Consider the following 72,089-nt stretch of genomic DNA (forward strand, 5'->3'; position numbering starts at 1 on the left):
GATTATTTTATAGTTCAATAGGATGCAAGACGTGACTTGGACGAAGGCATCGTGATGGTCTGATGATCAACACCATAAGCAAGACCTTAGAAGCACAAGAGAAGACCGAAGATAACAAGCAAAGTCCAAGCATGAAGATAGGAACCAAGCCGTACACAAGATTATGAAGAAACGAGCTCACAGAAGTGACCGGACGCTAGAGGAAAGTGACCGGATGCTCTGATCAAGAGGCTCGGCAAACAGGCGTCAGCAGCAACGATCGGACGCTGGACCAGACGCTGGCGGTAAGATCGACCAGATGCAGGATAGCAGAGTCCGGTCGAGTACAGAGAGGTTCCAGAGCGGCGAAAATGCGACCGAACGCGTCCGGTGGCATGTGACCGGACGCTGTCTACGTCCGATCAGTTATTCGTGGCTCCAACGGTCGGGACGACTAGACGCGTCTGGTCAGGACGTGATCAGCGTCCGATCAGTAGCAGAAAAGCGGGATTTCATCCCCAATGGCTACTTTCTCAGTGGGGCTTATAAATACAACCCCCCAACCAGCCAAATGAGTATGGTGGAGCTAAGGAAACATATCTAGGGTGTTGATACACCATTTTAGTGATCTCCACTTGCATAGTGCTTAGTGTTTCATCAGGTGATTAGCAAAGGTGCTTTGCGAAGCGCTTAGGTTGATTAGACCACCGCTTATGCGCTTGCTCTAGGTTTAGGCCTAGTGTTTAGTGAGGTTTGCATACCTCTTACTACTCGGTGCTTGCGCGCACCATTGTTTTACATTGGAGGGGCTTGTAGTCTTGCGAGATCACACCCACCGCATTTGTGGTGTGGCCGCCACCGTGTACCGAAGGGAACAAGGCCCGCGGTATTTCGGCCAGAAGCTTGATAGTGAAGACGGTGGGGAGCATCTAGGAGAGGCTTGCCGAAAGGCACGTCGAAGACCCACTTGCGTGTGGGGAAGGCCCAAGGCTATCCATGGAGTTACCCGACCAAGAGCTTGGCCCTTGCGAGGGATTCCTTGCGAGGGGCTCCAATGAGGACTAGGAGAAAGCTTGCACGCTTCTTGATACCTTGGTAAAAATACCGGAGTCGTCGATGGGAGTTTGCATATCTCTATCTTGCTCTTTAGCTTCCGCATTTACATTGATTACATTACTCCTTTTGCGGTAGAGATAACAATACACTAGCAAAACCGTAGTTGCACATTTAAATAGTTTATCTTTTGTATAGGTTTTGCTAGGGGTAGAAAAAGAGACCATAGTTTAGAGTTAAAGTTTTAAGTTAGCTAATTCACCCCCCCTCTTAGGCGTCACGGTCACCTTCACCGCCTTAATTTGCGTCATGCCGAGCTCCAATTTTGGAGCTTTGCCCGCCGCCGTGCCGTTAAGGCCCGTCATCGCCCGCGTCATGGCCAGCCTCCTCCACTTCGCCTCGCGCCAATTCCTCTGCACCACTAGCTCACCTTGGTTCCCTCTCCACCATGCGCATGCTAGTGGGAGCACTACCACCTCCCCACTACCGTTGACACGGTCGTGTCCGCCGTGGCTCGTCGCCGTGCTCGTTGCGCGCATGTGGCCAGCCCTGCTCAGATAGTCATCGGTTGAACCACCACTTCGGCCAGGTTCGTGGTGTGCCCCTGGTGCTTATTCCCTATCTCTACCATCCTGTTAGCACTGTGGCTCACCGAAACAAGGCTGCCGCCGTTGCAGGTCATCTGCCACCGAGGAGAGCCCACTCTGCTTAACCCCTGCTCATGCAACCTCCACCCATCATCTCACGTCGAACCCTAGGTGAGCGTTGGCCTCGTATATAGGTCAGCGTGGGTCTCATGTGGCCAGCGTAAGTGCTAGTGCCACCGCTCTCCATGCTAGCGCGTGTAGGGGTGGCCGAGGGCCTTGCCGTTGTAAAGAGGAGAAAGGTCTGAGGGTTTCGTTACAAAGTCGCTGTCTGTAGAAATAGTAACGTGGACTGCGGGTTGTTTTACTCATAGTCTAGGGGTGTTTTTGCAAGACTGCCAGCGCGTGCGGGCTTCCTCGCCACGGGCCGCCTCCGCACCGCGTGCTCGCGTTGCATTGCGTGGGCCGAGTGGGCCGAAATCAGTTCAGCTTTTTCGTGAAGAATAGAAATAGCTTTTCATTTGTATTTCTGAGCTGAACCAATTTTGTTAGGTTTCTAAAATTGTGCTTTATCTGTTGGTGTATTTAGTTCATGCTTATATGTGTTGATCTTAGGAGGTATTAAATTATTTGAGAGTGCTTAGTATTATTAGGTTAAATATTGTAGAAATTTTTGTGGCAAAATGATTATAGCTTTAGCTTTGAAAATTTTACAGTAGCTTCATGGTATTATTATGTGCTCACTATAATTTTTGTAGCTTTAGAATAAACTTAATATAAGGGTAGTTAAATGCTCTTTGTTTCAAATATACATTAAATCATTAGTAGAAATAAAGATATATCCTTCATTTGTGAAGATAGGTGTTTGTTAGTTGAACCCAACACTTTACTTGATGAAGATGATAGTTAGCTTAGTATCTTAGTCATTAGAGCTAGCTTAGTAGTTTAACATGTGTATTCTTAATTTAGGAGCTGCTGTTGCTAAAATACTAAGTGTTGCATCATCATCGCATACATATAAAGAACGAGTTGACGGAGATCGTGACCATCGGAGACCATGAGTTCGAGGAGGTGATCGAGGAGTACAAGGAGGAGATCCTCATGTAGGAGGAGATCCTATAGCCGCCACTGACTGACTGAGCTGACACCGTGCCTGCCTGAGGCAAGCCCCGGTGCATAACCCTTATTTTGAATAATCATTGGATATATATGTGATGTGCATTTATATTACATGGATTTTATGGAAACTACATGCATAGATAACCTACCTATGAGTCCTACTAGCATATGTCGAGTAACTGCTATGTTTAGGCTATTGATAGCGTGAGTAACCTGTCGTTACTCACAAAAGGTGATTATTATTATCACTCTCATAATAAAATAGTGAAAGAAAATGGAGACTGGGCAAGGATATGGTACCGGTATTGGTGGGTGTAAGAGGTTGTGTCCCGTGGCCAACGGGGCATAGCTTGGTTACACTGTTTTTCCTGTTCGCGTCGGTTAAGGATCGGCCATTGCATTGGATTCTAGTCAGGTCACAGACTTATTATCTTGTGCACATACTTGTTTATGGGAGCAGGGAAGGCTTGTTGCTCTCTTGTCGTGGGTTCCGGCTCTTTTCCGGACCAACTGATTGGAGGCGGGGATGGTGGAGGTCTAAGCACCACACTAAGTCAGGGACTCAGGTGTGAGGGCTTGGAGTCCAAGTTTGGATGGGGACCTAGACCCTTTGACAGGAGAGTGGTGAGTTGGTCTTGCTTGTGTCTGGGCTACAAGCGGGGCATGTGTTTCGGGGTATCTAGCTGGGCTACATTGATTCGCGAATCGCCGTGTAATACGGTACGACTTGTCTACGATCTAGCACCGTAGTAAGAACTGAAAGATGGAAGATGGTGAAATGGATCTGATTGCTCAACTCTTGCTTGAAAGTAGAACATGTGCTTACATAGAATGGTTAGCTAATGAACTAATCAGGACTGCTAATAAGAAACATACATAAGGATTCACTACTAGTAATGCTTTTTGCAAAAAGGAAACCCAGCAAACCATAAAGCCTATCATATCCTTTGGAGTCAAGACATTATTCCCACTAGTCGAGTGAGTCTTGCGAGTACATTATGTACTCAGGGTTTATTTACCCCTGTTGCAGGTGCAGCTTGAGGAATGACTGTTGTGTGGAGGATTCTTCTGGTGGGCACAGATAGATCCTTGTATCTTATCATTAGAAGTTTAACTTAATTCCGCTGTTAAATTCCACACTCTGAACTTAATATTGTAATAATGTATTTCTGAGAACTCTTGTTGTATGAAATAGACTAAGTATTGTAAACTCGTTCTCATTATTGGATCCTAGAGAAAAAAACATGGATGGTTCGAGTTCTCCCTTGGGGTGTGCTCGATGGAACCGTCCGATGTACCCAGCTTTCGAGGTGCTTAGTGTCTGGTGGAAGACGAGCGCCTCCGGAAGGTGTGTTATTTCGGACGGTTCTGCCACATGTATGCGCGGTGACACTACGACACCGATGCGAGTGGGGAGTAGGGAAATTTCCAGAGGTGGAAGAGACGTAGAGGTGCTATTGGGCCTCTACGTTGGGCAGGCCCAGGAAGGGTGTGTTCGGATGGGACGGACCGTGTGCAAGCATTTCCGTTAGACATAATAAACTACTTTGGGATAATGGGAGTATTTAATTCGTTAGACTTAACTGGACATTATCATATTATTAATGATATTCAATTTATTATGGATGTCATGATCATCATAAAATAAATTATAGCTATTGAAATTTATGAAAAAGGTAAAATATAAATAGATATATAACACTTTTATCCTTTTTTCTTATTGACATCTGATAGTTTATTTCTTATGCTGTTGCAACGCATGGGCATATTTGCTAGTAGATTTAAATTCGAGATAATCTTGCATCTTCTATTATGGATCTAGTTTCATGTTTTCCTATAGTATTGTTTGATGCATCACAACCCTTTTCATGTCTAGAGCCTTTTGCTAGGAGTCTGACAACATTGTGTAGTTCCACATAATCATGAGTTAGCTTAATAGACAACTTCTATAGTGAGTTATCTTTTTATTTGTCTCACAGTAACTCATAATTCCTCAATTGTGCATAGAACAAAAGAAACATTGTGAATTATATAACTCATACAATGGTGTAGGACTTGTCGCAAACTCCTAAATTTTAGTTTGTTGGTGGCTGTTTCACAAAATAATGACATCTTTCTCTCACCTTAATACTCTGCACATTATCAAAATTCCTACACGACTTTGCATTAGATTACCTATTAGACTGTTGATGTGTAGCAATATACTTACCCTAGCTAAGTCGCAATGGGAGCATTTGGAGATGTTCAAAACCAGTTTCTCATCATCCACGACTGGTATTTGTCATTGAATTGATGCTAATCATAATCTTGTTCTCGTCGATGTCGTTGGCCTCTTCAAGTGTTTGATTTATTTACTTGTGGTACCATCCAATAGTAATGAACCTAGAGAAGTTTAAAACAAATTAGTCCTCATTGTCAGATTTTTATTGTTCACCTAATTTTGCTTGAAAATGCAGCTGGAATCTTGTTCATTGTGGCTGATCCTCGTTGACCTTTAGTGCCCCCACTCGATGTTTCATACCTCCTACCATATTATCAAGGAGCACATGAAGGCTCGAAAAGTAATTCTTTACTATTCTTAGTAACTTTTTTCTTCCATTTAATTTCCACTAGAGCTTGTATTGTCAAAATTTGTTCCTTGATTAATCAAAAAAAGAATAGTAAAGTTACTAAGAATATTCCCGGCGATCGTTCCATCCAATTGCATATTCTTTTTTTGATTAATCTCATAATTTCTGTGTCTTCTTCGGTCGTTAGATCATCATAAAATAGAATGGTACACATTCTTTTGTTTATACTCTATTTATTCTAGGCCGTTAGATCGTCATAAATCCAATGGTGCATATTCCTCTCTTTTTATGATAGTCTATTTATTGTGGGCCATTAGATCATCGTAAATCTAACTGTGCATATTCTTCTCTTTTTTCTTATTAATCTTGTAATTTCTAGGCCCTCTTAGCGATCGTGGTGTATCCTTTTAACACTATTGTATTAATATAATAGATAGATCTCTGAGTAAGTTGTTCAAGTGACCACACAATAAGCTATATGTTGCGTTACAACATGCGAACATGTTTAATAGTTATATAGTTCATCACGACGCCCATAGAGCAAACAAACAGGCCCTAATACTATCAGTATGTTCGCTTGCTCGTATACGATCGTGGATTATAAGCTAGAACAGTATTTTTCTCTCACACCAAACCAGCCAGCAGTAAATAATCCATGATCGTTTACGGCCTGCCGAACAGGCTGTATGCCTCATGTTAGCTGGTGAGAGGAGAAGTTGTTCGAGAAAATCCCCTCGTGAGACACATGGTTCGATGACTGGGAGAAGGTAAGCTAGGGGCTGCTTGGTTTTGGGACGTGGATCCCTTGCCTTGGGCTGGCACGGAGCATGAGGAGCTTGTGTGGACGGGAGAGCCGATTCAGCCCTCTCAATCAGGCTAGCAAGATAAGGCAAAACTCGCCCACACAAGCTACGAGGCTACTCCAAACAAGGAGGTTGACTCGTACCCTCGCTTGGCAAGGCAAAACCGTACCGCGAAAAGAAACAAGCAACCTCATAGACCAAAGAGGCGAGCAAAAAATAGGAGATGGAGAAGTTGCCACACAGGCATTCATGCAGTTGGCCGCGGTACGTGCTAATAAAACACATACATAAGGATTCATCACTAGTGTTGTTTTTTATAAAAAGAAAACCTAGTAAATCATAAAGCTTATCATATCCTTTCGAGTCGAAAAATTATTCACACTAGTCGGGTAAGTCTTGCGAGTACATCGTGTACTCAGAGTTTATTTACCCCTGTTGCAGGTGTAGCTGTTGTATGGTGGATTCTTCTGGTGGGCACAGACGGATCCTTGTATCTTATCGTTAGAAGTTTATTTCAATTTTGCTGATTAAATTCCGCACTCTGAACTTGGTATTATAATAATATATTTCTGAGAACTCTTGATGTATGAAATGAACTAAGTATTGTAAAGTCGTTCTCATTATTGGATTCTGGAGGAAAAATATGGATTGTTCGAGTTCTCCCTTGGGGTGTGCTCGACGGAACCGTCTTCGACGGAACCGTCCGATGTAGCTTGTTTTCGGGGTGCTTAGTGTCTGGTGAAAGACGGAAACGTGCTATTTCGGACGGTTCTGCCACAACTTCGAACCTACAATTCAAAATCTGCTCATTAGAAAGTAGATCGGGTAAATTACTGAGGTTCCTGGTAGTGTATAGAGCCTAGTTCACCTCTTCTTCAAGGTAGAAAGCTTATGCACAAGTAACTTTCCGTTCTTCACCGAGACCATCCTAATTGTCGCTTGGGAACTGTGGAAGCTCAGAAACGACAAAATTTTTGAAAGAAGATAGCCAAGTCATGATCTCTGGTTTGCCAATTTCAAGAACCAGGGACTTCTCCAGTCTATTCATTTCAAAGAAGATATTAGATCTTCCTTTTGCTTTTGGTTAGATGCAATCAGCTAGCTTCCTTTTGTTTTACTGCTTGCTATGTAAATATGTAACTCCCCCTTGTGATTTTCAATCTGTAAAATTTACACTATGGGGAACTACCCCACAGTTTGTGCCGTAAAAAGGTAGATCTGGTGCAAACCCTAAATCACAACCAACATAATAGAGAGCACAATACAAAGAGCAAGAACACAAGGACAAGGTATTTATCCCGTGGTTCAGCTCTGTATTAATGCTTGCCTACTCCATGTTGTTGAGGAAGCAAGGCTTGGGTTTCAACGAACCCTATCCTCTTCTCAAGTGAAGAGAGCAAGTCTCTTGATTGAGGGTTCTTACTAGATGTAGGAAGAGGTTACAAACTTCCCAGAGCACATACAAGAGGTTCCTTTCCTATATTAGCAGAGGATAGTCGATAGGTTTGCCTCTAGGCTGTAAAGTCTTTGTGGGTTGGGTATGTAGCGCACACTAGAAAAATCTAATGTATACATCATACTGATATTTTTTTTTGACAAAATATACATGATGCTAGTTAGTTTAGTTTTTTTCTAGTGTAGATCAAGAAAGCCCTAAGATTAAGTTGTTAGAGACTCAATGCACCCTCTTCCCCCCTCTTAGGTCTCCCAGCATTTGGACGCTCACGGTCCTTATGTATGGCAAAGTAATATAATTATAACAATTATTAAAAGTGTGGTTGTTGATGGATGAGAGAATGTTACTCTGTATGTCTGTATATGAATTAGTAACAACCCTAAATGTGTCCATCGCCGCTCTCTAGTTTAACTAGTTGAACTAGTTTTTCATCTTGACTTAGCCATTTTAGAGGAACTTCTACAATATTTGGAACTAGTGAGGAAAAGTGGGAACCAAGCTACGGTGGAAAGGGATTTATTACTCACATTCAAAGCAGTTGCAAAGCTTGTAGTTTCACAACCAGTTGGTAATACAAACCCGGGTATTGATGATGACTTTCATTCCGACACCCATGGTTGTCACTCGTGCATATGTACAAACTATATCATTTTTCCGGTGTGATAGGAGGGCTTAAGAATAGTTTTTTTTTGTTTGAGAAACAGGAGGGGAATCGCTTACTAAACTCATTTTATAGATGAAGACTACACAAAAGGGAAAATAAAACTGTACAAAAAGCTAAAATTGATCAAGCCAGTCCTGAAGAAGATGTTTCTTCAAGGACTTACACTTAAGAAGAGAAGAAAAAACTCCTCCCGAAGACTACGCTTCCACGGTCGCAAAGAAGGAGATGCACCATCAAAGATGATATTGTTGCGCATTGTCCAAATACACCAAGCCATCAAAATAACAATCTCCATAAAGATGGGCAAGCCAAACGCAGCTCGAGCAAACTCCGGTCTCTCCATGATAAGTAAAGTGTTATTTCAGTTGATCCCAACTAACCGCCAGCACACCAAGCACTAAAAGTGCAATTGAAGAACAAGTGCTCCAGGGTTTCTTCGCCATTACTATCGCACAACCCACATGAATATGTCTGGAGATATAAATTCTTCCGATGCAACAAGTTTCTAGTATTGAGTCTTTCAAAAATCAGAAGCCAAAAGAAAAATTTATGTCTACCACGGTAACCACTCTTCCAGAGCCAAACAAATTGCCTTGGTGCTTGAGTCCTGCCAACAATAGAAGCATAGGCATGCTTGCAAACAAAAGAATCACCCCATAGATAGGTACAGCTATTAGCTTCCCTGTCAGCCAAATGAATCACAGATAATTTAGCTACTAGACTCTCAAGCTGCTGTGATGCAATCAAAGAAAGTGGCAACATTGTAAAGACATTTTTCATACTCTCTCTCCATTCTAAATCGTAAGACATACGGGTTTGGTTTTTTTAGCTAGATATATAGTTTTTGCTATATATTTAGATATACGCTATGTCTATATATAATTTAGGATAGGGAGCAGTAGTTAAGGCATCACATGTAGAAAGGTACTCCCTCTGTCCCGATTTAATTGTCGTTTCCGGTTTTCGTGCCACAAGTTTGACTCGATTTGTAGAAAATACTAGCAACATTTGTATCTCCAAATAAATTTATTAAAAAACTAAATTCAAAGATCTTTCCGATGATACTAATTATGTACCCTAAATAATAATATTTTTTAATATATATTTTGTTAAAGTTATTTCTCGAGAAGCGAGAACGACAGATATTCTAGGACGGAGGGAGTAAAGTACAAAAATGGTTATATGCCAAAATGGAAAGTGGCATTGAAGAATTTGAAGCTCCTAATAACATCTGCACTGCACCCCACGAGACGCCGACAAACAGTACTACTACCTCCCAGTCCCATGGGACCCATGCGTCAGTGGGCATAAAGGTGGCCGGGCACAACAGCCAACAGGTGGGTAGGGGCTTCCTTAATAAGTGGGTCAGTAACACACAGCGACGAAGCCAGCGGGGGGGGGGGGGGGCTACCCGTGCTCCAGCCCCCCTACGGCCATGATTTACATGGAGCCCGGGCTTAGCCCGGGCTACCGCCATGAGGAGGAAGAAGAAGGCAAGGAGGGGCTGGAGGAAGAAGAAGAGGAAGCCAGCCCAGGCTTCGTCGATTCCTGGCTTCGTCGCTGGTAACACAGGTACGGGTGCTTCCCCGGCACGTACAGGTGAGTAGTAGGTACAGAGGCAGGACGACCGGGTTTGCGTCCGTTATTATTTGTCTAGGGTGTGTTTATTTGGGGAGTTGAAAATTTTTTGGTGTCATATTGATGTGTTGGAAGAATGTTGGGAGGGGGTTTTGGATACTAATAAAAAAATAAATTACAGAACCCATCAGAAAACTGCGAGACGAATCTAATGATACTAATTAATCGGTCATTAGCACATGCGGGTTACTGTAGCATTAAGGCTTTTCATAGACCAATTAGCCTTAAAAGATTCGTCTCGCGATTTCGCTGAGAACTGTGCAATTAATTTTTTTTCGTCTACATTTAGTACTCCATGCATGTGTCCAAACATGCTCTTTTACTGTAGGAGACAAAAAATTTTGGAAACTAAACAGGGCCTTAGTTCCTAACCAAATTCCCAAAAAGTGCTATAGTAGCCATCACATCGAATCTTACGATACGTGCATGGAGCATTAAATATAGACGAAAAAAACTAATTACACAGTTTGGTTGGAAATTGCGAGACAAATGTTTTGAGCGTAATTAGTCCATAATTAAACATTAATTATCAAATAAAAACGAAAATGCTACTGTAGTTAAATTTTCAAAATTCACGAACTAAACACACATGTAGTAGTTGCAGCCTGTAGGATAGGGCACATCAATCGGACAGACAGCTCGTGAAAACAAGGCCGGTCAGCGTCGATATAACCAGCACGTACGTCGATCCAACAAGCATGTCAATGCCCCTCCATGCCTGCTCGTTATGTTGTAACAACACAACAATCAGATCGATCAGAGGTTAGCAAGCACCTTCATGGGGAGTTGGGGACACACAAACATGCATTAAACAGTCAAACGGGCCGACCGGCATGGCACTGGCACGGGTCCGACCAAGCACGACACTAGGCGACACGACATGTTAGTCGTGCCGTGCGTGATAATGTCGCCGTGCCGACTTAGCGGCCTAGTCATGGTACTATCGCGACTTAGACGTGTCGTGCCGTGCCACTGGACATGGCAGCCCGTAGTGTCCATGCCGGCACTGGCACTATAAGTGCCTAACACCTCAAAATGACCAGAATATCAAGGATAGTAATTTTATCATCTCAAACTTATACAATACAGACCCAAAGTTAAATTCAGGAAACTTATCAAAGATTCAACCTTACAAGTCCACATAAACTTAAGATCACAGGATGTTAAGATCACAGAAACTCACAAGATCACACAAACACAGGAAGAGATAATAAAATAACAATTTATTAGGAGCTTTAGTGCAATGGCTGCCTCATTAAAAACATATCTAGGTAAAACTCACCCTTGTGAGAAACCCTAGACAGAAAAAAGAGTACAACCCAGCTCTACAGAAGTTCATTGTCCTTACATCAAAGTTCACAAGTCCAGAATATTACAGTCCCATTACATAAATGATCACTGAGACACTAATCAAGATAAAGTTCTTCAAATGCTTCTTCAAGTTCCTTGTCCTCCACCATGTGTTGTTGCAGCCTTGCTTTATTAGCCTCCCAATCTTTGATGCAGGTCAGCATCTCCACCATGTCAGGCTTCAGCCTCCTCCGCCGTTCCTCGATGATCCTGTCAGTCATACTAAAAGTAGATTCTGAAGATACGGTAGACATAGGAACAGTTAAAATATCTTTAGCCATAATAGATAGCACTGGATATGTGAGTTTGTGCTAATGCCACCAGTTCAAGATGTTAAAATCATCATTTAACTAGTTCACAGTGTCACAGTCCAAGTAAGAAATAAGTTTAGAAGCATTAAAAGCTGAAGAGCTTGCAGCCTGCAGCAGGGCAGTTGCAGAGGTATCTTTAGCCATGCTTAGAGTAGCACCTCCTAAAGGATGCATACCACCAGCAGAACCACCAACATCATCATCATCATAAAGTTCATCCTAAACAGACCTTTTCTTACTAGACAGGTTAGGAGGGACAGTCCTCCTCAACCTAACAACTCCATATTTCTCCTTATACTTATTGTAAACATCAGTATGTCAAGCTCTAGTGCTAAGCTGGTAAGTAGTATAATCTGTACTAGTAAGGTTACCCAACCTCCTAAGTACTCTATTGAAACCTTTTATTTTAGCTCTAGGGTTCAGGATGAATGCAAAAGAATAAAGCAAGGGTATGTCCCTCTATTATTTATTATATTTGTCTATCATAGGTTGAACCACATGTCCGATGTGACATTAGATGATGAATTATTTAAAGTAACAGCAAACACCTTTTCAGTCAAACCATAATCAGTAAGCACAGATACAACACGGTCAGCAATGTTTTATCCATTGTGGGACACATCAATAAGCACAAGACCAAGCACCCTCTTCTCTAGTTGTCAATCAGAGTTTATGTAATGAGCAACAACACTAAGATAGTTCTCTTTGGCATTACCAGACCAAATATCAGAGGTCAAACACACACAATTAACAGCAGAAAAATTAAGATTCTCAACAAGCTTAGCCTTGTAATCAGTGAAAAATTTAACCATATCTCTAGTGGTGGTTTGCATAGAGATAGGAACATATTTAGGATTATGAGCAGTTCTAATGTACTCTTCAAATGCATCAGTTTCACCCATACTAATAGGAACATCTAGCCTAGCAAGCAATCGAACAAGTTCAGTACGTGCAACCATAGGATTGTACTCCCAATTACACATACTACCATCAAGATTAAAAGAGATCTAAGACTGAGACATGCGATTTTTTTCATGCCTCCTGGGGCATTTATCCCTATGTCGGATGAGGTGACCAGTGCCACCACTAGATAGAGCAGAATATTGCTTAGAGCAATGGATGCACTTAGCGACATACCTGACCTTCTTACCATTGACTTTTTTGAAGAGTTTCTTAAAATCCAGCCACACTACCGAGGTAGAGGGACGAGAGCGCTTGGCGTTGTTCTCGTCCCCTTCACCTTCCTCGTCGTTTGCTGCCCCGCCTTCTTAACCATTGCCGACATCAATGGGAGCCTGAGCGCTAATGCTGAACAGCTCCTCGGCGTCCTCGCGCGGGTCGTCCTCATCGTCATCTCCGGCCAACCCACACAACCGCCTCTCTTCGTTGGCGCCGACCTCAACCGTTTCGTCGTCGGAGCCGGGCATCATCACTCGCCGGCACCCCGGTTCCTCAACAGCTACAAAAAAAGAAGCGTTGGTACAGATCTAGGGTTAGGGTTAGCAAGGATTAGCAAGTTAGGGTTAGGGTTAGGGTTAGGGTTAGGCTTATCTTCGCAGCCGAAGCACCAGAATCACCGCCGAAGTCGATGAAACACGGATCCGTCCCTCTGGTTCCTCAACGGATTCGAATCCGGAGCACCAGAGTAGCCGGCATCCGGTGAGCTCGATAGAGACGAAGAGGAGGACGACAAGGAAAGGACGAGGCTACATCGACAATGCGAGATCAAGAAGAGGGGGGTACTATGCCGTGTCGTGTGCCAGTGTCGGCCACTGGTGGCTCAAGAGGCCACCGGAGGGGGAGAAGAAGAGAGGAGGTTGGAGGCGGGAGAGGAGAATCGCCGTCGCAGCGGAGAGAGCCAGAGAGGAGAGCGAGACAGGAGAGAGAGAGAGCGACGCTCAAAATGAATTAGGGTTTAGGTGGGATACGGAGCGACGGGGGCAAGGCGGTTTATATACCCGCCCCCTCCAACGGGTAAAACCAACGGTCGAGAAGGGCGAGGGAGGCAGATCAACGGTCTGAGCCGTACCGCAGTCGTGCCGGCCTGTTAACCGTGCCGTGCCTGGCCGGCACTGCGGGCCGAAATGATGGCCCAGGAACAGCACTACGGCCGGGCCATGCCAGGCACGGGCACGATGTTGGCCGAGCCGGGCCTGGGCCGTGCTTTTCCGTGCCATGCCTGGGCCAGCCCATCTTGTTAGCGCCAAATGAAAAATTTTATTCGTCAGTTCATCTGGATCCAAAATAAAAAAGAAATGCTAAACAATCCATGAAGTGTGTACGCGTGCACGCAGGTAAGGCAACACGACAATCTTTGCATTGTTGTACCCTAGCGTCCAGGATCTCCAGAAATATACCCTACTTTGTTGTTTTCGGTTTTCGTGCCACAAGTTTGACTCGATTTATAGAAAATATTAGCAACATTTGTATCTCCAAATAAATTTATTAAAAAACTAAATTCAAAGATCTTTCCGATGATACTAATTATGTACCCTAAATAATAATATTTTTTAATATATATTTTGTTAAAATTATTTCTCGGAAAGCGATAACGACAGATATTCTGGGACGGAGGGAGTACTCGTCTCGTCCCCAAGCTAGCTAGCCCTTCTTAGCTTGTCCCCAGGCTCGATCAAGGAAAGGAATCGAAGAGGACAAGCAGCTGACGATTCAATAAACTATTCCAGTAATAATATAATAATAATTGTACTGCATTTCCAGACAAAACATGCTTTTCCAATTAAGTAGAATCGGATTGGAGTTTGCTACAGGAGAAGGGATATACAGTACAAGCTAGAATTGTGTCGTGACTTGTGAGGACACGGAAGACAAGAGATGAGGTAGCACCATCAGCACAGTATGGGCACCTAGCTAGCCAGCATGCAAACAGCCGGTCGGCACCGGCACCTCCAGCTCCAGGGATTCCAGATTGCGGTCATGCATACTAGTGCAAAACGCGCGCCCCTGCGCGCGAGTGCAGGAAGTCTGATGGTTCATACAGTGACAAAGTCGATGATTAGGCTACACTGATGTTTACACAGTTGGAAGTTGTGCATATTATACATACGTGCATGGTCCAGAGAAGTGCGGGGAGAGAGTAGTGTTTCTAGGGTTGTACAGGTAGAATGGCATAGGCATAGGATATCACTACAGAAACATACATGGGTAGATGTATGATATAGGTAATATTGAGATACTACCGCTGCGTAGAGACGATTAGGCTCATTGGGTGATTACAGCTGGTGTTGAGGTCAGTGCTTCATCATTAAGTAATGCCGTGAAGAAGCGATTGCCACACTGCGTTGATGTTCCTGTGTAGAGATCAGAGGATGTTGAGGGGGGGGGGGGGGGGGGGGGGGTGTTAGACAAATGTAGACTAAGGCATTTTGAAAAAGGGTGCGTTATCACTGCAGTAGTATGTAATTAGGGTGTCCATGGTTCCCAGTCCGATGAGTCTGTTTATGCAGAGTATTATGTTAGATATGCGGCGAAAGGAATGAGAAATGGCATGGTCCGCTGTGAAATGTGTGGTACCTGAGTTTCCATAGTATCTTGTTGTGCCGCCTGTAACATAAGGATGAAGTGGTGAATCAGATAGATTTATTTCTGTAGTTCTATGTGGTAATGGATGGTCGGTAACAACAGAGCATGGAATGTGTTGTGGAAACAGCATACCTTGTAGCCGGGAGGTTGCCTCATCATCTATCTCTGGTTTGCCATCCTTTTTTTTGAAAATCAAATTTGAAGTCTATCGTTGGAAACCAGAGAATAAAAGGGCAGAGTCAACATTTTATTGAGATTGGCATTACATGGAAGGATAATAATGGAGAAAGCTGGATTCATAGTGCATTTGGTAAATTGAGTAATAGCCACCACTCATATAATGAAAAAGAATGTTTGTTGCTCTAAAGTTTCGCTTTTCGTTTTTTTTTTAATTTAAAATGAACTGTAGGTGTGCAACTACATGGACCAAAGTTGGCTATAACAACAAATTTTTAAGCGATATATACTGAGGAACCTATAACTGCAATTGGCAACTATGCACCTCTTCTAATACGAAAACAGATAAAATATGTACCTCCCTTCAGGCTTCAGCTGTGCGATGCACTTATGCTCCTTGATCATCACGTGCAGTCCGCCAATCAATATCGAAGACAGGCACTGCCAGCCAACACCATGACTGAACCACCACAACTGACACCACAAGGCATGCACACATGAGATCAAGGGCAGTGAGCATTTAGAAGTTGTCAGGTTGCCTAAACCTCAGGACATAGCAGGTGATAAGATTATAAAAATGTAAACTAAGCAATTGTTTCAGGTATACAATAATTTCCAGGTAATATGTAAATTAAGCATTTGTACAAGAAGTAGACAAGATTTGTATAGCTTGTTGAATACCGCTCTGTGCCTATATTTTTGTAATGAGCTTCCATGTATAGAAACTGAGTGGCCGTTCAAAAGCTCTGAATCTGTACAAACTTTTAATAAACAATAGTAGGTGCTGAAATCATAAAAACGAGCCATATGTTCTGTCAGCCCGTAGAACTATAGTGATTTGCAGGTGATTTTTAGACAGCATCTGAATGAAAAGCATGGAAAATGGAGGAGTATTTCCTTTGGGTGAAATAGTCTTGCTGTGCTAAGTACTCCTCCATATCTATTTTACAATCCAGGATGTAAGTTAGATATTATATGCAAGCTTCATCTCTACCAAATATATTTGACACTTCTAACTAAACTGGAATGAACTGTCATAGTCATACAACCTGAGCACCCATAATATACCATTAACAATAATAGTAAAAACCATCTTACGTAAACCATCTTATACTATTGTGCAGAGTGCTATTCTTTTCATCCATACAGTGGCTACAGACATACAGTCATATAAAAAGACAGGTACCTTAAAAGCCACAAACTGAAACTATACTCAAGGGTATCATCCTATTGATTTGCATAGTAGCTAAACAGGTACAACAAATAGATTTGAGGCTTAGTAACTATGCTTAAGTGTGAGAGGTAAACTGATGGTATTTTCTGCAATAAAAAATAGCTAAAAATTCCTAGTGTAAATAGATATCAAGCCAGCTGCAAACCTGTAAATAAACCAGCTCAAGTGTGTTGCGGAATAGAAATTTGCTTATAGCAGCCTACATAATAATATTGCTCAATAAATCATTTAATGGGGTAGCTGATCCACAAGACCTCATTTAATGGAATAGAAATTTGCTTACAGCAGTCTATAGAAGCAAATGAGCTCACCAGTTCACTTTGTAATCTGGCTGATCCACAGGACCTTAGTTGCCGTTGTTCCAGACCTGCAAGAAAGTGGATTTGCAAGAAAGTGGACAGAGATGGATAGGAATAGATACATCATCGGCTATGGGGTGTGGTCAGTAATAGAACAACCAACAAATCATGTGAAGACATCACTGACAATGGACTTATGGTCAGTAACAAACGCACAAAATGTAGGGATTAACGAAAACGAAACAATACATGCAAAAGCAACTTGGTAAGATATAATGATATTGTCACCACGAAAGTAATGCAAATAACAAGAATCATAGAAGATTGAAAGAACTAATCATCATTGCACAATTCCATTGTCTCAGTCTAAAAAAAGTTCATCATCCCACAACCCCAAAACCTCAGTAAATAACATGGAGAATGAAACAATTAGGCATCACTGTACAATGAAGGATATCAGTTCTGCAAGACCCGTGCATTTAAAAACAATAAAGCGGCAGGAGCCGACGGCCTCCTAGGGGTGGGCGGCCAAGATCCTCGCAGTGAGGAAGGAGCTTAGGGAAGGGGAGGGGGAGAAGGGGAGAGGGTGCACCTCCGCCATGCGCAACGGGCTAGATGCAGGGGTGTGGGGCTCCTCCAGTGATGAAGACCGGCGAGCCAGATCCACACACGTGCCTGGCCCCGACGTTTGCAAGGAGCACGCACCGGAGAAAAAGGTCTTTCCCAATGCACGCAGCACGGATTGAACCCTGTCCAGGCAAACAATTTCAGGGTGACGTGGCCCATCTCCCCTGCGGGGGTTCACCTTAGCATTGTAGGGGGAGATTATAAATTTAAGTAAACAAGGATCTCAAATAAGACCTCACTTGTTTAGGGAAGCAGCCATCACCATGATAAACCACATGAAGGGTGACGCTGAAGTAAGCTGCAGAAATCTCAGTTAAAAAAACTCAGCAGCGTACCAATCGAAACACTAAGAGTCTACTATCAAACTGTAGCCATGAATCTCTGTTCTCAGGATTCAATTACAATTTGCAATGGCAGAAAATACAAACTATTAATAGCTAGATGCCTTCATAGCAATAATCACCCAAGTGGCAAAGAAAGCACCTACTGTCTACTGGTACTGGGCAACGAAGAATGAAGGTGGGGCATTTGTAAAGCAATCAGGCTGCAGCATAAAAGGTATTAGGTGGTTGTAAATTTGGCCTGTAATATTTCTAGTTTTCCATGTAATAAAATTCTGTCCAAATTCTTCATACCAACACATTCCAATATGTTATCACTAGTAGAGAACAGACCTTTGATCCTCGACCAAAATGGGCTCTAGTCCCGGAATTTTTTGCCCCCGGGACTAGAAATACCTTTAGTCCCGGTTGGAGGCTCCAACCGGGACTAAAGGTCCCTGCCCAACGGCTACTGCGCCAGACAGAGGTGGCAGGGACCTTTAGTCCCGGTTGGAGCCACCAACCGGGACTAAAGGTATACTTTTACTCCCGGTTGGTGGCTCCAACCGGGAGTAAAGGTCTACTCCCGGGCCGTGGCTGCGCCCGGGGTTGGAAAGTTACCTTTAGTCCCGGTTGGATCCATCAACCGGGACTAAATGTTCTCCCTTTATAAATCGGCCGTCTCCTCCTTCCTCCCGGCCCCGAGCCCGAGCTCAGCACATTTTGAAGCTCACTGCAGTAGTGTTCTTGCTTCCTCCCTCCCTCCATTGTTCCTCCATCCATTCTTCGATTCCTCCGTCGATTTCTTCGATTCCTCCGTCGATTCTTCAGTTGTAAAGGTTACCAATCTCATACTCTCATTTTTTACCATTATCTTATGCCGTTTTGTTCACTATATATATTTATGGTTCTTTATTGTGGTTTTTTTCATTTGTAAGCAATTTGAGCTCAAAATCACTTCAAGCTTGTATATTTACATGAAAGAAGGTTAAAGTATATATAAATATAAAGTTAGAAAATAGTTAGAAAATTATAGCAAATCCTTACTAGTTGAACTTGCGGACCGTGTTCAGGTCGGCGAGGATGTTCTCTACCGAGCGGTAACGGACGCCAAGGAGGAGCTTTGATTCTACGAGGGAGAGCGACAATGGTCGTGGAAGACCGTGTTCCCTTCCTCGTAGAATCGGAGCTCTTCCTTGACCAAGTACGGTGTCGTTCGGTGGAGAAATGCTCACCGAGCTGATCATGTAAGCAAGGTCAACTAGTACGGATGGTTATTTATTCACATATCCCGATATCGTCGCAGTAGTCTGTCAATCACCGTACCTAAACGTAGTATATATAAATATAAAGTTAGAAAATAGTTAGAAAATTATAGCAAATCCTTACTAGTTGAACTTGCGGACCGTGTTCAGGTCGGCGAGGATGTTCTCTGCCGAGCGGTAACGGACGTCAAGGAGGAGCTTTGATTCTACGAGGGAGAGCGACAACGGTCGTGGAAGACCGTGTTCCCTTCCTCGTAGAATCGGAGCTCTTCCTTGACCAAGTACGGTGCTGTCCGGTGGAGACATGCTCGCCGAGCTGATCACGTAAGCAAGGTCAACTAGTACGGATGGTTATTTATTCACATGTCCCGATATCGTCGCAGTAGTCTGTCAATCACCGTACCTAAACGTAGTAGTCTGTTATGTGTGTACATTCCCATTCTTTTGTTAATTTGCGGAAATATCATATGAATTACTTACCTGCCGCAGTAAAAGACGAGAACACAATGACCATTAAAAATATCATTGTTTAGAGATCTAGATAATTTTATAGTTTGTTAATTTTATTTGTTTATAAAAGGAGAAATTTATAGTGTATTAAAAATGAGTATAGAGAGTAGATGACAACTGCTTCCGGGTCCTCGGCCTCTCATGGGTTTCCAAAGCGACTTAGGCCGGGCCTTCCTCTCATTCCATGCGGCAAGTGTCGTGATGAGACGAAGATTGTGATGGAGTACCGAGTGAAGAAGGAGGGTCCCAACAAGGATCGTATCTTCTACAAGTGTCCGGATCGCAATGTGAGTTATTTTATCGTATTTAATGATTATGGTTAGTTTATACCTATTTTCATGATGGTTGTGATTAAAGTTCTAATTTTTTGTTTTAATTTCAGTGGGATGGCAGTGGACGATGTTCAGGCTTCTACTGGGAGGAAGAGTATGTTGAACTCGTGCAAAAATATCTTGCACAACAGGCAGATACGGCGGCTAATGAGGCAGTGATCTAGCCGAAGAAGCCCAAAGATGTTGCACAATCGGGGGATCTGTCTGTTTTAGTTGAGATTGGTCGCGAAATCCTTGTGCTCCTGAAATGTATTTTAGCTTTAGTTCTTTTAGTGGTAGTTGGGATTGTCTACATTGTAGCGATGCTTTCATAAATTTGTATCTTTTGTGGTGGCACGCATGTTGTATAAATAATTAATTATGATCTAGGTTTTAATATGATATTTATGTCATGTAATGCAGATGAGCCGTTATTGGATGTATAATGCTGATCGCCGCTCCCAAGAGTTCATTGACGGCGTGCATTCTTTGTTACGTGCGGCCGAGGCAAACAAACGCGACGGTTTCATGTGCTGCCCATGTGCCATATGTAAGAATACGGTGGAATATCCTTGCTCAAGGACTCTTCATTCACACTTGTTCAAGTCGGGTTTCATGCCAAACTATATTTGTTGGGCAAAGCACGGAGAAACCGGTGTTGTAATGGAAGAAGGTGAAGAAGAACAATGGGACGACAATGATATTATTCCTGATGGTGCGTGCTTCAATGATACTGCAATAGGAGAAGCTGAAGAAGAGGTAGCCGCAGAAGATGAGTCGGCTGATGATCTTTGTCAGGTCATTCGTGATGCACAAAGAGAATGTGAAAGTGAAAAGGAGAAGATCAAGTTCGAGCGGATGCTAGAAGATCACAAGAAATTGTTGTACCCAACTTGTGATGCAGGGCAGAAAAAATTGGGAACCACATTAGAATTGCTGCAATGGAAGGCAAAGAATGGTGTATCTGACAAGGGATTTGGAGAGTTACTAAAAATCCAAAAGAAGATACTTCCGAAGTACAATGAATTGCCCGCCACTACCTACGAAGCAAAACAAGTTGTCTGTCCTATGGGGCTAGAAATAGAGAAGATACATGCATGTCCTAATGACTGCATCCTATACCGTGGCAAAGAGTACGAGAAATTGGATGCATGCCCGGTATGCCATGCGTCGCGGTATAAGATCAGGCGAGATGACCCTGGTGATGTTGAGGGCGAACGTCCGCGTAAGAAAATCCCTGCCAAGGTTATGTGGTATGCTCCTATAATACCACGCTTGAAACGTCTGTTCAGAAACAAAGAACATGCAAAATTGTTACGATGGCACAAAGAAGACCGTAAGGTAGACAATATGTTGAGACACCCTGCTGATGGGTCCCAGTGGAGAGCAATCGACAGAGAATTCCCGGAGTTTGCAAATGACGCAAGAAACTTAAGGTTTGCTTTAAGTACAGATGGTATCAATCCTTTTGGAGAGCAGAACAGTAGTCATAGCACTTGGCCTGTTACTCTAAGTATCTACAACATTCCTCCTTGGTTATGCATGAAGCGGAAGTTCATTATGATGCCTGTGCTCATCCAAGGCCCGAAGCAACCTGGCAATGACATCGATGTGTACCTGAGACCACTTATTGACGAACTTCTCATTTTGTGGAATAAAGAAGGTGTACGTGTGTGGGATGAGTACAAACAGGAACACTTTGATCTGCGAGCATTGTTGTTCATAACAATCAATGATTGGCCTGCTCTAAGTAATCTTTCAGGACAGTCAAACAAGGGATATAATGCATGCACACACTGCTTCGGTGATATTAGAGGTGTATTCTTGAAAAAATGTCGAAAGGTCATGTACCTTGGCCATCGTCGATTTCTTCCTGCAAATCACCCCGTAAGAAAGAAAGGTAAGCATTTTAAAGGGAAGGCAGACCACCTGACCAAGCCTCGCAACCGAACCGGTGAGGATGTACTCGATATGGTCAATGATGTGAAAGTCGTCTTTGGAAAAGGACATGGAAGCCAACCTATTCCGAAAGACGCTAACGGTCACGCACCCATGTGGAAGAAAAAGTCCATATTTTGGGACCTACCCTATTAGCAAGTCCTGGAGGTCCGTAGCTCGATCGACGTGATGCACTTGACGAAGAATCTTTGTGTGAACCTGCTAGGCTTTATGGGTGTGTATGGAAAGCCTAAGGACACATTTGAAGCACGACAGGACCTGCGTTGTTTGAGAGAAAGAGACAACTTGCATCTAGAGAAGACAGATGATGGACGCCATTACTTACGTCCTGCTAGCTACACTCTAAGCAAAGAGGAGAAGGAAATCATGTTTGAATGCTTAAACAACATCAAGGTACCATCTGGATTCTCCTCGAATATAAAGGGTATTATAAATGTGCCAGAGAAGAAATTCTGTAACTTAAAGTCCCATGACTGTCATGTTCTCATGACGCAATTACTTCCAGTTGCATTAAGAGGAATTCTACCTCCAAATGTACGTCTAGCCACCGTAAAGCTATGTGCATTCCTCAATGCAATTTCTCAGAAGGCAATTGATCCAACTGATCTAGCTAAACTACAGAATGATGTGGTTCAATGTCTCGTCAGCTTTGAGTTAGTGTTCCCTCCTTCCTTCTTTGATATTATGACACACCTCCTAGTTCACCTAGTCAAGGAGATTTTCACTCTCGGTCCTGTGTTCCTACACAACATGTTCCCCTTAGAGAGATTCATGGGAGTCCTGAAGAAATATGTTCACAACCGTGCTCGCCCAGAAGGAAGCATCGCCAAGGGCTATGGAACAGAAGAGGTCATTGAGTTCTGTGTTGACTTTATTCCCGACCTTGACTCGATTGGTGTTCCTGAATCAAGACATGAGGGGAGACTAAGCGGAAAGGGGACACTAGGGAGGAAAACATATATTGGTACGGATGATGATTATTTCAATAAAGCGCACTACACAGTTCTACAGAACTCCTCTTTGGTAGATCCGTATATTGAGACACACAAGGATCTCTTACGATCCGAGTTTCCAGGGAAGACTGAAGCTTGGATTATGCATAAGCACATGGAAACTTTCGGCGGTTGGTTGCGAAAAAAATGTCAAGGTGATGAGAGCATCCATGAGCAACTGTATTTATTGGCTATGCAACCATCATGGCATATCGTCACATACAAAGGGTACGAGATAAATGGGAACATATTCTACACAGTAGCCCAAGATAAAAGGAGTACCAACCAAAACAGTGGTGTCCGCATAGATGCCACAGACCCGAATGGGAATAAGCAGACATATTATGGACGCATAGATGAAATATGGGAACTAGAATATGCACCTACTTTGAAGATCCCATTGTTCAAGTGCCAATGGGTCAAGGTGACCGGAGGCGGGGTAACAGTAGACAACGAGTATGGAATGACAACAGTAGACCTTAGTAATATTGGGTACAAAGACGAACCATTCGTCCTTGTCAAGGATGTCAATCAGGTCTTCTATGTCAATGATATGTCTACCAAACCAAAAAGAGGGAAAAACGATAATGACTCAACCAAAGAGCCAAAGCGCCACATAGTTCTTTCAGGGAAAAGAGTCATCGTGGGAATTGAGGACAAGTCGGACATGTCAGAAGAATATGAAAAGGATGACCGAATTCCGCCCTTCAAAGTGAACAAAGACCCTAGCATCTTGGTAAATGATGAGGACACTCCATGGTTACGAAGCAATCATAACCAAGGGACATACGTAAAGAAGAAGTTCACTGCTGTGCCCACTTGATGATATAGTGATTTAATATAGTGTGTGTTTGAGATATTATGTAATAATTGTGAATTCAGATGTTTATTATGTCATGTTTCAAATTAAATCAATGTTTGATTTGGTGGGATTTCTCTCTCGAAAAGGTAAATTAGGATACCGAGTGATGAAAAATTAAAATATTAACGTTAAAATGATGTGAAAACAAATTTCCTGTCCAAAACCATAATTTTAATAATTTTAATTAAACACTACATTTTTGCATTAACGAAATAATAAATATTAGTTACATTATGTTTTATAATTCTAACAAAAAATAAAAAAAGTTAGGTTATCGATTTTTCCTATGTGCAATAAACAAAAATAAAATTCATATTTTTAACAAAATAATTTTATGCCTTTTATTTAATTTACTATGTATTTAATAAAAACTATTGCATTTCTATTGTATTTAACAAGACTATTGCTTAAAACAGGCGGGAAACGAAACTGCAGGCCACCTTTACTCCCGGGTGGGAAGCCCACCCGGGAGTAAAGGTGGGCTGCAGTTTCGTGGCCCGCCAAAAAAAAGCCTTTACTCCCGGTGCGTGTTACCAACCGGGAGTAAAGGTATACCTTTACTCCCGGTTGGTAACACGCACCGGGAGTAAAGGCACCTTTACTCCCGGTTGGTAACACGCACCGGGAGTAAAGGCACCTTTACTCCCGGTTGGTAATACGCACCGGGAGTAAAGGGTTTTTACTCCCGGTTGGTGGCTGGCACCGAGAGTAATTCTCTCTGCTATATAACCTCCAACGCCTGGCAGATCGATCCGCTCGTCTTCTTCCTCGTCGAACACCGCCGCCCTCTTCTTCCTCGCGCCGCGTCCATTCGCCTTCCGTGACACCGGCACCGCCGTCTTCTTCCTCGTGCGGCCTCCACCGCGCGCGCCCGTGCCCCTCCGCGCTTGCCCGTGGCCCTCCACCGCGCCCTCCTCCGCGCCCGAGGCCCTCCACCGCGCGTTGCCCCACCGCGCCGGCCCGAGGCCCTCCAGTACACTGCCGAGCTTGATCGAGGTGATATATTCGTCGATCTCTTTGTACATTCGTCCGAGCCCTCCACTGCCGAGTTATAGATCACGTCGAAAACTACAACTTTGGTGTAAGCCATGTCAACGGTCGAGGTCGATTGAAAATTCCAAATTTTGAATCACAAAATCTAGAAACTAAAAATGAATATTTGGAACTCTAAATGATTTTAAATAAAAACATATCTTAAGGCAAGTTTTGAATATTTGGATATTATATGGATAAATTAGCAAGTTTAATTACAGTGTCAAAAACTGCATTTTATGGTACAAAAATACATTTTAAGATCACTAGGACCTGAACTCATGACAAGTATAATTAAGGATCACCAATGAAATTACTTTAGAAATTAATTAGATCGATGTAAATCCATGGCTTGTATAATAAACACGCTATATATTATTTGGAAACAACGCTACGAACCATCCGCTAATGATCCAGCCCATCAACCGCCATATATTCATCACTATATGATATGCCATTATTTCAAGATGCAGTTTCAATAGAAGAATTTTTTCTATCTTCATAGATCAATGTTTGTTAACGAAATTTTATCCAAATATATTCATGTAGGGTCTTTTTTTTTGAAGGATTTGTTGTAGGATATATAATGGTCAAATAGGAACTCAATTTTGATACCCAGTTTGTAAACTAAGCGTTTTTTAGTTTATCAAAAATATCACATGTGATGATGTTAGCAGTTTTTGTTGGACTTGCATGCATGGCTATAGACAAATGAAGGAAAACTTCAATGTTTCTTCATTTGTGAACTTTGAATATACAGATATAATATATTAATGTTGCTAAAGTAATATGAGCATTACATATTTTTTTCCGGGAAGACTATCTTCAAACTTTATATCATAGCATCAGAGATCGCCTGTAGAAGAAGAAAATAAATTCTTATCATTTCGGGAATAGTAATGGTTATATGAGCAATAAGACACATATACTTACATTTCATAATGACTTATACTTACATTATTAACATAGAATTTTCTCATATGATGAATGACTACATGGTTCACATGGTACATAGGATCACAACATCACGCACCGACACCGCCCCGGCCCGCCTCACGTCGTCGTCATCGTCAGCACGCCGGCCCACCTCACGTCATCGTCGTCAGCACACCGGCCACCGCGCCGACACGTATATATACGTCATTTGTATTCATATGCATTTCGTCCATGCATTTCTATGTATACGGCGGAGCACCGCCGCCCTCGTTCACCCATGTGTACAGACATATATACGGCGGAGTGGAGCACCGCCACTCTTGTCACACCGCCCTTTCTCGTGCCCTAATTCGCCCTAGTACCGACGTAGTTCGTCCTAGTGTGGTGAATTGCGTCCGTGATCGAGGGGCAAGATTTAATAATGCATATTGTTTGTAGATTTTACGCATGTAATAAGCAAAGATTTGACGTACTATATATTGGTTTTGTTTTTTGAAGCTAGATGGCCGACCCGAGAAATATGGATGAGGAGTTGATGATGAATTTGATCAACACTGGCACTCAAGTTGCCGGCGATGATGGTGCTAAAAATAACGTGCAAGAGGATGTAGATGACGGGAGTCAGTACTTAGCTCTTGAACAAAATGAGCAACAACATATTGGCCAAGTATATATTTTTTATTATTAGCTATATATATATTATCATATGTCTTATGTGTGCTCATGACATTAAAAATAATGTTTATGTTTTGTAGCCCTCTGGATCGACATCAACAACTACAACGAAGAGTAAAAATGTTCGAGGTCCCAAAAAGCCATTGGAGGGTCGCTTCATCATCTCGGAGTTCAATGTGGATACAGGAGAACCGGGGGGGGCCGAATAAAATGAAATTTGTGCACCACTGTGGTTACCTTGTACGGGACCGGCTCCCGATTAGTACCCGTGAATGGAAGAAGAAGACCAATGCTCCTCATATTAGTTTTGTCTCCGATCGTGACAAGGCGTTAATTTGGAATGATGTCTTGGTACATTTCACGCTCCAAACAGATGATTATGATGATATAATAGATGGTGATGAATTGAAGGAGCGAGTTAGGGATTGGGCAATGAAGAAGATGGCCACCCAGTTTCAGACTTGGAAGAAACACCTATACACGACGTATGTCAAGAAGAACATAGCACCAGATTTTACTGTCCCAGGCCCGATCTCAAAGCAGAGGCCCTATTGGGATGAGTTTGTACAGTACAAGACTTCGGAAGAGGGTGTGAGTCGGGTGATAAAGAACCAACGTAATGCCCAACAGAAGACATACCACCATACCTTGGGATCAGGTGGCTACCCGACTGCCATTAAGAAGTGGAACAAAATGGAAGCAGACCTTCTTGCCAAGGGTATCAGACTAGAATCACTCGAGTGGGGAGAACGTGCAAAGAATTGGTTTTTCACTCATGGGGGAACACTAGACCAGGAGACAGGGAAGTGCGTTTATGGCGCAAGACTGCAAGAAGCAGCAGAAAGATTGTTTTATGCTCAGAGAGCTACTGCTAGTGGTGCGTTCAGGCCCAACAGAGAGAAGGATGAGCTGACATACGCCATCGGGACTATTGAACATGGTGGCCGAACTAGAGGCAAAGGAAGTGTCTCGTGGGAGCATGGATTCCCTCAGGACAGACCTTCCTACAGAAGTCGCCAGAGAAAGAAGGAAGAAGAGGCACAACGGCTCCAGAGGTTGGAGGAAGCGGTGCGTGAAGCACAGGAGCGGGAAAAAAACCTTGAAGCGAGAATGCAGGAGGAAATCAAAAGGCAAGTGCAAATAGCAGTGAGTGCAAGCAAGCAGGCATCAGAGCCAGGAATCAACATTAGCCAATCTGTTCAGTTGAAAAGCAGCTGCGCTTCCACGGAGATACCAAATCAAGGGGACACAGGACTGCGCTTCCCTGTGGATGACGTCACTGAACCTTATACAACGTGTGAGCTACACATTTCGAAGGAGAATTCCACAATCAAGGTGGCTATCGGTCTTGTTAATCCTATCGACCGAACCAAGACACCAAGGATTCATGGGAATATAATCCAAGAAGGATATGCTACCATCTCGGTAGATAAAGCTGAAAAAGGTATTAGTGATTTGCCTCTTGACATTCCTGGAGGTGATGGCGAGAAGACTCTAGGAGAAGCGGAGAAGACATTCATTCTATGGCGCAAGCGCTACATCATCATTCCAGGGATGTCGGCTCCACCTCCTCCTGAACTACCTCACCATAGGTACGTGCGGATGAAAACACTACATCATTAATTTGTATTGGCTTAAATAATTAACAATCTGCTCATAATAATATGTCATTCCTTTTTTTGTAGCAGATCCTCCCCCAACCTAAATCCAATTGTTCAATCGCCAGATCATCATAGTGCTCTGTACGATGACATTGTGTTGGAAGACGAGGCTGCATCCACACCCTCTCCAAGGAGGTCTCCAACGCCGCAGCCGCCACCTCCAAGGAGGTCTCCAACGCCGCTGCCAACACCTCCAAGGAGGTCTCCAACGCCTCCCCCGCCCCCGCCTACCAAGAAGCCTAGCAAGAGGCCAGCCCCTCAAACGAAGAACCAGTCCCCGCCTGCAAAGAAAGCCACCGTGAAACCAAGGGCTATTCCCAAAATAATATCTGAAGAGAAGGAAGAAGGAACTGATGCATATAAAAAAGACATGTCTAGATTCTATGACAAACTTAAAATGAATCAAGAAGCAAGGAGAAACCCAGAGAAACCGTACTTCTTCGTAGCTCCAGATATTTTAAGAAAAAAGGTGACTTCTTACCAGCAACAACAACGGGAATCTCGTAAGCCGTCCAAATCAACGTTATCAGACTATGACCGCACTCTCACCAAGTCAATTGAGGCGGCACAGAAAAAGAAGTGGGCAGGGAAAGGAGTTGCCCAACTCGAACAACAAGCGCACCGATCAATCCCCCCGCTAGTTGTTGGTAATGAATATGGTTCGAATTTAGGATTAATGCATCAGGCAAACATACCTCCGGATGTTGATTTGGATCACCTTGGTGAATTTCTTGATGAGACTGGTCTCGACCTTTACCAGATGTTTGGTGATGGAAACATTGAGAGTGCGGCGGAGGTTGATATTTGGAAGAAAAAATTTGTACTAGGCCAGAGTCTATACAACCCTCAAGCCTTATCTGATCTGGGGACGCAAATGTACCTGCTAAACAAGTGGTACATGCAGGCGTCTACCAGTGGAGACTTCTGCGTTGGTGTCAGAATTAGAGACGAACATTGGTTCCATGGCGATGATGTTATGTATGTTGACTTTGCAGAATTTCATCAACTATGCCACCTGACCTCTCTGGACAAAGTTATCATTAGCTGCTATTGCCTGTAAGTAATAATTCTTTCGATCTATTATTAAACTCATCATATGTGTGTATATGCATATAAATTATCCTAACAAGTACTATATATATGCAGATTTACAATGACAGAGCTCAGAAAGGAAGGCTGCAATGAAATTGGTTTTGTTGATCCCCATATAGTATTCAAAGACCCAATTACTCCAATGACTAATTGGAAGTCTGAGTCAGAGAGTAACCTCATGAACTTCTTAGTGAACCAACGCCACAAGAAGGATATACTCTTTCCCTATAACTTCAAGTGAGTGTTAATCATGTCGATCATAGCCTTAATGGCTCATATGTTGATTCTAGTTAATTAATGAGTGTTATGCGTTATATCCTATAAACACATGCAGCAATCACTGGATATTGATGGACATCGATCTGGTGAAAAGTCACTTGATAATCTATGACTCGATGAGAAAACCACAACAAGACTACCAAGATATGATAGATATTATCCAGAGGTAATTTCGGGATCTCTAGCAACTATATATACACACAAACATGATGATTAACTATATCTGATGACGTGGCAAATTTTTTATTGGGCAGTGTTTGGAAAACCTTTATTGAGAAGCAACACATGGAAAAATGCAAAGCGCCACTGAATGTAATCCCATTGAAAGTAAGTCCCCTGAATCGCATCATCTTTATTAATTAAACATATAGCTTTCACCGGATCACCAGATTGGATGACAAATCTTTTTCTCGTAAAGTGGTGTCTGAGGCAGGAACAGGGGAACAACTACTGTGGTTACTATGTTTGCAAGTTTATCAAGGTGCTCTCCCAAAGAACTCCTACAGAGAGACTCAAAGTACGTTAAAAATACACTATATATTCATTTAATTATTATTATTGATTGTGTTACTATGTCTTTATATATATATATATGTACATATATTAATTTATTTTCCTTTAATTCAAACCTGTAGACTCGATGGTTGGAGGAAAAGGTCATACGGCAAGACCAAATCAAAGCAATTCAAGAGTCTATAGCCGGATTTTTTAATGAGCAGGTCATCGATTCCAAGGGCGAGTTCTACTTCGACCCAACACTGCCATTGAAGCCAAGCTAGAGGATGAGAAGAAACTTGTTATGTCACAACAACTATAATACAATCTTTTGTAATATATGCACATGAAATAATATAATGTAAAATACACATATGCATGCATGCATGTAAATATATATATGATGTATATATATATATATATATATATATATATATATATATATATATATATATATATATATATATATATTTCTATGCTTGAATTGTGTGATTTAATACGTTCATTGTGCTTGAACCGAAACATACTATATGCGCGTATAAATGTATAATTAGCAGCGTACAATACGACTTCGAAAACCTATTTTGAAAAGAAAACAAAAAAATGAAAAGAAAAGAAAAAAGAAAAAAACCTTTAGTCCCGGTTCGTATTACCAACCGGGACTAAAGGTGCCGGCCATCGTGGCATGTCAGGAGGCACCTTTAGTCCCGGTTGGTGTTACCCACCGGGACTAAAGGTCCTCCTTTAGTCCCGGTTCCTGATCCGAGACTAAAGGACCCCCCTTTAGTCCCGGATGCTTGCTCCCGGGTGGGGAACCGGGACTAGAGGGGGTTCCCCACCGGGAGTAAAGCTCGGTTCTCTACCAGTGTATTCAGTTTGAATACTAAACCGGTGATCTCTGATGGAACAGATCACTACTGTCTATTTTACAACAGCATGCCATAATTAACAGGAACTTAACAAAGTGAATCACAATGTAATTTCAATTCTAGTAAACTACAAACTCGCCCTCCTCTGTTTCTTCTAAAAATCGATTAGGAACATATATGCATACAACGTGCGAGAAAACAAAAAGAGAACAGGAAGGAAATAACAACAATATGCATAGCAGAGTAGTAGCTTCTTAGATTAAACAAGCAAAAAGGAGATTAGAAAACAGGACAGGTGAAAAGGTCTCACAAATGTGGACTGAAAATTTTAAAAAGAGCAAGATGCATAACTGGGCTGATAAGAAAAAAAAACAGGCAAAAAGGTTCAGGTCGTCATCAATTCTCACTATACAACCCACAGTAAATCTGCAAATACTAAACAACAAGCTATATCTAAATAAGCTAAACAACGTGCTGGCTCATTTGGCGCAAGGAAACTATCAACTGTACTCATCAGGTACTTTATACGAAAAACACAAATGGATAATCTTATTTATGCAATTATTTATGCAATGACTATCATATGGGAACACCGGTAAAAAAAGAAGCTAAGTAGGATAAGGGATCTAGATGACGAGCCATGAGATGGAGGACGAGGAGAAGAAGAGGGTGAGGTACCTCAAGATCCGGCTGTGACGAGCCAAGCCGCCGCCGCCAAGGAAGAGGCCACGCGCAGACGGAAGCGTCGAACAAAGGCACCTAGGGTTTCGTCGTTTCGTCGAGGCCACGAGCGCACGCGGACCGGCGGGAGGAAGCCGCGTCGGGGTGGCAGCCGCGGCGGCTGCCACCTGCAGGAGCCGCTAGCGCCCGTGCGCCGCCGTCCCGCCCACGCCATTTGCCGGCCGATGCGCCGCGGCATCGCGCGAGAGAGAGGGAGAGAGGGGAAGGGGAAAGCAGAGACGGAGGAGGGGGCCAGCATGCCACCACGTTGGGAGAGAGGGAGAGGGAGAGAGGGGGGGAGAGGAAGGGACGACGGGGGCGGAGGCGGCGGAGGTGCAGGTCGCTGGAGGAGCAGCGCGGCCTCGGAAGAGACGGAGAGAGAGGAGACGATGCGAGTTTTTTTTTTTGCGATTTAGGATGGGGAGGGGGAGAAGCAGCAAGATATTTGTGTGGATGGGAATTTCGGGCGACGTGGCTGAACCCTGTCCAGGCAAACAATTTCGGGTGACGTGGCCCATCTCCCCTGGTTCACCTTAGGCCCTTTTCGGGTTTTCATAAGTCAGGTGACTAAAAACAAATGACCTATAAGTCATGCCGGTTTGGATGTAGAGGTGACTTATAAGTTGGTGGTATTTGGCAAAATCAATCACTTATTTCACTTTTTAACTTATAAGTAGGTGACTTATTTGGAATCAAATATGCCCTTAGAATTGTAGGAGGGACGGGATGGATTCTTCGTAGTGGGAAAGAGAACGTTCCGGCGATATCCGTGGATAAAGATATGATCCCATCCTATTCTCTAATGGATCAAATACCCATCGGGTATCGGGGCCGTTACCATCTTTAGTTGTGGCTTTGCAGCCGTGACCCGCCAGTACGTACAACGATTGGATACCCCACACGTTCACTCACTCACCCCCCACTGCACTCTCACCTATTTTTGGTTAGATCTAACTGTATCACAGGCCAATCTCAGCTGAGCTCTCAATTAGCTAGCTAGTTAGATCTGCTGTAGTAGTCCAGACTATTCATTGAAAAGCTGTTGATGTGTACGCTGTCTCCTGAAATCAGGACAAGTGAACAGACGATAATAATGCATGTGATGCCGCCATGGATTGATAGGAACCTGAAACCAGCAGTCGCCAAGCTCAGCTTTGTTACAATTAGCTAGAGATGTGTTGTTTTGTTTGTTTGTGTACACATAATCTCTGATTGCTGGTTAATCATCCGCCCAAAATATCTAGCTCTTGTTTGTCTACTTATAACCTTGTTAAATTCTGGTCGCCAAATTTAGGACCAAGGAAATAGCGCTATGAAAACTCTGGTAGTTAGGGCTTTCGCAGTCCATTAATGATGCCCCCTTGCCACCATTACTGATCGCTTGTGTAACTTTTGAAATTCCTTTCCTCTTAATGAAAAACGGCTGAACCCCGATCGAGAAAAAAGAACCTTGTTAAATGACTCGCCACGCCCTCATTATTAACTCTTTATATTAGCTAAAGCATCTATATATTGCAAGAGGCGGAGCAAGGCCCATGCGACAGTATTGGGAGAGGAGCTCAGACCCAAAATCTTGATACTACTCCCCCTATTTAGGGTGGCGTTTTGTATCCGACAGTGGTCCATGTTGCATAGAGAGGAGACTGACCGTTGTTCAAAAACGGGTGCAACAGCTGGGAGATCATGATTTTGGCCATCTTTGCGAAGTTTGGTTGGAAGTTCAGGGATCAGATTGAGATTTAGTTCTTTTTTGTGTGCAGCGCTCACTAGTTGGGCTGAACTCTGTTTTTTTTTTCTCTTCCATGTGTGCAAGCCATATGCTTTGGTTTGTATTCGAACTATCAGTTGTGTACCACCTGCGGATGGTAAAGACTAGAACTTTGTTCCTTTATCCAAAAAAATCAACCACAAATATTAAAAAACTATTTTTATTGTTCAAGTTTTGTGTCCATTAATTAACCTAATGATTTTTGAGCATCCAATTAGGAATAAGAGCTGAGATGTCCAGTCAGAATAAGCTGGCCCAGCTGCTTTATTATTAAGTCCTCATATTTGTGGGATGTAGCTAGGGAGTATTTTCCTTAGCCATGGTAAATATACCTCCTCTCCCCCCCCCCCCCCCCCCCCCCCCCCCAAAAAAAAAACAGAGAGAGAGAAGAAGCTATGAACAATATCCTGATGAGGGATTTATTTGAAAATTTTAGCTAGGAGTATTATATGGTGCTGATATTGCTGAATTAATTAATTGGGAAAGGAAGGCAGGGAGGGGTGCCATGTATTCTAGGTGGTTTGGCTTTGGTGTCAGCTATCATATGCCTTTCTAGTGCAGAGAGATTCCATTCCACATTTGGCATGCAGTTCTGAACTTGAGCTATCATACGCCCTGTTCGCTAGTGGAGGAACAACCATGCATAAACATGGCCATCATCATATCACTAGATATTTATTGGCCCAATGTTCCATTATGAATGGCTTCTCACTACGCACAAAGTCCATGTAGTACTTTCTTTATACCCCTTTGTCCATAAAAGTATGCAATTCTCATTTTTCGAGGAGTCAAATAATTTAAAGTTTGACTAAATTTATATAAAAAGTAATAACATTTAGAGATACCCATCAAAGCCCAACCCGTGCTTCTGCATGGGGTACAATATGAGATACAAGTATTAGATGTTCATATTCATAATACACAAACTAATTATAATTACTTATCTTTGTGTTTTCGTTCTCTCTATTTATTCATTTATCTAGTGTAACTTGTTGAGTTATGATAAACTTATCTCTATATACACATGTAATGATATATATAAATATAAAATGAAAATTTTCATTAGTGCTTATAGCTTTTTTTGTCTCATTACATGGCACATTGGTCCATAAATTTGCATCTATATTACCCACCTTGCCACTCTAAATTTGCACGTAAATTATCTATCTCTGTTATTATGAAACATAATACTAATTAATCCTAAATTTGCTTTTTTAATTACCCACCATACCAATGTAAAACATAATGATATTGTAATATCTTTATTTGTATCTGAACTTGCAAAATATTCCATCATAAAAAATAAAATTAAATATCCCTCCAATGCATATATAAATACAATATAAGATATAAAAGAAAATAAATTCAATAATAATAAAACATGCTATATATATATTTAATTGCATACTTCTACCATAGTAAATTAAAAATAAACATAAATGTTATCTGCTACCATACAAACCAAGTAAACATGCATATATTGGGATAAATGCAATCATGAAAAATGTTTCATTAACAATCCACATACTAATATACTAACAATTCACTTTAAATCATATTAATACTCCATGACAATAAATTTTGTGTGTTGTCATTTTAGATAAGTTTATACATTTTGATTGAAAAATATGACATCAACATTGGTATTAATTTTAATCTCTTTATGTTTTTTATAAAACAAAACTACTACACATATAATTCTTTGATGTAGAAAATTAAACATCTTAAGTGCCATCCTGTAGCATGAAACAAATGGTCATGGCACCGTGGTACCTAAGAATGTAGTTAGGACCTAGAATATATTTTTAGTCAAGGACAAAAGAAATTTTTTGAATAAAAGGTACGACAAGTGAAATCTGTCGGAAAGGAGCATGCTGTAGCTAGGTGAGGGTGAGGCCCGTCCACCGATCGATCGATCGATGGAGAGCTGTGCTACGGCGAAAAGTATTGGCAGCTGCAGCAGCAACAAGTTGCTAGCTATGTAGGACTCCATTATGCTCACGAAGACGATAATGGCGGGACCTTTAGCTTCAATTTGATCAGTAGTTCCCCTCACCTCTCCTCTCTCGAGCACGCACTGCAGGAAGGGCCCCCCGGGGGACACGGACGTGGACACGCACAGCGGATTGATGCCAACCCGATTTGGAGCCAGGCGACGGGCGAGGAACAACCGATCGATCCTCCCGGGGTCCATGACCTGAAAATGACATGTTCTCACGAATTTTTTGCAGCCTTGCATGGTAGATCATCTAGATGGTCACTCACTTCACTTGCAGGTACAGGTACGAGCTTTGGCCGCCAACCAGGGTGGCCACGTCGCCCCAAACTCCCCTGTCCGTCCGATTCTCCGATCGACGGCCGTGTTGGCTCCGTCGCTCGCTACAACCCACGCCCCACCGCTACGAAGCCCTCGGCGGCTCTCACCGGCCCCGACGCCCTCCTCCTTTCCGCTCTCTCTCTCTCTCTCTCTCTCTCTCTCTCTCTCTCGCTCTCTCTCCCTCCCTCGCTACCGGCTCGCGGCGTGGGACGGCCTCGGCGGTGGCCCGCCCTCCGCGCGGCGGCGGCCTCCCTCTTTCTCCTCCTCCTCCTCCTCCTCCTCCTCCTCCTCCACCACCACCACCACGCCACTTCCTCCTCGCGACGCAGCGCAGCGGGTCGCGCGGCCTAGGGTTTCGCCCCTCCGTCGCCGGTCGTTCCCACGGCCGCGCGGCCAGCCGGCGGACGCCCTGACGTGGCGGAGGCCTCTGGCGGCGGAGGAACCTCCATGGTCGCCGTGCATGAAGACGGGGAGGTCACGTTAGCAACCTCGGCGGTGGATCTGGACCGGCCGCTCGCGGAGCCCCTCCTGCCGGCCGATCTGAGGCTGGAGCACGGCGTCCACCTCGCGCAGCCAACGGAGGCGGTGGATCTGCGGCGAGCAGCCGGATCCAGCGCCAGCCCTCCCCGTCTCCACTAGATCCGCTGCATGGCCTCCACCGATGGCCGGTGCGCGGCCGGCACGGTGCCACACGTCCCTCTCTCCATCCATGCGACCATGGCGACGGTACATGGAGCGCACGGCCGGGGCGGTGCAGCTACGGCCGCCCTCCTCCCTTCGCCTCCTCCACGCCCCCCTCGCGCCGCACGGCGACGGTGGGCCCCCAGCGTGGCGGCGGCGGTGCCCACCTAGGGTTTCGCCTCTCCATCACTGGCCGTCCCGGTATGCTCTCTCTCTATATCTCTCCCAGAGCAGCCCTACCACGGGGCTGTCGGCCCCGTCGGGCCCCTGCGCCCCCCTCCCAATCCGTCTCATCTCTATTGGCCCCGTTGCAGTCTCCTCTCTGTCCCTCGTCTGATCTGCACTAGAGCTTGACAGACTGATTCCATTCATACAGGAAAGGGCACGTCCTTGCCCCTGCTCTCCATCCCCGTCTGTCTATTTATTATTACGCAAGATGAACAGACCAATACATCCATTCGTTTTCTTCCAAGAGGAACAATGTCTACCTGTTTTATGTATATATAGCCGGGGCATATATCATTGCTGATGTTGTGGTCAGGTGCATCCGGTAAATCCGACCATATTTGTATGCCATTGTTGTTTTCCCTATTATGTTGACCATATTTCAATGCCGATGATGCTGAAAAAAAATTCCCCATCCTCAATGATGGCATGTGACAATAGACAGTTATAGTTATCACTATTTTATGTTCTTCTTATTCTCATTTCAAGTCAGCCATAGCCATATGTTGTGATGAAGACTTGGTCTTTTATGATATTTGTATTCCACCTTTATTCAGCTGAGCCATTTGGCGTATGGGATGATGCTGACCATTTACAAATGTATATGGTCCTTTTTGGTTGTCTTAGTGAACTGAGGCAATTTGCCATATGCAATGATGAGCTATTTTTCCCGGCCAACAATCCAATCTTGTTTCGTACGCTTCACTGCTATCTGTAAAAACAAAGGTCGAAGCTTTGTGCTCTTGTGCAATTGTGCTGTACTATGGTCTGCTCCGTCAGCCCTTCTTTGTGGTTTCTTGTGATTTGAACTACGTTTACTGTTACTTATTTCGTGTAATGCATGTTACCGAGCATACGAAAAAGGGTGAAGCCTTTCCAGCTTATCACAGCCATGGTGGTTTTCCCGCTGCTGCCTTTCCATCTTATCACAGGCGTATTTCCATCTGTGCACATTTAGGCAACTCAATTTTACCGTCAATATGACAGACTGCAATTAGCTTTCATGCTTATATTTGTTTATTTTCCATTGCTTTCCTATTGCTCATGATGATTTCGTGGTTCCATCATTTTTTTAGATATGAGCTCCTCGGTAATGTTGGTCTTCCACATTGCCTTTTTTGCTTCTTGCACATTAAGTTTTGCAATGGTTCGAATTCGTGTTTTCCTTGCAACAAATTCGTATTGGTGGGGTTTTGATACATCTATTGTTCTTTAGTGCTGGTAAATTTATTCTCAGTTGCTCCTGTGTACATCTACTGGTATGCTGTTCCAGTTTCTGTAGCTTCTACAGACATGTGTATCATGGAATCCATGCTTTTGTAGCATTAACGAAGCATCTTGTGTATTCATTCATTTCGTATCCTATTGGATTTGCACTCTTATTCAGCTGGACTGTGATGATTTCATTTCTTAACATTGGTTTTCATAGCGTGTGCCCTCTCAACCTTCTTAGTTTTCAATGTCATCCCTTTACAGGTTTTACTCGGTATCGATTAGTCTCCTGCCTACCCAGTTTCCTTTTTTTGTGCTTCTTTATCTGCCCAGACATGTGACCATGTATTGCTAGCCTATGTAGCCTTAGATTCGTTCATAATATTTCGTAGGGACATTTGACTTTTTATATTACTACAGCCAAATAATGTGAATTATTGGGTTGCTATGTGTTACCATGAAACGAACCTGCAGCCTTCCAAGCTATGTGAGTGACTACCTTCCCACCTCCACATGTTCAGTTGATGAAGTATTTGTTGATTTGTTGTTGCCTATTGACATGCCATATTTACATAATATAAATGCGCTTGACGTATTGTTAGTACTGATGATTATAGTTAGGGATATTTTTAAAATTCTACACTGCCTTTTATGATGAAGTATGATTCAGTTATTGATTTAACTTGGTTTAAGCTTATTAAAATGGTTCGAAATTATTTAAATATTCACTTTAAAATGCATGATGAAGTGATGACCTATAACTACTTTTAAAACCTGCACCAAAGTGGCCAATCATACCACTGCCTTCTACAAGTAATTTAGCCAAACAAATAAACAATAGAAGTAATCATTCCTATATTCCTTATGTTACCTCCGCTGAACTTCACTACAGTCTTAGTTGGGGACAGAAGTTGAAGCAAATAGCCCTTACCTCACTTAAAGCAGCTCCAACAGGTTTGCTATTCTGGTTGTGGAGACTATTTTACAATTTGCATACCAAAAAAATAGGCTCCAACAGCTGTGCTATCTAACTTTGTAAAATAGGAATACCTTGTATTTACTGCATATATGAGAACATCTGATTCATGGATACTTATACATGCTCAGTGTATGAATATTAAGGGAAAAAATATTTTTAGTAGAGCATGTGACCAATTTGGGGATTTCACTATGGTTCACTTATGCCATCTTATTCTTATAATTCATTAGTTATATCATTAGGCCAGTTTGCTTTGACCGATGGAAGCCGTGTCCACGTCACCCGAAATTCCTGCAACCGTCCGATCTTGTCGTTTGAGGGCCTAGATCTCTTGAAATAGATTCCACCGGTGGCGGCATCTCCTGCTTCTCGGGCTTCTACTCTGCTTTTTCGACTTCTCGTTGGAATCTAGCCAGGCAAATATATTGCTCGACTTCCGCTTTGACTTCTCATTGGAATCCGGCCAGGCAAATATATTGCTCAACTTTCGCTTCTCCTCCAGCAAAAAAACCCGCTTCTCTCTTCGTCATCTCTCACTCTCGATCTCTCCCGAGGCAACGATGACCACGGCGACGGCGCGCCGGCGGCCCCCTCCCCCTCCGTTCCCCGCGCTGGTGAGTCCTTACATCCGCTACTCTTTCCCTCCCTCTCTCTCCCCATCTCTCCTGACATGGGCGCGGGCAGGGCGGCGGTGCGGTGGCCGCCCTCGGCACGGCGGCAGCCGTTCTTCTCCTCCTCCACGCCCCCTCGCGCCGCACGGGCGGGCCGCCTGCGACCCGCACCGGTGCCTGCCGACGGCATGCACCCCCGGCGCTATCTCTTTCCGCCGGTCCTCTTCTGCTACTGTGATCCGTGAAACCCTAGCGATCTTCTCCGATTTTAGTCTTGATTTCTACTCTAGGGTTTCTATGTCCATGGCAGATTGGTGTGCGTTAGATTCAGCCTAGCATGGGTTCCCAGCACATCAGTTTGGTGCAAGTACTTGCGTCTTCTCTTCTTGACCTTCATAAACAGATCAATTTGAATCAGTAATGTTTCATATTTTCATTATGTAATTGTGCACTTAACGTCCAGTGCTGTGTCCAGGAAAAAAGAGGATCAGGTAATACCTCTGTAACTGTAGCGTATGGTTTGCATGAGAAGCCTCGATTATGGGAGAAAACAACTGAAGTAATTGCCTTTTTCCGTAATGGAAACATTAAAAACAAATGATAACATTTTCTAGTTGTGTTTCAGCAGCTTCTAGGCTGTGTTTTACCTTCCCATCTTCCCTAAAGCAATATGCTGGATATTCATTTACTATGTTATTCCTATCAGATTGTTCAGGCATCTTTCTTGAGCATGGACATTATTTAATTTAGAGTTGCTTTATGGAGGCCTAAAAGCTATTCGTTTCTGCTAGATTAATTTGCACAGCAATCATAGATGATGGATTGAGCGATCTTTACATTACGGTCTGTGCAATAAAAGGTGATGGATCGGGAGATCTTTAAAAAAGAGTGTAACCAGTGCAGAGAGCTCCCGCTAATTCCTCAGATTAGGAGATCTTTGCTTAATAAAAAATAATTAGCCTTTGCTATCTTTTGTTTGTTAATAACAACTTCTGAATTTTATCTTTGGGAACTGCATTTATCATATTCTAGGTGCTAATGCAAGCTCTTAACTACAGAGCGGAATTTTCATGCAGACTATCGCTGCTTCCTGAACCGCCAAAGGTAAAAATCCCTTTACTATCTTTTGTTTGTTAATAGCAAATTCTGAATTTTATCTTTGTCAACTGCATTTATCATCTTCTTTTGAGGTGCTAATGCAAGCTCTTAGCTACAGAGCGGAATTTTCATGCATGCTATCGCTGCTTCCTAAACCGCCAAAGGTAAAAATCCCTCTTTGGGCTGCTTTCCCTTGTCAGCCAGTGCATTTCAGTTTGCTCCTATTTAATCGGATAGATTGTATGTACAGGTCCCAATTCCCAAATGTTTGTGACATGTGGTCATTTTACTACAGATGATACCATCACGATTCCTTGATTGCTATTATGCATTTGCCTATTTATAAAGTTGTGGTTTGGTCGTCTATGTAGGTGTGCCTATGAATGCTCTGTTCCTTGTGAAAGTAAACTTATATGTACCGGAAAAGTGATAGTCTATAGTTCGATGTGCTGAACCATGCATATCAGTTGATGAAAGTGGGGATCGCATTTTTATCTCTGACAGTAACCAGCATAGGATCATCATTAGCAACAGCCCTGGGATAATTCTAGATTATGCAAGCATAGCTTCCTGTTACCTTGACTTCTGATTTTATTTATATGACCACAAGGTTTACATCCATGCAGAATGATGAATTGCCATTTTCCTCCACTTTGTAGATTGGATCTTCCGTGAACTTTGAGGATTAGGAGTTTGAGTCAGTCAAATTCTTGCACCAACCTTCAGCATTTTACCATGCTGCCAAAGGCTATCTATTTATTATGGATTCAGAGGTATTATCCTTGGTAGATTGCCTTCTTCTGTTCTTTTTTTTACTGTTTAGATCTCAATGATATTTTCTGATCCAATTATGATATGTCTATATTTTCTAGGTTGGACTCTCTTGCTGATCTAGGGGCAGTATTTTCTCAAACCTGTAGAGAACACCTTCCAAGTTCAGTTCATCGTTTTGATGAGTTATCCTCTTCCTCTGCCTTTCTTACATGTTATCCTAGGAATGACAATGATTTCTGCTAGACACAACACTGATCATGTTCCTTGATCAATGATATGTTCACATCCTTCTTCTTTCTCAGTCCTCCCTATTTTTCAAGAAATTTATAAATTTTAGGTTCTGCGGAAATGTTTCCTGTCTAAAATGATGCAACGTATTTCACATATTAGACAATGTGCATTTGCTGTCCGAAAAGAAGATTGTGACAAAATTTACAGCCAGTTCTTTGATCTATCGTGTGTCTAAAAAAAGAACATAGTGAAATCAGAAGAGATTTATTGCTCCATGATACTTTCCGATCCAATTATGATATATATGTCCGTATTTTCTAGGTTGGGCTCCCTTGCTTATCTAGGGGCAACACTTTCTCAATCCGTAGAGAACACCTTCCAAGTTCAGTTCATCGTTTTGGTGAGTTATCCTCTTTCTCTGTCTTTTTTGCGCGCGCCCTTTCACCAGTCTACATTAAACTCCTAATATTGTTTTCATCTAAAGATTAAACATATTTTTTTCCTACGCCTTAACCAGGTGACTTGCCTGCGCGCGCGATGGCGCGCGTCATGGACTAGTTACTGTATTAGTCCAGCATAGGAGTGCTGCCCGGCGATCGTTTAAAAGAGAGAGAGAAAGAGAGAAGCACATGATCGGATGCCCCGGCAGCACCCGATCGATCAGACAAGTGAGAGCTGCTGCGAATTGCGCGAGATGCCCACTTGCAGAGTTGCGGTTGCAGACTTGCAGGCCGGGTTGAGCCGAGCGCAGGGATTTTGGGAGCGACATGCATGGGGCCGAGCCGACACACTATGCAATTATGCATGCATGCGCCTTGGGAAGCTAATTGCTAGCAGGATGCTTGGACGTACTGCGGCCAGCTGCACGAATGCCTGTGTGGCAACTTCTCCATCTCCTATTTTTTGCTCGCCTCTTTGGTCTATGAGGTTGCTTGTTTCTTTTCGCGGTACGGTTTTGCCTTGCCAAGCGAGGCTGCGAGGGTATGAGTCAACCTCCTTGTTTGGAGTAGCCTCGTAGCTTGTGCGGGCGAGTTTTGCCTTAGTATCTTGCTAGCCTGATTGAGAGGGCTGAATCGGCTCTCCCGTCCACGCAAGCTCCTCGTGCTCCGCGCCAGCCCAAGGCAAGGGATCCACGTCCCAAAACCAAGCAGCCCCTAGCTTATCTTCTCCCAGTCATCGAACCATGTGTCTCACAAGGGGATTTCTCGAACAACTTCTCCTCTCACCAGCTAACACGAGGTATAGTATTAGGGCCTATTTGTTTGCTCTATGGGCGTCGTGATGAACTATATAACTAGTAAACATGTTCGCACGTTGTAACGCAACATATAGCTTATTGTGTGGTCACTTGAACAACTTACTCAGAGATCTATCTATTATATTCACTGTTCGCCTAAACGGTTGTTTAGCCCGTTTAAACACCGTGTAAACGCTACACGGTGGTGCACCGTTTTCGTTTAATCATCCGTTTATCCCGTTTAATTGGCCATTTAGCCCGTTTAATGGGACGTTTTGCCTGAATAATGGTTAAACGGTAGGTGACCAACTGTTTACCGTTTAGCGTTTAGGAAAACACTGATTATATTAATACAATAGTGTTAAAAGGATACACCACGATCGCTAAGAGGGCCTAGAAATTACAAGATTAATAAGAAAAAGAGAAGAATATGCACCGTTAAATTTACGATGATCTAATGGCTGGGAATAAATAGACTATCAGAAAAAGAGAGGAATATGCACCATTGGATTTATGACGATCTATCGACCTAGAATAAATAGAGTATAAAAAAAAGATTGTGTACCATTCGATTTTTTGATGCTCTAACGACCGAAGAAGACACGGAAATTATGAGATTAATCAAAAAAAAGAATATGCAATTGGATGAAACGATCGTCGGGAATATTCTTAGTAACTTTACTATTCTTTTTTTGATTAATCATGGAACAAATTTTGACAATACTAGCTCTAGTGGGAATTAAATGTAAGAAAAAAGTTACTAAGAATAGTAAAGAATTACTTTTCGAGCCTTCGTGTGCTCCTTGATAATATGGTTGGAGGTATGAAACATCGAGTGGGGGCACTAAAGGTCAACAAGGATCAGCCACAATGAACAAGATTCCAGCTGCATTTTCAAGCAAAATTAGGTGAACAATAAAAATCTGACAATGAGGACTAATTTGTTTTAAACTTCTCTAGGTTCATTACTATTGGATGGCACCACAAGTAAATAAATCAAACACTTGAAGAGGCCAACGACATTGACGAGAACAAGATTATGATTAGCATCAATTCAATGACAAATACCAGTCGTGGATGACGAGAAACCGGTTTTGAACATCTCCAAATGCTCCCATTGCGACTTAGCTAGGGTAAGTATATTGCTACATGTCAACAGTCTAATAGGTAATCTAATGCAAAGTCGTGTAGGAATTTTGATAATGTGCAGAGTATTAAGGTGAGAGAAAGATGTCATTATTTCGTGAAACAACCACCAACAATCTAAAATTTAGGAGTTTGCGACAAGTCCTACACCATTGTATGAGTTATATAATTCACAATGTTTCTTTTGTTCTATGCACAATTGAGGAGTTATGAGTTACTGTAAGATAAATAAAAAGATAACTCACTATAGAAGTTGTCTATTAAGCTAACTCATGATTATGTGGAACTACACAATGTTGTCAGACTCCTAGCAAATGGCTCTAGACATGAAAAGGATTGTGATGCATCAAACAATACTATAGGAAAACATGAAACTATAGATCCATAATGGAAGATGCAAGATTATCTCGAATTTAAATCTACTAGCAAATATGCCCATGCGTTGCAACAACAGAAGAAATAAACTATCAGATGTCAATAAGAAAAAAAGGATAAAAGTGATATATATCTATTTATATTTTACCTTTTTCATAAATTTCAATAGCTATAATTTATTTTATGATGATCATGACATCCATAATAAATTCAATATCATTAATAATATGATAATGTCCAGTTAAGTCTAACGAATTAAATACTCCCATTATCCCAAAGTAGTTTATTATGTCTAACGGAAATGCTTGCACACGGTCCGTCCCATTCGGACACACCCTTCCTGGGCCTGCCCAGCATAGAGGCCCAATATCACCTCTATGTCTCTTCCACCTCTGAAAATTTCCCTACTCCCCACTCGTATCGGTGTCGTAGCGTCACCGCGCATACATGTGGCAGAACCGTCCAAAATAACACACCTTCCAGAGGCGCTCGTCTTACACCAGACACTAAGCACCCCGAAAGCTGGCTGCATCGGACGGTTCCGTCGAGCACGCCCTAAGGGAGAACTCAAACCATCCACGTTTTTTCTCCGAGATCCAATAATGAGAACTAGTTTACAATACTTAGTCCATTTCATACAATAAGAGTTCTCATAAATACTTTATTACAATACCAAGTTCAGAGTGCGGAATTCAACAGTGGAATTAAATTAAACATCAAACGATAAGATACAAGGATCCGTCTGTGCCCACCAGAAGAATCCCCCACACAACAGTCATTTGTCAAGCTGCACCTGCAATAGGGGTAAATAAACTCTGAGTACACAATGTACTCGCAAGACTTACCCGACTAGTGTGAATAATTTCCCGACTCCAAAGAATATGATAGGCTTTATGGTTTGGTGGGTTTCCTTATTGCAAGAAGCATTCCTAGTAGTGAATCATTATGTATGTTTCTTATTAGCAGTCTTGATTAGGTCATTAGCTAACCATTCTATGTAAGCACCTATTGTACTTTCAAGCAAGAGTTGAGCAATCAGATTTATTTCACTATCTTTTATCTTCTAGTTCTTATTACTGTGCTAGATCGTAGACAAGTCGTACCGTATTACATGGCGATTTGTGAATCAATATAGCCCAGCTAGATACCTCAAAACACATGCCCCACTTGTACCTCAGGCACAAGCAAGACTAACTCACCACTCTCCTGTCAAGGGGTCTAGGTCCCCGTCCAAACTTGGACTCTAAGCCCTCACACCTGAGTCCCAGACTCAGCGTGGTGCTTAGACCTCCACCATCCCCGTCTCCAATCAGTTGGTCCGAAAAGAGCCGAAACCCACGATAAGAGAGCAACGAGCCTTCCCTACTCCTATAAACAAATATGTGCTTAGGATAATAAGTATATGGCCTGACTAGAATCCAATGCAACGGCCAGTCCTTAATCGACACGGATAGGGAAAACAGTGTAACCAAGTTATGTCCCATTGGCCGCGGGACACAACCTCTTACACCCACCAATACCCGTACCATATCCCTGCTCGGTCTCCATTTCTTTTTCACCATTTATCATGAGAGTGATAATAATAATCACATATTGTGAGTAACGGTATGTTACTCACGTTATCGATAGTCTAAGCATAGCAGCTACTCGACATATGCTAGTAGGACTCATAGGTAGGTTTATCTATGCATGTACTTTCAATATAAATCCAGTAACATAAATGCACATCACACACACACACACACATTCAAAATAAGGGTTATGCACCGGGGCTTGCCTTGGGTAGGCGGGTGTCAGCTCAGTCAGTCAGTGGCAACTCCGGGACCTCCTCCTACACGAGGATTTCCTCCTCGTACTCCTCAATCACCTCCTCAAACTCGTGGTCTCTGATGGTCACGATCTCCGCCAACTCGTTCTCTACATGCATGCGATGATGATGCAACACTTAGTATTTTGACAATAGCAACTCTTCAAACAAGAATGCACATGCTAAGCTACTAAACTAGCTCTAATGACTAAAATACTAAGCTAATCATTATCTCTATCAAATAGAGTCTAAGCTCACCCTACAAGTGCTTAATTTTTATAAACCAATATCATGCCATTACCCATTTAGCCTTAATGGGTATTTAGCTTCATATTAAATAGTCTATTTTAGGGCTACAAAAATTATAGTGAGCACATAATAATACCATGAAGCTACTGTCAAATTTTCAAAGATAAAGCTATCACCATTTTGCCACAAAAATTCCTACAATATTTAACCTAATAATATTAAGCACTCTCAATTGATTTAGTAGCTCCTGGCATCAGCAAATATATATATATATATATAAACTAAATACACTAACAGATAGAGCACAATTTTAGGAACTTAACAAAATTTGTTTCATAATTTTGGACATCTACATTATTTTATATTAACTATTAAAGTTTAGCTCAGAATTAAAATAAAAAGCTATTTCTATTCTCCACGAAAAAACTAAACTGATTTCGGCCCAACGCAGCCCACGCGGCGCAACGCATGCGAGCGCGTGGCGGCCCGCGGCAAGGAAGCCCGCGCGTGCTGGTACTCTTGCAAAAATGCCCCTGGACTCTAAGTAAAACAACCCGTAGTCCACATTACTATTTCTACATATAGCGACTTTACAATGAAACTCTTGGACCTTTCTCCTCTTTACAATGGCAAGGCCCTCGGCCACCCCTACGCGCGCCGGCACGGCGGGCACGGCAATGGGCGGTCACACCGGCCAACTAAGGCACGTAGCAGCCCCGCTAGCGGGCCGACCTACATCTATGGTCCTAGCGTCTACACTAGATGAAGTTACGGGAGCAGCGGAGCTTATGGGAGCGGTGGCCACAGCGAGCGGCCACGTGCGACGGTGGCATGGCCGTACCGGCCATCCTAGACCATTGCGTAACTATTGGCTAGCGCGTGAGCAACCCCAGCTTACCCTGGTCACGACTGTGATGATGGTTGAGGGAACGGTCAGTGGATAAGGGATGGCCGCGTCGACCAGAGGGGTGTGGTGGTGCTCCGAGATGGTGCAGTCACATCAGCAACTATGATGAGGCGGTAGAGGTGCAAGCGAGGCGCGCAGGGTGAAGTGGAGGTGGAGGCAAAGCTCGTGAGGCAGGTGGATTGGCGTGGAATGGTACGGTGGGTGACTACCCTCGTCTACGGCCAAGCCCAGCCTTAATGGCACGGTGGTGACAAAGCTCCAAAATTGGAGCTCGGCCAAGCCGCAATCAAAGCAGGGTGGGGTCAGTTGAAGAGGGGACATGAGGGCGGAGATGCGAGCACGAGGAATTAATGAGAGGCGTTCGCTCTTGTGTTCATCGTGGCGTGACACGACGGCAGCAGAAACAGAGGGAAAAGAGAGAAAGAGAGAAACGGAGCGTGGCAGTGGGCTCGGCTCGTCCATGCCTTGGCGGGACACCGCCGACCGGACTTAGGGCGGCGTCTGCGTACCTGCAACACGACACTATGGCCAAACCATGTGCGCACATGGGGGCAGGTGGGGGTGCGGCATGCGCGGCCGCAACGCCATTAAGGCGAGACGACGACGCAGGGCAACCCACGTGCGAACTAGGACAAGGCAAGCGGTAGCAGCACAACATCACAGTGGCGTCGGTAGCAACAGTGTCACGATGAGAGGTGGGTCAACAGTGCAGACATGACAATGAGTTGATGGCGCTGGCAGTGGCTTCAATGCAATGTGTGCAGGGTAGTCGGTAGCAGCGGCGGCGGCTCCACGTGGCGGGGCCAACGGCAGCCGAGACTTGGCTAGGCTAGAGGCGGCCATGACCAGCCACGTGTGATAGCACATGCATGCACATGCACGACCAACGCGGCTACGCCGAGCGCCCGAGCACGATGATCGTGGCCACGTGGCCAACTAGCCTAAAACCGTGACACACATGAATTTTAAAGCCTTCAACGCGACCAGACGGTTGCTCCTAAACCTAAACCCTCTTCGCCATGCTCAAGATGGCACATGAGACTACCAAATAGAGCTATAACACTACACCACCCTTTAACCTAATCTCTCACAATAAATTACTAAACATAGCAATGTCTAGCAGTCGGTAGACTTGAAAATTTCTAAGTTTTAGAGCTGAATTTGATTTCCATTTGCCATTTCTAAGCTAGTGGAAATATTAGTTAGTAATATCATTTTTGACCGCAAGTATTTCATTATTATCTACAAAGTTTGTACTTCAAACTTTATCTAAGTTCCACATACATGCTCTATAGCATTTTTGCTTAATAAAAATGGTTTTAAACCTTAAGTGATATAACATGACGATTGAAACAACTTTCGTTTCGCATTTTAGTTGATCGTTTTGAGTTATGGAAATTGATCTACACACTTTATCACATGCATTAACACATAAACATGATGCTCATAACATGTTTTAGTAAATGATTTACGGTGTAACACCGAGGGTGTTACAAATCTACCCCCCTTAAACAAAATCTCGTCCTGAGATTTCATGTGCCTAGTGTGGGAAAAGAGATAATAAATAAATTCTGATTTAAACAATTACCTCGGTGAACTAGAAAGAAGGTGAGGATAATGCTTCAAGATATAGCTTTCTTGCTCCCACGTTACCTCGTCCTCCGAGTGATTTTACCACTGAACTTTATAAAACTTTACCACACTGTTTCTAGTCACTCTTTCTTTTTCATCTATGATCTTGATAGGATGCTCAATATAAGACAAATCGGGCTAGAGAGGAAGTCCTTCAATTTCCACAGCTTCATCAAGGACCCGCAAACATTACTTTAACTGGGAAACACGGAAGATATTATGCACTGCTGACAAAATATCCGGGAGCTGGATATGGTAGGTAGCAGAACCACACTAGGTCAAAATCTTGTAAGGTCCAACATAGCAAGGGGCTAGCTTCCCATGGACATCAAATCGATGTACACCTCTCATGGGAGATACCTTGAGATACACATGATCACCAACTTCAAATTGCAAGGGCCTTCTTCGCTTGTCCGCATAAGTTTTCTGATGACTTTGAGCTACCGTCAAATGGCTCTGAATAATACTGACTTGCTCTCGAGCTTCTTTGATAAAATCAGGCCCAAAATATCCACGATCACCCACCTCAACCTAGTTAAGAGGTGTTCTACATTTCTTGCCATATAGGGCCTCAAAAGGTGTCATGCGAATGCTTTCTTGATAGCTATTGTTATAAGAAAACATAGCTAGAGTCAAGCATTCGTCCCACTTTTCAAGAAAAGAGATGGCACAAGCTCTCAACATATCCTCAAGTACTTGGTTTACCCTTTCTGTTTGGCCATCAGTTTGTGGATGATAAGATAAACTTCTGAGGAGACTAGTACCAAGACATTCCTGGAGTTGCTCCCAAAAATGAGAGACAAAGACTGACCCTCTACCAGAGACGATAGTAAGAGAAACTCCATGTAGCATCGCAATCTGGTCAAAATACAACTTGGCATACTTCTTGGCTAAATATCTGGTATCTACCAGGAGAAAATGAGCGGACTTAGTAAGACGGTCCACAATGACCCAAATAGAGTCATACCCCTTGGACGTGCGGGGTAAACCCACAACAAAGTCCATGGAAATATCCTTCCATTTCCAAAAAGGGATAGGCAAGGGCTGCAAAAATCTTGGTGTACGCATATGGTCTACCTTAACTCTACCACAAGTGTCGCATTCCGCAACATACTTGGTGATATCCTGCTTCATATTTGACCACCAATATAAGTGGTGCAAATTATGGTACATCTTGTTACTTCCTGGATGAATGGATAACTTGGAGTTATGAGCTTCATCCAAAATCTTTCTCCTAAGCTCCTCACTTGACGAAACAACCAATCGGTTCTTGAACTTCACTACACTTTAATCATCAATACTAAATTGTGGACCACGCCCTTCGGCAATTAACCCCTTGTTATGCGGTATTTCCAAAACATCTTGCATTTGCTCTATAATAATTTACTCAAGTAAATCCGAGACTAGAGCAATATGGGCTAGCACCTCAGCTTGGTTGAGAGACAAAGGTGCTTCTTCAACTTGATATGACTTCCAGCTCAAAGCATCAGCTACCACATTAGCTTTTCTAGGATAGTAATAAACCTCAAAATTATAATCCTTGATTAACTCCAACCATCTCTGTTGTCTCATGTTCAGCTCGTACTGAGTGAAAATATATTTGAGGTTCTTGTGATCCGTATAAATATGCACTTTATTTCCCAACAAATAATGTCTCCAAATTTTTAGAGCGTGCACCACAGTAGCCAGCTCTAAATCATGGGTGGAGTAATTCACCTCATGCTTTTTCAGCTGGCGTGAAGCATAAGCTATCACATGCCCATCCTGCATAAGCACGCACCCCAATCCAGTCCTTGAGGCATCACAATACACATCAAATGGCTTGTCAATATCTGGTTGGGCAAGAACAGGAGCAGAGGTAAGAAATTTCTTTAGGGCTTGGAAAGCTTCTTCACAAGCCGGATTCCATACAAACTTGACATCTTTCTGGAGCAACTTAGTCATTGGTTGGGCTATTTTGGAGAAGTCAGGGATGAAACTTCAATAATAACCAGCAAGACCAAGGAACTAACGGATCTGATGCACTGACTTCGGAGACTTCCAATTTGACACATCTTGCACCTTGCTTGGGTCTACAGAGATACCTTTAGGTGTCAGAACATGTCCCAAAAACTGTACTCGATCTAACCAAAACTCGCACTTACTAAATTTGGCATATAGCCTATGTTCCCTAAATCAAGTCGGTACTATCCGAAGATGTTGTGCATGCTCTTATTTATTCTTGGAGTATATCAAAATGTCATCAATGAACACCACTATAAACTTATCCAACTCCGACATAAAGACTAAATTTATGATATACATGAAGAATGCAGGTGCATTGGTAAGACCAAAGGACATGACTAGGTATTCATACAACTCATGCCTAGTAGAGAAAACTGTCTTTGGTATATCTTGTGGCCAGATCTTAATTTGATGATACCTGGAATGAAGATCAATCTTTGAAAACACCTTGGCATAGTCAACTGATCGAACAAAGTATCAATACGAGATAAAGGATACTTATTCTTTATGGTTACTGCATTGAGAGGGCGATAATCCACACACATCCATAGAGTACCGTCCTTCTTCACAAAAATAACTAGACAACCTCATGGTGAAGAGCTTGGACAGATAAATCCCTTCTCCAATAATTCCTCTATCTACTTCTTTATTTCAGCTAGTTCTTTAGGAGCCATGCGGTAGGGATGCCGTGAAATAGGAGCAGTGCTAGGTTCTAACTCAATGGAAAACTCCACATCTCTATCTGATGGCAACCTAGGTAGATCTTCAGGAAAGACATCTGGGAACTCATAGACCATAGGAATAGAGACAAGCTCAGGAGAAGCTTCAACATGAGCAACAACTGGTAAGGCTGGATCTGAGGGCATAAGAAGAGACATCCTATCCTCGGAAGAAGGAAGTCGTAACTCAACAACTCTCTGCTTAAGGTTCAAGACTACTCCATAAACTCGCAACCAGTTCATTCCTAGAATTACATCTATGCCTTGCCCAGGTAGCACCATGAACTAGAGGCGGTAAGTGTGAGTGGCTAGCACTAATCTGACTTTGTCCGTCCGAGTATTAACGCACAACTGCGCACCTAGAGTACTGATTCTATAGGCAATATGAATAGCCATAAGAGATATATTGTGCCTCTGTGTAAACCTCATGCTCATAAATGAATGTGATGCACCAGAATCAAACAACACATATGCTGGGTGGGAATCAATGGTAAACATACTAACCATCACCGGTTCATTGTGCAAGATCTCCTCGACCTCAGTGAAGTTGACTTATCCAAAGCGGCTTACGGGCACCTTCTTGATAATTGTCCTTCTGACCAGACGAGAGTTGGCTGAAGGCTGGGAAGACTACGCATGCTAGTTCTATGGACACTCCCAAGTATAGTGGCCTTCCTAGCCACACTTGAAATAAGCACCAGGCTTATTCCCCTACCCTTGACAAGGTGGAACCTGCTGTCCCTGAGGTTGTTGTTGCACCTATTGAGTAGGCGCACAATACTGGGTGGGAGGTGCCTAGAAGGTCTGTTGAGGCTGACAGAACGACTGCCCACCCGAAGGCTGATAGGGCAACCACTTGACAACAAGCACCTTCCGAGCCTATGGGTGACTAGAAGATCCAATAATCACCTACTTGAGCTTCCACTTAGCCTGAGAGTCATGCTGAAGTCCCTCCATGGCAATAACAACATTCATCAAAGCAACAAAAGTCTGGTAGTTCCCTATATACAACTCCTTCTATAGACTACAAGAAAGGCCACAATAGAAACGGTCCCTCTTCTTCTCATCAGTATTGACGTGGATCCAAGCATACTATGCAAGATGGTTAAACGTGTTCACATAATCCATCACAGACATTCTTCCTTGCTTCAGGTCTAGGAACTCCATCAACTTCTTGTTCAGCACACCAGCAGGAATGTAGTACTCTCTGAAAGTGGTGGTAAACTCCTGCCAAGTCACACGGTGATCCATCGGCTGCATGGCATTGAACGTGTCTCACCATGCACTAGCAGAACCCAATAGCTACTGTGCTGCAAAGCGCACCTTCTGTTCTTTAGTCATAGTGAGCAGCTAAAACTTCTGCTCAAGAATACAAAGCCAATGCTCCGCATCTAGAGGCTCAGCAGTTGGCGTGAACGTGGGTGGGTGCGTCTTCAAGAAATCCTAATAAGAACAGGGCCCCTCAAGACCACGGGCAAGACCCCCATTCCCGCCATTGCCTCCGTGGCCTCCACGGGCGAAGCCACCAATTGCCTAGGCTAGCATCTCTAAGGCATGAGCTGACTCGCACTGAGCAGCCAGCATCTCCGCCATCATCTCCACATGGGTCATCAGAGGTGGTGGTGGTGGAGGAGGAGCTAGAAGTGGGGCCTCATGGCTCTCCTCATTGTCGTTCTCATTACCACGATCACTTTCACCTTGGCCTTCGCTAAGGCCACGGCCCACCCCAGCACTGGTGCTCCCATGACCAGACCTCAGGTTCATTTGTGAATAGATACAAACCAACCATTAGGGACAACCCTCCAGATTAGGAACAAGAGACTTAGAGAAATGATAAAGCTTTTATTAAAGCATTCTTTTAGGTTATCCTATCAATTAACTAATCCAAATTATACATGTGGGGGACGTTTAATTTAAAGCAAGATTCTATTTTCATGATGCATGCATCGGCCTACTCGTTCATTCAAGCCAGAATATAGCAGCATTCGCAAAAAAAATCGGCACATCGCACACTCACTTTCCGCTTGCTAAACGATTCTTACGTAGCCTAAGTTAGTGTACCTGTAGAAACTTAATTAGATAAAACCAGTGCCGCTATCCTAGATAGACCATATTGCAAGGGCTTATACTTATTTACATAATTTTATCACATCCTACTTTTTGTAAAACTTTTGTTGGTCAAATTTTAGGTTTTGAAAAGAGTTATGAAACTCATAAGTCATTATTGGCTCTGGTACCACCTGTGATAGAACCGCCCGAAATAACACACCTTCTAGAGGTCTTCCACCAAACACTAAGCACCCCAAAAGCTGGCTACATCGGACGGTTCTGTCGAGCACACCCCAAGCGAGACCTCGAACCGTCCACATTTTTCCTCCATGATCCAATAATGAGAACGAGTTTACAATACTTAGTCCATTTCATACAACAAGAGTTCTCAGAAATATATTATTACAATACCAAGTTCAGAGTGCGGAATTCAACAGCGGAATTAAATTAAACATCTAATGATAAGATACAAGGATCCGTCTATGCCCACCGGAAGAATCCTCCACACAATAGCCATTCCTCAAGCTGCACCTACAACAGGGGTAATATAAACCCTGAGTACATAATGTACTCGCATGACTTACCCGACTATTGGAAATAATTTCCCAACTCCAAAGGATATGATAGGTTTTATGGTTTGCTGGGTTTCCTTTTTGCAAAAAGCATTACTAGTAGTGAATCCTTATGTATGTTTATTATTAGCCAACTAAGACCCGTTGGCTAATAATGTAACCAAGCTATGCCCTGTTGGCCACGGGATACAACCTCTTACACCGACCAATGCCCATAACATATCCTTGCCCGGTCTCCATTTCTTTTTCACCATTTATCATGAGAGTGATTGTCGACAGAATATCGTCGGCAGTCCTCCGAGGGGTATCCCATGAAGGTAGATTGATCAGCAGAGGAGCTTGAGATCAAGAACAAGAAGGCAACAGAGACACACGAGTTAGACATGTTCATGCTATCAGTATGATGTAATACCCCACAACTATGGTCTATTGGTTTGTATTAGCTATCGTATGATATTGCATAAGTTTGGAGAGGGGTCCCTGCCCGCCTTATATAGTCCAGGGAGCAGGGTTACAAGTCGGTTAGATCTGAGAGATAATCAGAAAGAAATAACTGATTATAGGAATCCTGGGATCATACATATCCTAACAGATCTTGTAGTATCTTTAGGATATCTTCCAGATGTCTCGCGGAAGGCGCCGACCAGAGTTGTGCCCCACAAGGCATGAGCGATAACTGGTAGAGAAGTCAGCGAGTGATAACTAACGGTAGCGATAAATTAGCGACATGGGATGCGGTTGCGTGAAAGCCCATGTTACGGCCCAACAAGCCTCATCGGAGAATTTGGAGGGGCATAAATCGCGGGAACGGTTTCCCAAAAACCCTCAAATGCGAAAGGGTGGGGAAAGTGCTTTATAACTACGCCACCGCATCCCTCGTTCATACCTTTGCCACTTTGCCATTCTGTCTTCATCCTCAGCCCTCATATTTCCAAATTCGCATCCACACATGCTCCCGACGCTAGTCCCCATCTAGATCTGAGAGATGGCACTGAAGAGGAGAGCTATGAACCCAAGGAAGGCGAGCCCAAAGAAGGCAGGAGCGGGAGCCAGTCGCGATGAAGAGTGGGTGCCATCACGCATGGGGGAAGCGGAGCTCGAGAGATTGGTGAAGGCGGGCGTGCTTCCTGACCGCATCACCGCCGGATGGCGGCCAGCCAATGGTGAGCCCTTTCCCGATGCCTAACATGGATGAAGCTATAGCCTTCGAGGATTATTTCTAGCGTGGGTTGGGGTTCCCTGTTCATCCTTTCTTACGGGATCTGCTGGAGTTCTGGGTGATTAGTCTGTGCAATCTCCACCCCAACACTATATTACACATCTCAATCTTTATCCATTTCTGTGAGACATTTCTAGGGGTTCTGTCGCATTTCAACCTCTTTAGACACCTGTTCTGGTCGAAGAAGAAGGGCGGCGGTGGATCCAAGGTGGTCGGTGGCGTATATCTACAGCTCCAGGATGGAATGGCTAGCGGGTACATTAATGTACCACTAAACACTTCTCTGAAAGGGTGGAACTCCAAGTGGTTCTACATGAAACAGAATCACCCTGCAATCCGCTACGATGTCCACCATATCCTAGAGAACCAGAAAAGCTGGTCGGAGAAACAGAATAGTGTTGACATGGAATAAGTAAGGGAGCTCTTTGACCTACTTAAAGGCATAGAGATTAGTGGTGAACTAGTGGTGGCGAGCTTCATAGTGCGCCGAATCTAGCCTTGCAAGGAGAGGGGCCACCCAGGCTTTGACTACAGAGGTGATGACGATGGGACCCGGGAGAGGACAGAATGGTTGATGAAACAAATTGTCCAAGAGCGGGCCACAGAGCTATTCGCTCCCATCGCCTCGTTCAGTTGGCCAAAGCAAACAAGGGCCTTCAACTATACAAATCCGCCTCCTCAGGTAACCATCTCGATTGTTTTTTCGATACTTTTAATCCTAAAGCATTATCGAGCAGTGAACTGATTCACTTATGCAAAGATCCATTCATAGGAAAGAGCAGTGTACTTCTTCGGCATGCCAAGGGGTGATTGGCCGAGGGGTGTAGATGCCTGGCCACCGGCTTGACCTGAGAGAGATGCGGCTAGCACTTCGTCAGAGCCTAGGGATGGTCAGACAAAAAATTCACCCCTAGTATCGGAGAAAGTTTGGGGAAAAAGATCAGCGGCAGACGAGCTAGCCTGGAAGAAGAGGAAGACAGTGGCCATCGGTCCCCTCAAACTGGGTGGCATCTCGCTCGATGGTGACCAGACCACTCGACAGCGGAGGACCACAGTGCTCGAGTGGTCGGACGATGATGAACTGTGGTGGATCCTCCGCCAAGAACTAAAGCACCTCCGCGCAGCATTCGCGCGGAGGAACAAGAGAGCAGAGGCAAAGAAGTTCCCGAGCGGTAGGCGATGGGAGTCCCCAAGCAGCAGACGATGGGAGCCCCTACACAGCATGCGGAGGGAGTCGCAGAGCAGTAGGCGGCACAGAGGCCAATGGTGGAGGAAATCGGACCTCCACCCCAGAGTACGGGAGTCGACCCCATGGCCATGCCTAGGTGTTCAGGTAGGCGTCACTGGTTCAAGAAATTGTTCTGGTAGACCAAACCATGAGTATACTTTCCTTGGAGTTACTTTGTTGTCATTTCTTAGCTTTTTTGGCACTTGACGAACTGATCTGATGTAGAGCAAAATGTGCGGAGGGTCTAACCCCATCAGTCTAGACTACTGAACCACCGAGGGCTGATCCCATGGTGGAAGTAACACCGGCAACTACCGTCCCAGAGTCCCCGATGGCTCGGTAGCCGGAGGAGGAGTCAACCACTACTGCTGGTGATCTTGGCAATGATGAATGAGCGGCGTTGGTGATGGACGGATCAGCGGCAGTGCCTGAGGCAATGACAGGAACCACCGGGTCTTCAGGAGTAGAGGCTGGAGTTGTCGGCAATGCACCGAAGTCTAGGGCGGTGAAGCCAGTGTTGTCCGAGGAGCAAACGGCGCTTCCTAAGGTGTCGTAGGGCATGGTTGGAGCCGTTGTCTGGCCATGGAGCCCCCTAGGGGTTCCTCGAGCTGCAGCGGAAGAGGACGAGGTGGAGGAGATCGAGCACGCTGGACCTCGACCCTAGGCTTTCCGAATCCTCCGCAAGCGCGGCGATGAGGTGGTGGTTATCGAGGACGAAGACACCACTAGGGAGATGAGGAGATTGAAGACCGCCCTCGCTGGAGTGATGAAACAAATCGAGGTCAGTACTGCATCTAGACTGGTAATCTTTGACATTGGAGATCGAAGTTCATCATTATAATTGTGTATTTACAGGGGATAACTCGGACTGCCGAGCAGCGGCATCAGCTGATAAAGAGGATGGAACCCCTCATCGAAGAGAACAGAAAACTCAGAGAGGTGATGAACCTGATAGAGAGAAACATCTAGAGAGCCCGGTGCGAGCGAGACCTTGCTGAGTCCAACGCGCGAGATCTGGAATACTAGAAGGGGGTCCTGTCCGAGCAACTGGTGGCTATGTCCGAGCAGCTACGGAGCAAGTCTGAGGAGCTGGCGAGTGCCTCCACGCAACTGGAATAGACTTCCGAGTAGCTCAAAAGTGTATCCAAGCAGAAAGCAGGTACGGTATATCGGCGAATGTGCTTTGTATTGCTGAACAACCATATTTTTAGCGATGACTGTTGTAACATCTCGGCCCAGGGCTTAACAGGATTAATAGGATACTCATACCAATAAGTTGCAACTTCTTTTCCGGAAGCCCATCTGCAAATAACTCCGAGGTTAAGCGTGCTTGGCCTGGAGCGATGGGTGACCGACCGGGAAATTCTTCCTGGGTGCGCACGAGTGAGGACAAAGTGCGCAGAAAAGACCTATGTTGGTCTGTGAGGGCAGTCTATATCCTAGAGAAGCTGTCAGATGTAAGCGGGCCCGGCCTCGGAGAGGCGGGACGTTACAGAATGGTATCAGAGCCGACTCTCGCGGTTTCACGGGCGCGTGTGTCGCAGTTGCGCAGGCATGGTGCGCATGGCTGGTGTAGATCTGGCGTGGTCACACAGCATGGCACATGCGCTGGCTCTGGACACACGGACGTGGCCAAGAGAGGACGCTCCTGGCTTGGGATTGATCGACGAGGACGTCGATCTCTTAAGGGGGTGAAGATGTAACATCTCGGCCCAGGGCTTAACAGGATTAATAGGATACTCATACCAATAAGTTGCAACTTCTTTTCCGGAAGCCCATCTGCAAATAACTCCGAGGTTAAGCGTGCTTGGCCTGGAGCGATGGGTGACCGACCGGGAAATTCTTCCTGGGTGCGCACGAGTGAGGACAAAGTGCGCAGAAAAGACCTATGTTGGTCTGTGAGGGCAGTCTATATCCTAGAGAAGCTGTCAGATGTAAGCGGGCCCGGCCTCGGAGAGGCGGGACGGGGGTGAGGATGTAACATCCCGGCCCAGGGCTTAACAGGATTAATAGGATACTCATACCAATAAGTTGCAACTTCTTTTCCGGAAGCCCATCTGTAAATAACTCTAAGGTTAAGCGTGCTTAGCCTGGAGCGATGGGTGACCGACCGGGAAGTTCTTCCTGGGTTCGCACGAGTGAGGACAAAGTGCGGAGAAAAGACCTGTGTTGGTCTGTGAGGGCAGTCTATATCCTAGAGAAGCTGCCAGATGTAAGCGGGCCTGACCTCGGAGAGGCGGGACGTTACAACTGTTGTGCTTGTAGAGCAAAACATGGAGCTCAGTCAGCTGCACCAAGCCCTCGAACAACTCTAAGAGGAGAAGGTGAAGGAGACAGGGCAAGCAGATAAACTGGCTGAGGAGTTGAACGGTAAGTGCTCCCTGGTCGGAGTTAATGCTGAAGTAGTTTCCTTTCTTGATGAAACTTTGTAATGCTTGCAGACTACCGTCGGAGGGTCAAAGCGCAATTCGATGTGCTAGAGCAGGATGCTCGAACATAGAGAGACAAGTTTCACACCATAGTTGCTGGAGTCAAACCAGTGCTCGATTGCATTGACCTAGAGGTGGCTCCTCAACCCGATGGTAGGCCGCCGTGCCTGAACATCATCATTGAAAGGTGCAAGATGGCATGGGATAGCTTCAAGAACTTCAATCACGACGTCATTGTTACCGGCATTACTCATGCCCTTGTGGTGGTCCGATCCCACTATCAATCTGTTGACCTTCAGGCGATAGGGGCGGATTCACCGAAGGGTTGAGCGAGGTGGAGACCTAGTAGTTGGAGGATGAGGTGGAGGATGCGGCGAGAAAGCTAGCCGACAACATCGACCTATTTGGTGAGACGAGCGGCGATGGTGAAGCTCGGTAATATGCTCGGAGATTATCATCTGTAATTTCTAGACAGTTTAGTTAGATGCATGAAAGCGCAAAAAACACTTATGTATATGATAAATGTTATAAGGTGCATGTGTATGCAGTTAGCTTGTATTTCGACAAAAAAATCTTCGTAGTTTTAACCATAATGCGATTATACGTAGTACAAGTAGCGTCCAAGCAGTTTGTTTGCTACTGAACCCCATGGCCTCAGCTAGCCCATAGTTCATAACATCGAGCGTGGAGCCCGTGCACGTGTAGGAGGAACAGGCGTGACTAAGGAACCGCAGCCGACCACCCATAACACAGAGCGTGGAGCCCATGGCACGTGTAGGGAGAGATTAGAGACTGAGTCTTCTCCATAGAGAATAGAGCAGAACGTGTGCAGCTCAGCAGTTATCAAAATAACTTAGAGATATAGGTAGTATAATTGGCATCAGAGCAATTAGTTCTGTGCTGAGCTCTCGGCCTTGGCTAGCCCATAGTCCACAACATCGAGCGCGGAGCCCGTGGACATGTAGAAGGAATAGGCGTGACCAAGGAACCACAGCCGACCACCCATAACATAGAGCACGGAGCCCGTGGCATGTGTAGGGAGAGATTGGGGACTGGGTTTTCTCCGAAGAGAACAGAAAAGAAAGTATGCTGCTCGCTGATCGACGAAATATCTCAAAGATTTGGAGCAAAGTGTTCGGTGATTTGGAGAAAACCGTTTGGCGATTTGGAGAAAACTTATTCGGTGATTTTTGGAGAAAACATGTACGGCGATTTGGAGAAAATGTGTTCGGTGATTTGGAGAAAACATGTTCGGCGAAAACGTTGGAAATTTGGAGAAACGTGGTCGGCGTAGTTATGGCGATTTTGAATTGGAGTTTGCTATGGAGTAGCATAGAGCTTGGCAACCATAAGTGGGGGTTAAACCACAATGGAGAAAAAGTGGAGACAAGTTATGGAGACCAAAACTTTATTCAACATAAAGTGGAGAGTACATATCTGGAACGTTTCAAGGATAGAAACGTATAAGGTGCTCGATGTGCCATGAGTTGGGAACATCGATTCCGTCTAAGTCACATAGGTGATAAGACCCTAGTTGGGTGACCTCTTTGATTATGTAAGGACCTTCCCAAGGGGAGGAGAGCTTGTGCATCCTTTGGTTTTTTGTTTTCTGCGGAGAACGAGGTCACCGACAGCAAATGAACGACCTTTGACATTACGGTTGTAGTACCTCCACAAGCCTTCTAGATATTTGGTTGTGCGAACGCAGGTGATTAGGCATTCTTCCTTGGCCCTATCGACATCCTCTGTCTAAATAGCTGCGGCCTGCTCTTCATCATAATTTCCACCCTAGGTGCTCGGAAGGCAATATCTGCTGGTAGTATGGCTTCTGAGCCGTAGACCAAGAAGTATGGAGACACACCGATGCTACGACTAGCTTGAGTACGCAATCCCCAGACTACAACTGGTAGCTCCTTGAGCCATCTTCCTGGGTGCTTTTCTTCTTTCTGATATACTCTTTTTGAGGGCATTAAGGATCATGTCGTTCATGCGTTCAACCTGGCCGTTGGCTCTAGGATGAGCAACTGAGACGTATTTGACAGAGATGCAATGGTCTTTGTAGAAGTCCCAAAAGTGATGGCTAGTAAAATTAGTTCTGAGGTCGGTGATGATGCTGTTTAGGAGACCGAATCTGTGGATGATGTCTTCGAAGAGCTTGACTATTTTCTTTGCAGTAGCCGAGACGAGCGGTTTATACCCAATCCACTTGGAGAACTTATTAATGGCGATGTATATGTACCAGAAGCCACCTGGCGCTGGCTTAAAAGGGTCAATCATGTCTAGTCCCCAGCATGCAAAGGGCCAAGAAGATGGAATGGTCTACAGTTCTTGTGTCGGCATGTGTATTTGCTTGGCGAAAAATTGGCATCCTTCACAACATCGAACGAGGTCTTCTGCATCGGAGATGGCCATGGGCCAGTAAAAGCCAGCTCGGAAAGCTTTGTCGACCAGTGTTCTCGAATTTGCATGGTTGTCGTAGGAACCAGAGTGAATTTTGAGAAGTAACTTCACTCCTTGGATGATGCATTTTTGTAGAATCCCTTCCTTGGCACTTTTCCTCATCAAGTTGTCGTCCACCAGCACGTAATGTTTGCTTCGATGGATTAGGTGTTCGGTTTCAGTCTTATCAGTGGGTACTTCGGTGCTAGTAAGGTACTTGATGAATTGTTCCCTCCAATCGGCGGCTGGCGAAGGTACCGCCAGTACCAGCTGCTCGGTGGGGGGAACTTCCTTATCTTCTTTAATGGATGGCACTAGGAGATCTTGAACAAAGACCCTTGGTGGAATCGCAGCGCGAGAAGAGCCTAACTTGGATAAATGGTTGGCGAGTTGATTCTGGTCGCGTACCACGTGGTGGTACTCGATGATGTAGAATTATCCTTCAAGCTTCTTGATTTCAGCGCAATATGCATCCATCTTCTCACAAGAGCAAGACCAGTCTTTGTTAAGCTAGTTGATGACCAGCGCGGAGTCCCCGTATACCATGAGGCATTTGACGCCGAGCTCAACGGCTATATAGAGTCTGTGGAGACATGCTTCATATTCGGTGGCATTGTTGGAGGCCGAAAAGTGGATCTGGAGAACGTATCGGAGCTTATCCTTGGTCGACGTAATGAACAGAATGCCCACACCAGCACCATTGATGTTAAGGGCGCCATTGAAGTACATCACCTAGTGCTCGGGGTAGGTGGAGGCGATGGGCTCTTGGATCTCGGTCCACTCAGCGATGAAATAAGCAAGCGCCTGAGACTTGATCATAGGCCTACTTCTAAATTCAATGGAGTAAGTGCCGAGCTCGACAGCCCACTTGATGATACGGCCATTGGCCTCTTTGTTATGGAGGATGTACCCCAGAGGGTACTTGGTGACCACGACGATCTTGTAATACTTGAAGTAGTGATAAAGCTTATGCGACGTGATCAGGACGGCGTACAACAGCTTCTGGACCTGAGGATAATGAGTCTTGGGCTCATTAAGAACCTCACTAATGAAATATACTAGATGTTGCACCTTATAGGCATGCCCAGCCTCCTCATGTTCGACCACAATTGTTGTGCTGACGACGCAAGAAGTAGCGGCGATATAGATCAGGAGAGTTTCGTCTGGCCGTGGCGCCGTCATGGTCGGAGGCTTTGTTAGGAACAACTTAAGCTGCTCAAAAACTGTGTCTGCCTCTTCGAACTAGGGAAAGCGCTCAGAGGCCTTGAGGAGTTTGAAGAAAGGTAGCCTTTTTTGTCGAGGCACGATATGAAGCGGCTTAAGGCAGCCATGTAGCCTGTAAGCTTCTATATATCCTTGACGCATGTTGGCCGTTTCATGTTGGTGATGGTAGAGACCTTGTCAGGATTGGGTTCTATGCCACGAGCGCTGACGATGTAGCCCAGTAGTATACCAGATGGAACTCCAAAGATACACTTTGAAGGGTTCAACTTCCATCGGTACTTTTTTAGGTTGGCGAATGTTTCTTTGAGGTTGGCAATAAGATTGTCAGCGGTCCTAGACTTGACGACCACATCGTCGATGTAAGCTTTGATGTTACGGCCGATCTGTTGATCGAGGCACATCTAGATGGCCTTTTGATAGGTCGCCCCAGCGTTCTTGAGTCTGAAGGACATGGTGGTGTAGCAGTATGCACTGAAGGGCGTGATGAACAATGTCTTGATCTGGTCTTCTTCCTTAAGAGAGATCTGGTGATAGCCGGAGTAAAGTCGAGGAAAGAGAGTAGTTTACAGCCGGTGGTGGAGTCTACAACCTCGTCTATCCAAGACAAACTGAAGGGGTCCTTAGGGTAGTGCTTGTTAAGATCAGTGTAATCAACACACAATATCCATTCTTTATTCTTTTTTCGAACGAGAATAGGGTTTGCTAACAACTCGGGATGATATACTACTTTTATAAATCCAGCAGCTAAGAGCTATTTTATTTCTACCCTAATAGCCTCCTTGTTTGGCATGAATCGGCAGTGTTTCTGCTTGATTGGTTTAGCGGTCGTCGAGACATTCAAGGAGTGCTCGATCTTCTTCCGTGGTACCCTCAACATGTCTGTAGGTTTCCAAGCAAATACGTCGGCGTTGGCATGTAGGAAGGAGATGAGCGCACTTTCCTATTTAGGGTCAAGGTGAGCCCTAATCTTCACGGTCTTGGAGGGGTCGTCGAGGCCGAGGCCGACCTCTTTTAAATCCTTAGGCTTGGTGGAGGCATGAGGAGGCTCTAGCTCTGGGATCTCCATGTCGTCGGCAGGCAACGTCTTGGCTTCGGTGGCCACGCTGGCCATCTAGATGGAGAGGTCGGTGGCTTTGGCGAGAGCGAGACTCTCTGTCTCATAGGCATAGGCGAAGGCATCTTCATCACTAGATACATGTAGTGTGGTACAACCATGAACTTGGCTAGAGCTGGCTGACCAAGTATGGCGTGGTAGGCGGTGTTGAAGTCAACGACGTAGAAGTTGATGTGTTCGACATGGTAGTTGCTTGCCGTGCTGAACTGTACTAGTAGGGTGATCTCTCCAAGCGTATGGTGATTAAGAACAAGAAGGCAACAGAGACACATGAGTTAGATAGGTTTAGGCCATCAATATGACGTAATACCCTACTCCTATGGTCTGTTGGTTTGTATTAGCTATCGTATGATATTGCGTAAGTTTGGAGGGGGTCCCTGCCAGCCTTATATAGTCTAGGGAGCAGGGTTACAAGTTGGTTAGATCTGAGAGATAATCGAAAAGTAATAACTGATTACAGGAATCTTGGGATCATACATATCCTAACAGATTTTGTAGTATCTTCAGGATATCTTCGAGATGTCTCATGAAAGGCGTCGACCAGAGTCGTGCCCTGCAAGGCTTCATCTTGTAGGCTAGGCCGCCCCTGAGGGCACAGCCCATGTGGTCTGCTGTGGGTATCCAGGGTCATACCCCCCACAATGATAATAATAATCACCTATTACGAGTAACGATAGGTTACTCACGCTACCAATAGCCTAAGCATAGCAGCTACTCGACCTATGGTAGTAGGACTCATATGTAGGTTTATCTATGCATGTAGTTTCAATATAAATCCTGTAACGTAAATGCACATCACATATATATATATCCAGTGATAATTCAAAATAAGGGTTATGCACTGGGGCTTACCTTGGGTAGGCGGGTGTCAACTCAGTCAGTCAGTGGTGGCTCCAGGACCTCCTCCTGCATGAGGATCTCGTCCCCATACTCCTCGATCACCTCCTCAAACTCATGGTCTCCGATGGTCACGATCTTCGCCAACTCGTTCTCTACAACAAGCGATGATGAGGCAACACTTAGTATTTTGGCAACATTAACTCTTCAAATAAGAATACACATGCTAAGCTACTAAACTATCTCTAATGACTGAAATACTAAGCTAATCATTATCCCTATCAAATAGATTCCAAGCTCACTCTACAAGTGCTTAATTTTTATAAACCAATATCATGCCATTACCCATTTAGCCTTAATGGGTATTTAGCTACCATATTAAATAGTTTATTTTAGGGCTACAAAAATTATAATGAGCACATAATAATACCATGAAGCTACTGTCAAATTTTAAAAGCTAAAGCTATCACCATTTTGCCACAAAACTTCCTACAATATTTAACCTAATAATATTAAGCACTCCTAATTGATTTCATAGCTGCTGGTATCAGCAAATATATATATATATGAACTAATTACACTAATAGATAGAGCACAATTTAAGGAACTTAACAAAATTTGTTTTATAATTTTTGGACATCTACATTATTTTATATTAACTATCAAAGTTCAACTTAGAATTAAAATAAAAATTTCTATTCTCCACAAAAAAGCTAAACTGATTTTGGCCCAACGCGGCCCACGCGGCGCAGCGCACGCGCGAGCGCGCGGCGGCCCACAGGTGCGGCGCGGCCCATGCGCGGAGGCAGCCAGCGGCGAGGAAGCCCACACTCGCTGGTACTCTTGCAAAAATGCCCCTTGACTATGAGCAAAACAACCCGCAGTCCATGTTACTATTTCTATAGACAATGACTTTGCAACGAAACCCTTGAATCTTTCTCCTCTTTACAACAGCAAGGCCCTCGGCCACCCCTATGCGTGGCGACGCGACGAGCATGGCAATGGGCGGTCACACCGGCCAACTAAGGCACGCAGCGGCCCCGCTAGTGGGCCGACCTGCATCTATGGTCCTAGCGCCTACACTAGATGAAGTTACAGGAGCAGTGAAGCTTTCGGGAGCGGTGACCACAGCGAGCGGCCGTGTGCGATGGTGGCGCAGCCATACCGGCCATCCTAGATCACCATGTAACTATTGGCTAGTGCGTGAGCAACCCTAGCTTACCCTGGTCATGGTTGCGGTGATGGTTGAGGGAACGATCAGTGGATAAGGGCTGGTCGCGCGTGACCGAAGGGGTGCAGTGGTCCTCCGAGATGGCGCAGCCATGTCAGCAGCTACGATGAGGTGGTAGAGGTGCAAGCGAGTCATGTAGGGTGGAGTGGAGGTGGAGGCGAAGCTCATGAGGTAGGCGGATTGGCGTGGGATGGTGCGGTGGGTGACTGCCCTCGTCCACGGCCAAGCCCGGCCTTAATGGCACAGCAGCGGCAAAGCTCCAAAATTGGAGCTCGGCCGAGCCGCAATCAAAGCGGGGTGGGGTCAACTGGAGAGGGGACATGAAGGTGGAGATGCGAGCATGAAGAATTGATGAGAGGCGCTCGCTCTCGGGCTCACCGTGACGCGACACTACGGTGGCAGAAACAGAGGGAAAAGAGAGAAATGGAGCGCGACAGTGGGCTCGGCTCATCCACGCCTTGGTGAGACGCGACCGACCAGACTTAGGGCGGCATCTACGCACCCGCTACATGACACTACGGCCAAACCACATGCGCGCATAGGGGCAGGTAGGAGCGCGGCATGCGCGGCCGTAACGCCATTAAGGCGAGATGACGGCGTGGGGCAGCCCACGTGCGACCTAGGACAAGACAAGCGGTAGCAACACAACATCCAGTGGCATTAGTAGTGGCAGCATCGCGACAAGAGGAGGGTCTATAGTGTGGATGCGATGGCAAGTTGATGGCGCCGGCAGAGGTTCCGTCGCGGCACATGCAAGGCAGTCGGTAGCGGCGGCGGTGGCTCCGCGCGACCGGGCCAGCGGCAGCCGAGACCTAGCTAGGCTAGAAATGGCCATGACTAGCCACATGTGGTAGTGCGTGCATGCACACGCATGACCAACACGGCGACATTGAGCGCCTGAGCATGGTGATCGTGGCCACGCGGCCAACCAGCCTGAAACCGTGACACGCATGAATTTTAAAGCCTTCAACGCGACCAGACGGTTGCTCCTAAACATAAACCGTCTTCACCATGCTCAAGATGGCACATGAGACTACCAAATCAAGCTATAACACTACACCACCCTTTAACCCAAGCTCTCACAATAAATTGCTAAACATAGCAATGTCTAGCAGTTGTCAGACTTGAAAATTTCTAAGTTTTAGAGCTGAATTTGATATCCATTTGCGATTTCTAAGCTAGTGGAAATATTAGCTTGTAATATCATTTTTTGACCACAAGTATTTCATTGTCATCTACAAAGTTTGTACTTCAAACTTTATTTAAGTACCACATACATGTTCTATAGCATTTTTGCTTAACAAAAATTGGTTTTAAACCCTAAGTGATATAACATGACAATTGATTCAACTTTTATTTTGCATTTTAGTTGATTGTTTTGAGTTACGGAAATTGATCTACACACTTTATCATATGCATTAACACATAAACATGATCCTCATGACATGTTTTAGTAAATAATTTACAGTGTAACACCGAGGGTGTTACAATACACCCCGCCCCAGTCCGCCCCCACCGTGCCTCCTGCCCCCATCGCGCGCCCATCCCCCGCCGCCCATGCCCTTCCCCCACCGCACCGCACCCCATCTCTGGCCACGCCACGCCCCATCTCTAGCGAGTGGACGAGGGTTGACAACTATGGCCGAGTAGTGGCGGCGTTGGCGAAGTCGTGCCAATGAACACTAGCCTAGGCAGCGAGAAGGCACGTGATAATCGCAGGAGGAGCGGTGGGCCAACATCCTACAGCGGAGGTGTACGCTTGTGGCAGAACACCCCAAGGGAGAACTCAAGAATCCACATTTTTCCATTAGGATCATAAATGAGAGAATAAAGCTTACACCATTCTTAAGCCATTTTTCACATCACTTTATTACAGTAACAGAATATTACCTCAATTGATTATAACAATGGGATATAATAATGTTATCAGAGTTACAGAGGAAGCAAAGATTCATTTAATGACCTGGTATAGGGGACATTTATATACAAGAGATGCTAACAGATTTTACATCTTTTCTTATAAAAACCTTTAGTAAGGGTTATAAATAATCACTACAATCGTAGCGTGAAAGGAATCCTCTCTGAGCCCACCAGGAGGTTTCCACACACAAGAGTCAGCTCTAAGTATCCTCCAGTCACCTGCAACAGGAGGAATAAAATCCAGAGTGCTCGATTGTACTCAGCAAGACTTACCCGATAGGAAGAAAATAAAAGACTCTAAGGATATGCAAGGCTATCTGGCTTGTGGGTTATTACATCTACAGAAAGCATTACTAAACGTGCGTCCTTATAGTCAAATTTATTAGCAGTCATCATTAGTTCATTAACTAACCATCCTATGTAAGCACCTATGCTACTTTCAAGCAGGTGATGAGTAATCATAACCATTTTACCATCTTTCATAGTTCTAGTTCTTACTACGGTGCTAGACCATAGCCAAGTCATACCATCTCACAGAAATGGTGATTCACAAATCAATGTATCCTAGCTGGGTACCCCAAAACATATGCCTCGCTTGTACCCCAAGCACAAACAAGACCAACCCATTCCACTCCTGTCGAGGGGTCCAGATCCCCGTCCAAACTTGGACTCCAAGCTCCCACACTTGAGACCCGGTCTCAATATGGTGCTTAGACCTCCACCTTTCTCCGCCTCCAATCAGTCAGTCCGGAAAGAGCCGGAACCCACGATAAGAGCATAATGAGCCTTCCCGCTCATATAAGCAAGTATATGCTCAGGGTAATAAGTCTGTGACCTGACTACCATCCACAGCAACAGACAGTCCTCAATCGGCACAGGCGGAATAAGTGCGATCCGAGCCTTGCTCGAATGCCTAACCCAGTCTAAATCCAAAGTACCACTCCGTCCGGTCACCAATTATCATTCATATATATTCCATGTGATAGTAATAATAATACCAACAATAATATCTTTCCTATCTCTCGTGAGTAACAGGTAATCACTCGACTTCTACCGAATCATATAGCATAGCAACCTACACGACCCTAACATACTAGTAGGACTCATAGGATAAGGATATATATATGCAAGTGGTTTCATTTAACTCCTTAAAACTTAATGCACAAGCATAAAATAAAGTGTAGAATAATAAGGGTTATGCACCGGGACTTGCCTGGGTAAGATATAACCAAAAGTTAGTATTCCATCATGGTGACATGATAATCAAGGCATCATCTTTTCTGCTACTTCAGTCGACTCCATGATCCATCGTTGTTCCTATTATGACATACGTGGATGCAACGCAGAGACGTAAATAATCAATGACTTTGCGTCGCAAGCTAACGGGCTAGCTTTAATAACTAACGTACTAGTCTATGTATCCACATCATAAAGTAAGGCTTTATTTCCTAGAAAATATTCTAGTTTTAAAATCCCAAGGTGTTTCGGCATTTTATTGATTAAACATATATTTATGAACTACGGCCCATTTAGCTACCTTAGCAAACTAATTATTATAGAGCTACAAAATTATCATGCGCGCCTCATTATTAGGGATTAAAATGGTACGGATATTTTTCGACCGTATTCGAAACCAAATCTGTTTAGAGAGGTTGAGATCTGTCCGTATCCAAGTCCATATATCCAACATCCGATACCGTATCCGTATCCGAATACTCAAATCGCATATTTATGATGTCGATATCCAATCGTATCCTATCCGACATAGTTGACACTATCCGTATTCAAATCCGAATCCGGACAGAAATATGAAAACAAATGTAATATCGGTGATATCCATCCGTATCCGATCCGTTTTCATCTCATAATGTTAGGAATTTACTATGAAAATATCAGAGCCAACACTATCACCAATTTATCACAAAAATTCCTTCAAGTTTATATCTTAACAATATTAAGCATCTCAAATTAATTAGATCACTTCTGAAAATATTATAAAACTATGTGAACAAAATATACTAGCAGATAGATCATGATTTTAAGAATCTAGCAAAATTGGTTTCACAATTTTTGACCAACTACACAAATTTATATTGAATTTACAAGTTTATCTTAGAAACTAAATTAGAAAATACTTAGAAAGGGAAAAGGGCCTGCAACAACCCCATCTGGCCCGGTAGCCTAGCGCGGCACGGCTGTGCGCCCATCACGGCGACCCAGTACGGCCCAAGGCCAGGGGCGCCCACGTGGGTGTGATCATTTTGCAAAATACGACTCGCATTTTTAGACAATTAAGCAGCGCAGCGAAACACTATTACAATAGATTCAAGTTTTGCACTTAGGACCCTGGAATGTGTCACCTACGCAACGGGACAGTCCTTGGCGTCCCCGCACGTGACGACATGGCTCTAGCCAGCACAACACGGTCACGTGGCCTACCGAGGGCCAAATCGGCGCGTCCATCAGACCTACTAGGACCCCCGAGCCAATGCGTAATGATGAGAGGCAACGAGAATTCCAACGGTGTGCTAATCAACCCTAGCCTCGATGATGGTGGATCCGTACGACGGCGTGAGCATTTTGGCAAGCCTATGCCCTTACAAAAAGGTAGAGATAGCGGAGAAGCATCAGTAGCTCACCGTGGTGTACACTATAGTGACGATTGAAGCTGGGGAGCATTGTGGCGGTCTGGCCACGTGTGACCCGTCGGGGCGGCGGCGCTCCAGGATGGACACCCATGCGTCACCACGTCTTCGCTAAGCGTCCTAGCCAAATGGCGTGAGCACCAGATAGAGGAGGTCAAAGCGAGCTCATGGATACAAACAATTAAACCCATTCGGACCTTACACTAATTTTAGTGGCACGGCGGCGCACCTGGTCGGCGGTGAGAAAAAAGCCAAATCGGTGACCAATAGTGCTCGGTTGCGCCCAAGTGAGGGTCGAGCTGCTAGCGAGCCTCCAATCCTAGCTACTAGAGCGCTGAATCGAGGCAAGGTATCATGAACCGTGCGTATAAGCATATGAATCGGCGCGGCTCCATTGGCGGCAAGGCGGACGAGGCAGTGGCCTCAAGGCTCAGATAACCTCGACCAAGGCTACGTTAAATGAGCGGGAGCATCCACATAGTGAGGCTCAGAGGGAGCATGCTGTGGGGTGTCGAGATGGGACCGCTCGGTCTTGGCAGGACGCTGACGGCGGTAGTGGAACAACAGTCGCTAGGGAAAGCATTGACACCGCGACAAGGGCAGCAATGCGACGGAACAACGGATGTAGGCAGCGACTCGGTGGTAGGTGGATCGAGCGACGAGACAGGTGCCACATCAGTCATGCGGCGGCTGACGCGACATAGGCTTGGCCCACGCATGGCCTACCGACAGTGCGCACGCGGTAGCCATGTCGCAGCTGCCCTACGGCATAGTCCGGGCCCATGGAGGCGGCCGAGGCCAACTCAGCCCGACGCGTGGCTGGTAGCCCGCAAAGCTGGCCATGAGCACGACCATGGCCAAGAATGGCCAGGTAGCGGCAGCGAGCGCGGTGACTGTAGACACGAGCCACGCAACGACGAGTAGTGAGGTGCATGAATTTTGAAGCGTGGCAAAAGCTGTTAACGATCATGATCGAGGTTCAACTAATTCCCCTAACCTAAAGTCCATACTAACACCCAAGTGACGAAGCAAACCTCATGTCCAAAGAGCGACCAGAGAGGGAGATAGGGAGGTGCCAACTTGAGTTCATCATGCTGAACGCCGGTTCATGAACCGAGCACCAAATCATGGTTCACAGCGCGTTCTAAGGAGATTTGGGCAATTTTTATGAGAGCAACGTGACATCCCACACAACTTCGACCTACACCATGCTCATGTACTCACTTTGATGCAATCAACAATACCAAAACATGTAGCTAGTGTTTAAATATTTTAGCTAGAATTTAAATGTCAAAATAGCATTGTCTTACTACTTTTCCATACTTAGAAAAGTTAAGGACTTTAGTTGGGGCTAAGTAACCATTAACTCTTTTGTCGCAAATTTTAATAGGTCTAAACCTTGTCAACTTCAACCAACAAATACTTCATGCAATAGCCCATGCCTTATACTAACCCATAGGAGAAAAATATTTAAGCACCATTTAACTATTTTGCTCAATATAATTCGTCAAAAATGGTATTTTAACAATAGTTCAAAGTGTTTGTCGACTTAACGAAAAGAGCTTATCTTAACATCAAATTTGATTTTTGAGCTCCCAACAGCACTAGTTAACACTATTTATTTTGATTTTTCTCAACCATAAAAATAAGTCACATATGATTCGCTTATCATTTCACGTGCGTTATAAATTTCTAAAACCCGAAAACTCGTCTGGCTAATTCCTCTCAGACCTAAATCTCGGTACTAAGCAAGCTCGTAACACCAGAGGTGTTACAATGCTAGGTCGATGTCTCCTGACCCAAGCTTGCTAGCTACAACAATTCG

At 44.3% G+C, this 72,089-nt stretch overlaps 1 long non-coding RNA gene across 6 annotated transcripts; it reads right to left on the reverse strand.

Moving 5' to 3' along the window:
• Window positions 1–11,078: 11,078 nt before the first annotated feature.
• On the reverse strand, window positions 11,079–31,782 carry LOC136498047 (uncharacterized). 6 transcript variants are annotated; one of them, XR_010769503.1, is made up of 7 exons: window positions 31,344–31,782; window positions 17,647–17,705; window positions 16,793–17,571; window positions 15,606–15,721; window positions 15,203–15,275; window positions 15,062–15,091; window positions 11,079–12,986 (listed from the first exon to the last, which is right to left on the reverse strand). It is a non-coding gene; the product is annotated as an uncharacterized lncRNA (long non-coding RNA). The 6 variants fall into 6 exon arrangements; XR_010769501.1 differs by having other exon boundaries at window positions 16,793–17,705; XR_010769502.1 differs by lacking the exon at window positions 31,344–31,782 and having other exon boundaries at window positions 17,647–18,057.
• Window positions 31,783–72,089: the final 40,307 nt, after the last annotated feature.

Source organism: Miscanthus floridulus, chromosome 12 (genome assembly GCF_019320115.1).
Source record: "Miscanthus floridulus cultivar M001 chromosome 12, ASM1932011v1, whole genome shotgun sequence".
NCBI classification, from domain to species: Eukaryota; Viridiplantae; Streptophyta; class Magnoliopsida; order Poales; family Poaceae; genus Miscanthus; species Miscanthus floridulus.